This window comes from Talpa occidentalis, unplaced genomic scaffold (genome assembly GCF_014898055.3).
Source record: "Talpa occidentalis isolate TD23 unplaced genomic scaffold, MPIMG_talOcc4v2.1 talOcc4.2, whole genome shotgun sequence".
NCBI classification, from domain to species: Eukaryota; Metazoa; Chordata; class Mammalia; order Eulipotyphla; family Talpidae; genus Talpa; species Talpa occidentalis.
This window is the reverse complement of record NW_023602073.1, coordinates 15573455-15644112: the sequence shown is the minus strand read 5'-3', so window position 1 is coordinate 15644112 and position 70658 is coordinate 15573455. Positions and strand designations below refer to the sequence as shown.

General features: G+C 46.2%; 2 protein-coding genes and 1 pseudogene across 9 annotated transcripts; all 3 read right to left on the bottom strand.

Moving 5' to 3' along the window:
* Positions 1-5679: 5679 nt before the first annotated feature.
* LOC119251724 (E3 ubiquitin-protein ligase TRIM38-like) lies at positions 5680-21954 on the bottom strand. Of its 5 annotated transcripts, none has more exons than XM_037518984.2 (8): positions 21866-21954; positions 19124-19208; positions 17752-17995; positions 15067-15162; positions 12775-13005; positions 11689-11720; positions 11489-11601; positions 5680-8052 (listed from the first exon to the last, which is right to left on the bottom strand). In XM_037518984.2, the coding sequence occupies exons 2-8, from the start codon at positions 19165-19167 to the stop codon at positions 7529-7531; spliced, it is 1284 nt and encodes a 427-aa protein (XP_037374881.1). In that variant the 5' UTR covers positions 19168-19208; positions 21866-21954; the 3' UTR covers positions 5680-7528. The 5 variants fall into 5 exon arrangements, with proteins under 5 accessions (XP_037374881.1, XP_037374882.1, XP_037374877.1 ...); XM_037518985.2 differs by having other exon boundaries at positions 21885-21954; XM_037518980.2 differs by lacking the exon at positions 21866-21954 and having other exon boundaries at positions 17752-18285; positions 19124-19163.
* Positions 21955-32717: 10763 nt separating this feature from the next.
* Positions 32718-41961, bottom strand: LOC119251726 (E3 ubiquitin-protein ligase TRIM38-like; annotated as a pseudogene).
* A 7857-nt stretch (positions 41962-49818) lies between these two features.
* Positions 49819-66624, bottom strand: LOC129146377 (E3 ubiquitin-protein ligase TRIM38-like). 4 transcript variants are annotated; one of them, XM_054698382.1, is made up of 9 exons: positions 66513-66624; positions 64384-64422; positions 63891-64306; positions 61922-62017; positions 59846-60064; positions 58888-58910; positions 58673-58785; positions 57080-57241; positions 49819-52243 (listed from the first exon to the last, which is right to left on the bottom strand). In XM_054698382.1, the coding sequence occupies exons 3-8, from the start codon at positions 64296-64298 to the stop codon at positions 57099-57101; spliced, it is 1002 nt and encodes a 333-aa protein (XP_054554357.1). In that variant the 5' UTR covers positions 64299-64306; positions 64384-64422; positions 66513-66624; the 3' UTR covers positions 49819-52243; positions 57080-57098. The 4 variants fall into 4 exon arrangements, with proteins under 4 accessions (XP_054554357.1, XP_054554355.1, XP_054554356.1 ...); XM_054698380.1 differs by having other exon boundaries at positions 63891-64422; XM_054698381.1 differs by having other exon boundaries at positions 49819-52240; positions 63891-64422.
* Positions 66625-70658: the final 4034 nt, after the last annotated feature.

Genomic DNA, 70658 nt, shown 5'->3' with positions numbered 1-70658 from the left:
CTGGGGATAGCTTGATAGCACTGAGACTTGAACCCCAGTGCCACCAGGAAGGCACCCATATCTCACATTTTCAAAAGAAGGGATCTGAAGCTCACTAAACTGCTCATTGTCATCCAGAGTATAGGAATTGCCTCCTGCCCTCTGAAAACTCACAAATATAACATCACAATGCTCCCAAGACAGTGCTCAGGAACTAGTTACCAAAAGACTCATTTGCTTTCGCTAGGAACACAGTGCTATTCTCAACTCTACCTAGAGAATGTCCTTACAGCTTATGACAACCTCCTGGTGTGTGTGTTGGTGGGAGGGGGCAGGTCTTTTCTCCATTTACAGATGGGGAAACCAAGTCATGAAGCAAGAACAGAGTTGCTCACAGTTGCCCATCTAGGAAGAGGCTGACCTAGTATTTCACCTCAGCAGTCTGACTCTTGATGCTACGCCCAGAACCTTGTGTTGTTCCTATTTGATGACATGGTGGGAAGCACTGAGACCTGCCCCATTACAGCCCTGACTGCACATGGGGTTACAGGAGGAGGTGAGTGTGCTGAGTGGTGGTCAGGAGACACGCCCTGACACAGGATCCAGATCCTTCACACAAGACACAGGCACCTCGCATTGGGGATGTTACTTCAAATGTCAAAAGGGCTCAGAGGAAGGAATCCCACTTCTTCATTCCTCCGCAGCAAAGGGACCCTTATGCTAAAAGCTATTGTGTCAAAAACATAGGAAATGATTGAAACGTCTCTCAAGGCTTCATCCCTCGCACCAAGTATTTTTAAACCCTAACTCCCCTTCCCAGTGTATGCTCACACCTGTTGCCATTTCCAATCCTTAGATTTTGTCCTTGTTGTTTATTTTGTCCACGCAGAATGTGCTTTTACATGTCAACCTGATCTTTCCCTCCACAAATAAATCCCTAGTGTCCAGGCCACTCTGGGCAGGGGTATGGATTCCGAGTGATACCAAGGTTCCTTCCTGACATCCTTTCCCATGCCTGCATCGGCCTTTCCCCTCACGCACCACCTGCCTGCCTCATCGAGAGTCAGGCAAGCTCTAGTGACAAGTGAACCACCTGATCTGGCTCCTGTGTATTACCCACACTCTGCCCATGGTGATATTGTGTGTGTCCTTCAGGACTCACTTCTGGGCAGTCTCCCCCTCACACATTCATTCCTGCCCCTAGTGCCCCCCTCACCACCCACACCGAGGGACGTCAGGCGTCCTGAGTTCCTTTTCTTACTCCTTGTGGACTCTGGGATATCAAGAAGGTGTTGGTTCTGACCTCTGGGATTTCAGATGCTGTCCTGTGCTCTTGCACACTGTGGTGTCTCCAATTATGATTTGAGGTGAGGCCATGAACGAGACAGGCGTGACAAAGAGCACAATCTATTAAGTTCATTATAGGAAGTTCTTACAAGGAAGATTCCGCCCAACCTTAAAGTTTGGCATATAAAATGAGGACCTGACTCACCGGGATCATAATAAGCTATTATTCAGAAAATAACATGATGGAAACAACATTCTTAGGGTCACAATCTTGGTGTTCAGACTAACTAAACTAATTCCAGTCAAAAGGTGCAACATAAGAGGAAGAACTTGCTGAAAGGTTTGGCCACTCACTCACCTTGTAACCTAAACACACGTCCTCCGCTTGAGCCGTGCTGTGTCCTCTGTGCTGGGGGGAGCGCTCACAGCGCCAGCAGATGAGCTGCCCGTCGTCCATCCTCACAGAACAGGTGCTGCTCCCCGTGTTCCTCACACAGCCTCTCACGCTCCAGCTCCTTGACAGTTTCTATGAGGTTTTCAAGGTGCTTGTTGGGCTGGACACTCTCCCTTTGAAGTGATGTTTGACAAAAGGGACAGCGAGCCCTCCAAATAAAAGATTTCACAGGATATCCTTCCCTAATGATATTGTCTATGCACTGGCGGCAGAAGCTGTGCCCACAGTGGATGCTCACGGGCTCCTTCATCAGCTCCTGGCAGATGGAGCACGTGGCTTCCTCCCTCATCTTCCTTATCGCTGGCAGTGAGGCCATGGCTCTTCCTCAAAGTTCTACTAAGTATCTATAGGCAGAGATGAATCAGCCATGATTTTCCAGAAGCCTCACCTGAGCCTCTGAGCCTACACAGGTGTTGAAGTCTTCTCTCTGGAAAGAAAGTGGGTTACAATTTGAAAGATGCCTCACACATCCCTGTGTGGTATAACAGGGTAATCCCTGTCACGTTTTCCCTACCCAGTTTAGATTAAAATTCAAAATAACATTTAAATTCTGTGTTGGAGTCCTACCAGCCATAATTCAATGCTTCATATCTGCCAATGGTGCCACGATATCCAAGTAAAGAACATTCCCTCATGGCAGAAAGTGTTCTTGGATCAGGTACTCGTAGAGATAGAAGGCAGACAGGTTTGCTAGCGAAAGTTGTAGGAGAGAAGAGAAGTCAGGGAGGGAGAGTGATAGTCTCTCTGTGTCAAATGAACTTCGGGAGGAGTCAGCTCTGAGTTCTGAGTTACTTCTTTTCCTGCCAGCAACAGAGGTGATTGGTTTGGGAGCAGAGTGCACGGGGTCAGTACACTTGATTCTACTCACACCCCGACATCTGGTACTCAAGACCCACTAAAACCCTCAGAGAAAAAGGGGCTGCAGTTTAATCCAGTTTTATATCACACTACAGCAGGAGAGCTGCAGAGGGTGGCAACAGGAGTTGGTTCTGGGAGCAGAGTCCCTAAGCACAAGGGAGGTGACTGTCTCCCTCCAGGGGAGGACAGGTCTCCCAGGACAAGGTCAGGGTTCCTGAGGCAGCGGGAATTTGCAGAACCAGGATATGGGGAGGCAGGAAGCAGAGGGCAAGGCCTGTCCACTGTGGGGTCCTTGTCCTGGACCCCCCAGTGTCCACCAGTGAGGACTGAGAGCTGGAGACAGAGGAGCAGGGACCAGAGCAGAGGGTCTGCCCTTCCCACAGCTGCATCTGCTCAGGCTCCCAGCCCTATTGCCCTCCCCTTGCTGGGAGTGTGTGGGGAGGAGATTAGGGAGGAAGTGAGAGACCTTTCCTTTGCATTCACAGGCCTAGACTGAAAACAGATACTGTTAGGGGGGAATGTCCTGAGCTAATTCCATGCGGACTTTGTGGACTCCACCCCCACTCCTGACCAAAGCCATCAGGACATTGGGAAAGACAAATCCCGTCACCACCAAAGGGAAGGTTGCTGGGACCTGAGGGTGGGGTTAAGCAGCCAGGTTTGGTATAAAACCAGACACGTGGGCTTTGGGGGTGGGGGGTTCCCTTTTTTTGGCTCTCTGCCAGCTCGTAGTGCAACAGGGTGGTCCCCAGGAAAGGGGGAGGTTCCCTGCCCCACCCAAGGGAGGGTGGAGCTGAGCAGCAAGAGGAGAAGCAGAAGAAGAGACTGAGGAAGGAAGCAGGATGGAGCCAGGAGACCTGAAGGAGGCGCATGGAGCCTAGAGACATGTGAAGAAACTGCGCTTGTCTTTTGGTCGTGGACTGGGTGACACAGATGTGGGTGAGACCCGTGGGGAGGTGACAATGGCAGCTTTTATCTGGATGTTGATTTTGCTCTTTTCCTTCCGGGCTTGTCCGGTTGTTTGTGACCCTTTTCTGTGGGTCCCCACTGGAAGATGTTTTAGACTTGTGGCAGGCTTTGGGGCCTTGCTCTGGGCCGACCCCATATGGATGGAGTTTTACCCACGAGGGGATGGGTAACTTTGGGTGCTTCATTTAGAAACTAGACTCTTTGCCTTACCTGTATTGTTTCCTAGTTTTATTAAAGTTCCTTCCCATTAAAGTGTCATATGTTTTGTGTTGATGCGGCGGATGGCAGAACCCATTTAGAATAGGCAGGTTTGCGGGGTTTGGGCTGCCCCTCTCCCTGTCCTATAACAGTAGCAGTAGGGCACCTCTCAGAGTGCCTTTGGGTTTCCAGGTCGGTGGATCGGGTAGTTCACATTTAAGTCTTTATTTCCCTATTTTCTCCCTGAGTTGTACATTTCCTCATTTCCTTTTCCCTTGTAAATAAAACCGTTTATTAACCTTTTGTGTGTGCCTGCTGCAGAGGAGTATTAATAAGTTCCTTTTAAGCGCCCTGGTGAGGACCCATAGTCAGGCAACCCGTTTTTATATCGGGGTTGCTCTGTAACAACAATACAACACAAAGCTGGATAGATTATTTCCTTCTATTTCAGGACTAGCCCTCGGAGCCAGAGCACGTCTCTGCAGACTGCTCTCCCACGGAGGGGATTTCTCCCAGGGGCTGCACCAGCCTTCCTTATGCCTGGGGTTGTGCTCCTGTGTCTGCTGGTCCTCTTGTTAGGAGTAAAGCATTGATAAGTCCTTTTAAGCACGTGGGTGAGGACCCACAGTCAGGCACCCTGTTTTGTATTGGGGTTGCTCTACAACACTCTGAACCCCAAGTGCCTGCCATTGCTGACCACACACTGATCTGAGATGTGGCACTGTGCCTGGGAAAGAGAAAGCAGAGGGAGAGAGAGCTGGAAAGCAATGTCCTGACCATTTTCAGGTTCCAGTGAGCTCCTTATTGCCAGGGACCACACCCACACACCCACACATGAACACACACCCCATGCACACACACACACACAGACACGCAGACAAGGAACTTACAGTTCACCCCAGAGCAAACCTTGGCCTGGACTTCTTCAATCCTCCCTTCCTCACAGAGCAGTCAGCAACAAAATCGCTGCTAGTCCCCCTGCAGCTCCACTTCCAGCTCCTGCATGTGGTTTGCTTTCCCTGGTGTCAACTCAGAAAGTAACTGCCTGGGGGCGGGGCCAGATAGATTTGGGAGAAGTCCTGAAACTGGCAGCACCAGCCAGGTTCATTGTTATTCAGGAGGGGGAAAGGAATTTGGAGTCCTAGGTAGATCTGACAGGCCTTTAATGCTTAAGCAGGGGAGCAGAGGAGCAGGCTGGGAGGCGGCAAGCCTGGGTGCTGGGAGGCAGGCAGCATAGTCCCTTGCCATATTGATAGCCTAGGATGGAAGAGGCATTTCTGATAATCGCACAGTAAGTATTTATAAAAGAAATCACTTCTGCAGTGTCTGAGAGCTGGTAGGGTGAAGGAGGAGCCAGGGAGTGAACTGGGATTCTAGAGTCCCTGGCTAGATCCTGGGTCAGGTGCTTTGTTTGGTGCTGATCTGAATGCCCTAGGGGGTCTGTCAGGGCAGCTGACCTGCAAAGGAGCTGAGGAACAACCTAGCCAAGACAGTCCAGCTGCTCAGGCTCTCAAGCTGCTGATCCCAGTGGTGGCCCAGCTTCCTCTCTTCCCACCCAGGAGGAATCTCTCAGTCCCTGCACTCTCCTGGATGCTCCCAGAGTCTCAGCCATTTCACACCTGAAGATTCATCTTATCCTGGCACAGCCTGCAGGCAGACCCCATACAGGAACTGGACACACCAGCTCCTGAGGCATCCAGCTCCTGACAGATGAGAATGTATCCCTGGGTTCCTGAACCCATAGTGACCCTGCATCTCCCTCTACCATCACTGTCATGGATGAGACTCTGCACTGGGCACAGCTCATCCTGAGTTGTCTTGACAAGTGTTATAGGACAGCCCCGATATTGAACAGGTTCCTGGCTGTGGGTCCTCACCCACGCGCTTAAAAAGGACTTATTAATACTCCACTACAGGCACACACAAAAGGTTAATAAAAGGTTTATTTACATGGGAAAAGGAAATAAGGAAAATGTACAACTCAGGGAGAAAATAGGGAAATAAAGTCTTTAATGCGTCCTATCCGATTCGCCGACCTGGAAACCAAAAGTCACTCTCAGAGCTGGCCGGACCCTGCTAGCTGGCAGAAAGCCAAAATGGGGGACCCCCCCCCCCAAAAGCCCACGTGTCTGCCTTTATACCAACTTGGCTGCTTAACCCCACCCTCAGGTCCCAGCCACCTTCCCTTTGGTGGTGATAGGATTTGGAGTTCCCAGTGTCTTTGGCTTTGGCCTGGGGTGGGGGTGGAGTCCACAAAGCCTGTATGGAATTAGCTTTAGGACATCCTTTTCCCCCTAACAATTGGACCAGGAAAGGAGCTGAGCGACCCCACAGGGGATCAACCACCCCCACACAGCAGCAGCCAGACAAAGACAAGCTCATGACAGGGCCTGTCCTGTGACCACTGCCCTCCTATACCCACTGTGTGAAGGAGGGGATCATGCAGCGATCAGGGCTGAGAGGGGTGGGGACACAGAAGAGCCTTCAGAGACATGTCCCGAAATAGGGAAAGCCCAGTGCTCAGGTGATGTGTGTGATGTGCTGAGACAGCGCAGGGGAGGCCAGAGAAAGCCCCTCCCTCGTGCACCCCCTCCTGTGTATAGGGAGTGTAGGATGGAGAAATTCAAAGAACCGGAGCGGACAGATCACTGGAGTCCCCAAAATGAACAAAAGATCTAAGTGTAAGAACTGAAATGGTTAAAACCTTTTGGAAGAAAAGAGGGAAAAACTCTTGTTCCCTTGGGTTCCCAATGGTTATCTGGATGACACCCAAAACACAAGTAATAAAAGTTCAATATAACAAGGATACCGAGTTGAGCTTCTTAGGACTCCAGCAACAATGTAAACAGATAACTCAGAGAATGACAGAAAGTTTCTAAAATTACTAAGCTGATAAGGTACATACCTAGAACTGTGATTAGCATAAAAAGTTATTACAAACCAAAATACAAATAACCCAGTCAAAATGGGCAATGTTTGTGAATAGAGATTATTCCAAAAAGACACACAATTAGCCAAGAAGGTGTCACCATCACCAGTTATTAGGAAAATGCAAAAGCCAGAAGAAAACAAAATCTCAAGGAGATAGCACTTAACATCCATTAGCATAGTTCCCTTGAAAAATACCCTCAATAAAATGTAGAGAAATTGGAATGTCATACATGGCCTGTGAGCATATACAATGTTGTAGCTTCTTGGGAAAACAGACAGTTCCTTAAAAAGTTGAACAAGATACCACAGGAAGTGGCAATTCTACTCCTAGGTACAAAGCTACAAATTTGACCATAATCACACAAAAACTTGTACAAAATTGTTCACAGTGGCATCATTTGAACTCTCCCCAAAGTGGAAACAACCAATGTCCATCCTTTGATGAATGGGCACACACAATGCATGACATCCATGCACTGCAATGGTTTGTCCATAAACAAAACCAAATACTGACCCAAACGACAACATGGATGAGGTGTGAAAACTTCACATGAAATGAAATGGTCAGACACCCAGCGTGAGACCAGGCCCTGGCAGCTCAGAGATCTGACCCAGTGACTGGGGAGAGCATGAGGGATGACCCTGCTGTTCTCTCACTTCCCTGCAGGTCAGGCTGATCTTCTGTGCTGTCTGCACAGTGGCTGTGTCCAGCAGTCATGGCGCACTCACTGAGTGTCCACTGAGAACTCAGCGCCAGTCCAGGTAAAGGGAAACAGCAGATGACAAAACAGACCAACTTTTGTCCTAATAGGACTGACGTTGTATTTCTACAATGGGAAACAAGAGTCTCTTTTAAATTGACCCCAGGGGTAGAGGGAGGAACAAAGAAGAATGATTAACCTGGAAATAAGGCCGAAGAGTACCAGAGAAGGAGGCCCTTGGGAAGGTGAAGATGTGGGAGCCAGTATTCATGTTGTAAAAGGACACAAGTCCAGCCTCACAGTCCAGAAGAACTCCCACCAGCCGGGGCCACTCCCTCAATGGAAGGGGTGTTGGGGGAGAGGTAAGGGCCATGTAGCCATTCTTCTGGCAGAGTCTGATGGCCCAGAAGCCAGACTGAGGCTCTGGGGTCAAGACACTGTCCCTCTGCACATTTTCCAGACAAACTCCTAAGTCCCACCCACATCCTTCTCCCACATCCACTTCAAAGTAATGTCTTCCTGAGGTGAAGCCCTCACAGCCCAGGACACAGGGTAAGGAACAGAATCTTGTAGAACTGAAATACTCCTTCTGGCTGCCTCCACGGGTCACATATCTCCGATCCTCAGACAGCATTAGATCACGATGAGCTGTGTCTGGGTCCAGAGTCACGCTGACTGATAAAAAGAAAGGCACATTTTATATGCTGAGAAGACAGTGCACTTCAAGTACAACCTCCAGGATTCAGGTGCTGCCTACTTCTTCTAGCTCTGTGAGTCACTTTCTGAGACTCTGCATATTATAGTAGGACATCATCATACCCGCCACAGTAATGGTGGGGAGGATTGAAGGAGCTCATGCACCCTACTGCTTGGAGAAATTCCTGGTATTTGGTAAGTAAGCAATAAATGGAAGTAATATCCTCTCCATCACTGTCACCATCACCAACTCAGTCCCTTGGAGAAGGCAAGGGACTGACTAACCATAGTGGTCGCTGTCCTCTCCACAACGCTTATCCCCTGTGTAGGGCCACCAAGATCATGGAATATTGAAGCAAAAAAGTAGCTTATCCCCATTTTTAGTGATAACCTTTCACACCCATTATCAGAAAGCAAAATAACATAGGTCCTGCCATATTTTGTTATTGAAACAGTTACCTCAGATCCCAGTATTCTATTCCACCCTCAAAGCACCTCTCAGACCATGAATTTTTGTATGAAGTCTTTTATGTTGCTGCAGATGATAGTTCATTTTGTCCCAGGGATGAGTAAAAAGTGATATAATTAATGCTGGAATAATGCACATCGAAACGATCTGACGAACATAAGTAAAATAAAAAAAATAATGATCTTTTTAAGCATGATGCTGGCCAGGAGTGTAATTTGTTTGTTTTTAAAGGTTTATTTATTTATGCATACAAGAATTGGGGCACAGGCCAGAAGAGTATGGGTGAGAGGACTCACCAGAGAGAAAGTGGAGAACAGAACAGGCAGACTGACTGAAATACCATGCTAAGGGGAGCAGCGGATGAGTCAGGAGAGGTCTGCTGCACCATGTGGGTAGCTCCCTGGCTGGGGCTCAAACTCATGCTGCAGTGACTGCAGACAGCTTCATAGGTTGCTTCTTTATCCCTTGCGCCACCAGGGAGGCAACAGGAGTATAATTTCTTAAGTGTGACTCTGGCCAGGAGTGTAATTACAAAGCAACAATGATAACAGGATGTTGTAGCAAGAAGTGAACCTCCAAAATATTCCGGTGTTAAACACGATCAGCTGCACCACGGCTGAGAACTGAAGGCTGACCCTGTGGACCTAATGATCATCCTCCCGCCCCTCTGACTTGTGTTCGCTTCAGTCAAAGGGAAGAACTGGGGGAGCCCAGGGAGCAAACAAAAGCAGAGCTTGAAGTCATCAGGACCCAAGTCCCTCTCCACTGCCTGCAATGGCAGGTCTCTGTCATCTCTGCTGTTCACACGAACCCGTGCTCATGGCTCTTTACCCTGCCACACAGGCCCCGGGTGGCCATGGCCCTACCACCTCCTACTCCTGGATACTTCCCTGTTCATCACTCTTGTTGTCACCATTGGAAAGAACTCCTCATGCAACTCTCTTCTGGAAGTGAGATTTTCAATTCATGTTATATGAACAATCCAAAATAGCCATAGTGCACAGATCAAAATTTAAAGTAAATCATACTGAAAGGGGAAAGATCCGCTGGACTTTTGTAATTACCTATTGTTTATAGTGAAACCGTAACTTGAGACCGGAAAGATAGATTATATAGTCATATAGCTGCTACATTTATCAAATAGTATTAAATTAAAGTATTATTAAGGGAGAAAAGAGATACCTAATCAATTAATATACATTTCATAGGAAAAATTCAAACTTGCAAACATGCATGCACTATATAACCACGAAGTAAACAGTGCCAAATATCACCATAAGCAAAGCAAAAGGGAAAACTCTACAATCATCCTAAAACATGTTAACGTTCTTCCCTCCATAACTGACAGATGAGGCTGGCCAAAAAAATCACTAAAGTGGGGAAGACTAGAAGAGTTTAAACCGACCAATTTATTTTTCTAATTTCTTATTTTCTTATTTATACAAGAGGTGGGGTACAGGCCAGAGTTGTGGGAGGGTGAGAGGATTCACCAGAGACAGAGTGGGGAACAGACCAGCAAGTCTGAGGAAATACACTGCTGAGTGGAGCAACGGCTGAGACAGGAGAGGTCTGCTTCCCCATTTGGGATTCTCCCTAGCTGGCAGGAATTGAACCGGTGCTGCGGAGGCTGCGGTCACCTTCACAGCACTGCTCTCAACCCGCTGGGCTACTGGGGAGGCCCTCAAACAGACCAATTTAATAGAAAAGTGAAAATATAAGCGATTAATAAGTAAAGAAAATGCAGTTCACAACACATTTTCTACATGGATTATGGTAGTCATGAATAAGACTAGTCAGATTGAAAGAATGAACTGTAGATCTGTAGATCTGTAGATCTGTAGATCTGTAGATCTGTAGATCTATGCTACACAGACTGGTTACTTGAATGCAATTTAGTGTAATACAATAATAAAAACACCAATAAAAATGGTAAGATTACACAATCAAAATGCTTATAAATGATAATGGGCAGATATGGGAAAATTCCTGCAGAAGCAACCTAAATAGAAAATAGATGACTCCTGGCCTCCCTCGGGACACAAAGGGTTAAGCACAGCACTGTGAGCTATCCTCAGCCTCTGCAGCACAAGTTCAATCCATGGCTGGCCAGGGAGCCAACCTACATGGCACAGCACCTCTCCTATCTCGCCCACTGTTCCCTTAGCAGTGTATTCCAGTCAGTCTGCCTGTTCTGTTCCCCACTCTGTCTCAGGTGAATCCTTCCACCGCCCCCCCAACACCTCAGGCCTGTGCGTCAGCTCTAGTATGCGTTAATAAATAAATCTTTAAAGAAATAACCTGGTGGGATAAAATACATACTTAAAATAGCAACACACCAGTGCAATCAATTCAGGTTTGGCCTCTGTCAGGTTCATTCTGATTTTACAGCCTAAAGAATGTTTTAATAATATTTAGCTTATTATCTAATTGTGGACATATGGAAAATGACAAATACTAAGTAAGAACTAAAGGATTGAAAGCTCAGGATTGGAATTGGTCATACTGGCTTTCATTAGGATTCTAACATTTAGAGTCAAGGCCTTAAAACCATTTTCATCACAGTCTAGAATACTGATGTATCTTTCTTACATTGCTGAGAGTTTAATGAAATGTTAATAAATGTTCAGTTGTAGATATATTCTAAACACTACAAACAGTGATGCTGTTAAATGTCATGATAAGTGAGGGAAGTGACATCTGCTATATTGTTATTTCAATGGGGAGAATGAGCAGGTGATTAGTCTGGGAGAGAAGGAATTTGAATTGCCTGAAGAGGTAACCAGGAAGCTACATCCCTGCCTACCCACAAGGTAGAGAGTTCCAGCTCCACTGAGAACAGCTAAAGAGCCTCTCTGTCCTGAGTCTATCCAGGGACAGCTGCTGAGTTGGTTACCACCAAAGGGGTATTTTATATGAATCATGAAGGGAACTGTTGACTTCACACACCTTGGAAGTGTCTTAACATTTTCTTCACATCAAAGTAAAGCTCAGGAGCATGGCACACAGTTTGAGGCTCCAAACAGAAGATCTCTGGCAATTTCAGCTTCACATCTGAATTCCTACAAGGAACAGGGGACATTCCATTCAGCTCTGGGTAGCCACACAACTGCCCACATCCTCACACTCCCACATTCATACAGACTCACCTGTTTAATGTGTCTTTCACATCTTTCACATCCTAGTAATAATAAAGACAAATGTGAGTGTGGGAAAATCAGTATTTTGTGTCACTTGAAACATGGGGTTACTTGCCATGAACTCTCCACCCCAGGAAGTAGAGTGACAAAGCCTGACACACCCACGCATACCCAGGTAGAAAGATTCCCATCCCAGTCCCCTAGGATACTCACTTTCAGTGTGTGTGAACGTGTGATCACACTTGGTCAGGGTTGTGGGGAGTCATGCAGTCTGCACTGACATTAGCCTGTGACCTTAGGGAAGTAGCCAGGTGCAAGGTTGCATTTCCTTCTGGTATCAGTGATCCAATTTCCTTCTGAGGAGCCCATATTACTTTTGTCACTTATGACAAAGGTACTCAGTGGGGAATCAATGCCAAGACCCTGGCTCTGGGCCACTGAGGACAAGGCAGCAGATGTCACTTGCTGCGGCGCTATCACACTACATCCTCACCCTCACAGTGCAACCACCAGTCCTGCAATAGCAACTGGAGTCCAGCCAGGCATTTATTTATGTTCACTGGATGGAAGCTTCAGGCAGCTGAAAAGAGGTTCCCTAAGTGTTCATGGACCAAGATAAGTGATTCAGAAGGTTATCATTCATTTTGGCTGCCCCACTCTATACCACCAGTCATTTTTAAGAGAAGGTGAGAAGGGTTATGAAAAACTGACAAGGGTGAATAAATGGGATGAAGGTTATTCTGTGGTTCCATAGGGCCAAGAAACCTACATTCGACCCAGAGAAGGTGGTTTCTGATTCACATACTGCCACTGTGGATACCTGCACAGGCCACCAGCTGACATTGATATGGATCTTTCCTTTGGTTCCCAAAGGGGAGGTTTATAATAAAAAGGGAGAGAAGAGTAAAGGACACTTGCATAGACAGAAATGGGCAAAAGGGCTGCTGCTGCTATAGCCTTCAACATTTATTACTTTAAATATTGAATGAGGCAGAGAGGACTCGCCAAACTTCCCAGGCTCCCTCCACATTCTCTTCTCAAGAGATCAGAAACAGACACGTTCTTTCTTTCCTCCAAGTTCACAGCCTCCCTCACCTGCAATAAATTCTGGGCTGAGCCCTGACATTTCTTCTCTATTTCCAGGAGAAGCTTCTCCAATTCATGGCTCTGATTGTCCAGACTGGCTTCACTGTCCTGCAGTCTCCCCAGCATCTTCTCTTTCTCATTATCCAGTCTCCACAGATAAGCCCTCTCCTCCTCATGGAGGAAGTTGTGGAGATTCCTAAACTCAGACTGGATTTCTTGTCTCCGAAGCTCTATGTTCTCCTAGAATCAAGAAAGTAGGCAGAAAAGTGGGAAACAAACCAAACATACCTCTTTGGTGAGTCAGTAAACACAGGTGGGACTGAGACAGTGTAAATCTGCTCACCCACAGGAGGAAAGCAAACTGTGACACGTGCCCAACATGAATCTTGAAGATTCATGCTGAGGGACATGAGCCAAAGCACAAAAGAGAAAGACCCTATGAGTCCTCTCATATGTGGGCCTTGGTCAAATTGAGAAACAACAAGTAGTTCAGTGGCCCTCAAGCTGGAAGGAGGAAGCAATGGAGTTATTGTTCATGGACGTAGAGTTTCCATTTTGAATGCTGAAAAAGTTCTGCAGATGGAGGATGGTGATGGCTGCAAAGCAACTAAATGCATTTCATGCCACTGGACTGTACACTAGAAATGACCTAAAGGCTGCACTCTCATGTGAAAGGTGATCATACTGCAGCCACCTGGTACATTTCCTTTTTCTTCAGCCACAATACAGAAAAAGAAGGTCCTGGAATGCTAAACAAGAGAATAAGGGAATTTGGCCAACAGCAAGTAACTTATCATTTAGGAAGATAACACCAAGCACTGTGGGCAAGCACCACGCTGTATATATGTTCTGGGAATTTCTTCAACTAAACGCTGATAGTGAATATAACCAATACTGAATTTAAGTCATCAGGCTCATAGGAGAGTCTATAATACTCAATAGTGGAAGCCTGAAGAGATTCCAGACATATTATTGCACCTACCAGGATTCATATTTCATCTTTATGTGTAACACAGGTTTTATTGTGGTATATGGAATTGCAATTTATATCTGTGCTTTCTCAATTCCAACAGTGCTTTAGTGACTGTGATATTATGGTAGATGGAGTATTGATTAGGATGAAGTGGAAATTTTTTTTAATGATTTTATTTATTTATGCATACAAGAACTGGGGTGTAGGCCAGAGGTGCAGAGGTGAGAGAATTCATCAGAGACAGAGTGGGGAGAACAGGCAGATTGACTGAAATACACTGCTGAGGTGAGCAGCCAGCGAGGCAGGAGAGGTCTGCTGGGCCCTGTGGGTCATCTCCTTGGCCAGCGATTGAACTCATGCTGCAGTGGCTACCAATAGCTTCATTGTCTGAGACTTATCTCCTTGAGCCAGCAGGGAGGCCCTGAAGAGGAACTTTTTGTACGAGACCTGGGACAGCTGGACACTGGCATTGACATGGTTTCCTTATATGGTTTGTAGCAATAGAAGTTCTCCCTATGACCTAATATTCCAGAAATGTGGAGACAGAGGCAGTTGTAGCACCTACAGTGTCAGGAATCTTCATGTGTTATTTCCAAATAAGGTCCTCCAACTTCCAAGGATCTCGAAATGAGGGATGGACGAGTCAAGTTTCATATCCACTCACATAGAAGCAGGGTCAAGGTCAAGGAAGAGAAACTGAAAGAGGCAAAATGCTCACACATCTGGGGAATTTGGTTACTAAATGATGGATTACATCCATAGCCATAAAAGAATGTGTCTCTGATCCTGCAGAGGCTGGTCAGCCACGGACACTGTCTTAGAGACCCACAGTCTACAGTGCAAGTGTGTGTAAGTCTTGCAGAGCTCTATCCTCATCACAACCTCATGAGCTTGAGTTATGGGAAGGTCTTCTGCACTGGTCCTGTTATTCCCTTAGGGTGGTATTGCAACCAGGAAGGTAGAGGGTCTGACCCTGTACTCTGGTAAATGTGCACAGGTGAGTTCACGATCTTCAGACAGGAGGTAATTTCAGTCATTGAAAATGTGAAGCCCGTTGAAGGTCAGGGGCACAACAGCTTTGTTTCTCCTGACTGAGGTGATGGGACGCCTAGCACTTTACTCCTGCAAGGCTGAAGAAAGCAGAGGGAAATTCTCCTAGATTAGACAACTAATGGAATTATTTTTTTAAAACTGGCATATTCTTTGGGGTTCAGCAATTTGTACTGGTTTAATGAGAATAAACTATCAATGAGTACTTTGCCCAGTCATAGCCTGTACATCAATTCAGGATGAAATATAGTTTGTGATCACTAAACTCCAATTCTTACCTTCCATTCAGTTATTTGCTCTGCCGTGAACAACTTCGCACTCGTACAGAGGTCTTGAGTTTCCTTCAGTTTTGTCACAATGTCTTGGAGCTTCTCCTGCAGGAAAAATTGGGTGAGGTCTGGCTAATCCATATCAAATCTTCATTAGGTACTTACAGGGAATCCCAGCCTTACACTTTGAGAGGAAGAAACATGAGGGCAGTAATATTAAGTCATTCCTAGGAGTCCCTGAGCAGTTGCTGGATTGTAACATCATTCTGTGCTGTAGATGTGGAGGCTTAGGAGGGAGCAGTAACCTGCCCAAGGGCCCATCACTGGTTGGTGGCAGAGATGTGATTCCCAGCTCATCGCAGAACTAAGGATTGTACTACATCCACACTACAGTCAGCTAGGAAAATGCTGCACATCGTATTAGGTTAAAAATCATCTAAAAGCAAATTTTGTAAAATAACGTGCTGGACCCGTCATAGATAATACACAGTGTTTGATACACAAGGAACTTTTCACATGTTGCCCCTGGTCAGAACAGAGAGCCCAGGATGGCTCTGAAGTTACAGAACCAGGTCATGAGGGGGCACCCTGTATCACCTGGAGAATAGTGTCATGACGTCAACTCACAGTGATTCCTGTCCACATCCATCTCTAGGGTTTATTCAAAAGTTTCTCACACTTTCTTTTTTCTTTACTAAAGATTTATTTTTTATTCATTTATGCCTACACGAACTGGAGTGTAGGTCAGAGATGCAGGGGGGTAGTGACAGGATTCGCCAGAGACAGAGTGGGGAGCAGAACAGGCAGATTGACTGAAATACACTGCTGAGGAGAGGTCTGCTGTACCATGTTGGTTTCTCCCTGGCCAGGGACTGAAGTCATGCTTTAGTGACTGGGATAGCTTGATAGCACTGAGACTTGAATCCCTGTACCACCAGGAAGGCGCCCTTTTCTCACATTTTCAAGAGAAGGGATCTGAAGCTTACTAAACTGCTCATTGACATCCACAATAAAGTAATTGCCTCCTGCCCTCTGCAAACTCACAAATATACCCATAACATCACAGCACTCTCAAGATAATGCTCAGGAAACTATTTACGAAAAGACTGATTTGCTTTTGCTATGAGCACAGTGCTATTCTCAACTCAACGTGGAGAATGTCCTTACAGCTTATGACAACCTCCTGGAGTGTGTGTCGGGTGGGAGGGGGCAGTTCTTTTCTCCATTTACAGATGGGAAACCAAGTCATGAAGCAAGAACATAGTGGCTCACAGTTGACCATGTAGGAAGAGGCTGACCTAGTATTTCACCTCAGCAGTCTGACTCTTGAGGCTACGCCCATCACCTTGTGGTCCTCCTATTTGATGACATGGTGGGAAGCAATGAGACCTGCCCCATTACAGCCCTGACTGCTCATGGGGTTACAGGTGGAGGTGAGTGCGCTGAGTGGTGGTCAGGGCTGACACGCCCTGATACAGGATCCAGAACCTTCACACAAGACACAGGCACCTCAAGGATGAGGGAACTCAGAGCTCCACACTGGGGATGTTACTTCAAATGTCAAAAGGGCTCAGAGGAAGGAATCCCACTTCTTCATTCCTCCTCAGCAAAGGGACCCTTATGCTAAAAGCTATTGTGTCAAAAACACAGGAAATGATTGAAATGTCTCTCAAGGCTTCATCCCTCGCACCAAGTATTTTTAAACCCTAACTCCCCTTCCCAGTGTATGCTCATACCTGTTGCCATTTCCAATCCTTAGATTTTGTCCTTGTTGTTTATTTTGTCCACGCAGAATGTGCTTTTACATGTCAACCTGATCTTTCCCTCCACAAATAAATCCCTAGTGTCCAGGCCGCTCTGGGCAGGGGTATGGATTCCGAGTGATACCAAGGTTCCTTCCTGACATCCTTTCCCATGCCCGCAATGGCCTTTCCCTCACGCACCTCCTGCCTGCCACATCGAGGGTCAGGCAAGCTCGCGTGACAAGTGAACCACCTGATCTGGCTCCTGTCTGTTACCCACACTCTGCCCATGGTGATATTGTGTATGTCCTTCAGGACTCACTTCAGGGTAGTCTCCCCCTCACACATTAATTCCCACCCCTTGGTGCCCCCCCTCACCACCCACACTGAGGGACGTCAGGCGTCCTGAGTTCCTTTTCTTACTCCTTGTGGACTCTGGGATATCAAGAAGGTGTTGGTTCTGACCTCTGGGATTTCAGATTCTTTCTTGTGCTCTTGAACGCTGTGGTGTCTCCAATTAGGTTTTTGAGGTGAGGCCATGAACAAGGCAGGTGTGACAAAGAGCACAATTTGTTGTCCAGGGAAACTTCATTACAGGAAATTCTTACAGAAAAGGTTCTGCCCAACCTTAAAGTTCAGCATAGAAAATGATGACCTGAGACCTCCCCTAGGGTGCAGCGGTTGAGCGCTGGGCTGCGAGGCTGCCGGCAGCCTCTGCAGTGCCGGTTTGTTCCCCGGCCCCTGGTGAGGGTACCGCAAAAAAAAAAAAGAAAAAAGAAAAAAAGAAGAAAATGATGACCTGACTCACCGGGATCATAATAAATTCTTATTCAGAAAATAACGTGATGGAAACAACATTTTTATGGTCACAATATTGGTGTTCAGAGTAATTTCAATAAAAATGTGCAACATAAGAGGAAGAACTTGCTGAAAGGTTTGGCCACTCACTCACCTTGTAGCCTAAACACACGTCCTCCACTAGAGCCGTGCGGTGTCCTCTGTGCTGGGGGGAGCGCTCACAGAGCAAGCAGATGAGCTGCTCGTCGTCCTCACAGAACAGGTAGAGCCACTCCCCATGTTCCTCACACAGCCTCTGACGCTCCAGCTCCTGGATGCGCTCAATGAGGTTTTCAAGGTGCTTGTTGGGTCGGACACTCTCCCTTTGAAGTGATGTTTGGCACAGGGGACAGCGAGCCCTCCAAATAAAAGATATCACAAGATTTTGCTGCCCAGTGATATTGTCTATGCACTGGCGGCAGAAGCTGTGCCCACAGTTGACGCTCATGGGCTCCTTCATCAGCTGCTGGCAGATGGAGCACGTGGCTTCCTCCCTCATCTTCCTGATCGCTGGCGATGAGGCCATGGCTCTTCCTCAAAGTTCTGCTAAGTATCTATAGGCAGAGGTGTATCAGCCAGGACTTTCCAGAGTGATGGACAGAAGCCTCACCTGAGATTCTGAGCCTGCACAGGTGTTGAAATCCTCTTTCTGGAGATATAACGGATTAGAATTTGAAAGATGCCTCACCTGTCCCTGTGTGGTAGAATAGGGCGGTCCCTGTCATGTTTGCCCCATTCAGTTTACATTGATTAAAATTCAATAAAACTTAAGTTCAGTGTTTCTGTCCCACCAGCATAATTCAATGCTTAATATCTGCCAATTCCCCCATACACAGGCACAGAACATTCCACCATGGCAGGAGATGTTCTTGGAGCAGGTACTCGTAGAGATAGAGAAGCAGACAGGTTTGCTCACAAAAGTTGTATGAGAGAAGAGAACTCAGGGAGGGAGAGTGAAACTCTCTCTGTGTCTAAAGAGCTTCAGGAGGAGTCAGCCCCGAGTGACTTCTATGTTCTGCCAGCAACACTGACCTGAATGTTGGCAAACAGAGTCCATGGGGTCAGTCCCACTTGACTGTCCTCACACCCCCATGTTAGTCTCCAGACCCCACTAAAACCCTCTAAGAAAAAGGTTAGTCCCGTTTCCATGGAGACCCCACCAGGCAGGAGAGCTCGAGAGAGTTGCAAATCTTCTCCAGAGAGAAGACTTCAACACCTGTGCCGACTCAGAGGGTCAGGTCCTTCTGTCCTTCACTCTGGAAAAACCTGGTTATTTTTCTCTGCCTATAGATACTCTTTAGAAGTTTTAGGAAGAGCCATGGCCTCCCTTGTGTCCCTGGGCACAAGGGAGGTGACCGTCTCCCTCCCTTTATATTTTCACATTTGGTGAGCTCCTTATTGCCACCCACCACCCATTCCCACCACACACACACACACACACACACAAAAAAAAAAAAAAAAAAATCACAGTCCAACCCAGAGCAAACCTTTGCCTGGACTTTGCACTCCTCCTCACAGGGCAGTCAGTCATAAAATCGCTGTGAGTCGCTCTGCAGCTCCACTTCCGGATTCCTGGAAGGGAAGTTCCTCTGACTAGAGTCAACTCAGAAATGAAACTGATGAGGGGGCGGGTCCAGACAGATGAGGGAGGAGACTTGTCAAAATGCCAGAGGTTTTACACTCAGGAATCCTGACTGGAGGGCCTGGTAGGAACAGCACCCTTCCTTCAGAGCAACAGCAGAGGGGACAAATTAAATCTCATTGTGACCTGACATAGCCGTGGGGCAGGCCCCGCATGGGGAAGGGGAGGCCCCTCTTGAGGCATCAGATTCACAGACAGAGGTCCCTGTTCCCATGATGACTCCTGGCATCTGCCTCCACCCTCACTGTCTTGGAGATGACTCTGGACCTGGTACAGCTCATCCTGAGTTTGTCTTGTCAAAGGCCTGGGAAGGAGACTAGGGAATGCCACAGGGGATCAACTATCCCCACACAGCAGCAGGCAGACAAAAACAAGCTCAAGACAGGGTCTGTCCTGTGACCACTGCCCCTGCCTCTGCTGTGTGAAGGAGGGGCACTAGTGGCAGAAGCTGTGTCCACAGTTGATTTCATGGGCTCTGTCATCAGCTCCAGGCAGATGGAGCACATGCTTCCTTCCTCATCCTCCTCATCACTGGGGATGAGGCCATGGCTCTTCCTAAAAGTTCTACAACGTATCTACAGGCAGAGATGAATCTGCCAGGATATCCCAGAGTGAAGGACAGAAGCCTCACCTGAGCCTCTGAGCCTGCGCAGGTGTTGAAGTCTTGTCTCTGGAGAGATAAGTGGATTGCAATTTGAAAGATGCCCCATATGTCCCTGTGTTGTAGAATATGGTGATGACTGTCACATTTGCCCACCTTAATTTATTTATTTATCTATTTTTTTTAATTTATTTATTTTTTTATACAAGAACCGGGGTGCAGGCCTGACGTGTGGGAGGGTAAGAGGATTCACAAGAGACAGAGCAGGGAACAGAAAAGGCAGACTGACAAAATATACTGCTGAGGGGAGCAGCGGGAGCAACAGGAGCGGTCTGCCATGCCATGTGGGACCTTTGTCGGCTGGCTGAGATCGAACCAGTGCTGCAGAGGCTGTGGACAGCTTCACAGCGCTGCGCTCAACCACAGCACCACCAGGAGAGGCCCTGCCCACCTTAATTTAGATTAAATTTCAATAATAACATTTGAATTCAATGTTTCAGTCCCATCAGCCATAATTCAGTGCTTAAAGTCTGCCAATGCCCCCGGGCTAGACAGGTAAAATCATTCCATCTTGGCAGAAAGTGCCCTGTATCAGGTGCTAGCAGAGATAGAGAAGCAGACAGGTTAGCTCACAAAAGTTGTATGAGAGAACAGAAATTATGTAAGGACACTAATGGCGCAAGGGGTTAAGGACAGCACTGTGAAGCTATCTGCAGCCTCTGCAATATGAGTTCCACCCCAGGACAGCCAAGGAGCTACCCACATGGTGCAGCAGACCTCTCCTATCTCACCCGCAGCTCCCCTCAGCAGTGTATTTCAGTCAATCTGCATGTTCTGCTCCCTACTCTGTCTCTGCTGAATCCTCTCAACCGAGCCCCACCTACCTCTGGCCTGTACCCCCGTTCTTGTATGCATAAATAAATAAACCTTTAAAAAAAAAAAGGAGGGGACTCATGGAGAAGAGTGAAACTCTCTCCATGTCTGATGAGCTTCAACAGGAGTCAGCCCCAAGTTATGAGTTCCTTCTTTGTCCTGGGACCAACACTGAGGTGAATGGTTGGCAAACAGAGTCCATGGGGTCAATCACACTTGACTCTGTTCACACCCCCTTGTCTGGTTCTCTGGACCCTACTAAGACCCTTGGAGTAAAAGGGTCTCCAGGTTAGTCACATTTCCATATAGACCACACTGAAAGCAGGAGAGCCTCAGAGGGTGGCAAGAGAAGGTGTTGGTGCTGGGAGCAGAGGCCCTGGGCACAAGGGAGGTGACTGTCTCCCTCCAGGGGAGGACAGGTCTCCCAGGACAAGGTCAGGGTGCCTGAGGCAGAGGGAATTTGCAGAACCAGGATGTGGGGAGGCAGGAAGCAGAGGGCAAGGTCTGTACGTTGTGAGCTCCTGTCCTGGACCCCCCAGTGTCCACCAGTGAGGACTGAGAGCTGGAGACAGAGGAGCAGGGACCAGAGCAGAGGGTCTGCCCTTCCCCTACAGTGGCAGCTGCTCAGGCTCCCAGCCCTGCTGCCCTCCCCTTGCTGGGTATGTGTGGGGAGGTGCTGAGGGAGGAAGTGAGAGACATTTCCTTTGCACTCACAGGGACTAAGAACAGATCCAACATAAGGAACTGGACAGATTATTTCCCACTATTTTCGGGACTAGCCCTCAGAGCCTAGAAAATGTCTCTGCAGACTGCTCTCCCATGGAGGTGATTTCTCCCAGGGGCTGCACCAGCCTTCTTTATGCCTGGGGTTGTGCTCCTGGATGCCCTTCCTGAACCCCAAGTGCCTGCCCTTGCTGACCTCACACACTGATCTGAGATGTGACACTGTGCCTGGGAAAGAGAAAGCAGTGGGAGAGAGCTAGAAGGCAAAGCCCTGACCTTTCACAGATTCCAGTGAGCTCCTTATTGCTATGGACCACACACATGCACATGCAGGAACAAATACCCCTGTGAGTGCACACACACCCACAGACACACAGACAAGGAACTCACATTCCACCCCAGAGCAAACCTTGGCCTGGACTTCTTCAACCTCCCGTCCTCATGGAGCAGTCAGCAACAAAATCGCTGCTAGTCCCCCTGCAGCTCCACTTCCGGGCTCCTGCATGTGGTTTCCTTTCCCTGGTGTCAACTCAGAAAGTAACTGCCTGGGGGCGGGGCCAGATAGATTTGGGAGAAGTCCTGAAACTGGCAGCACCAGCCAGGTTCATTGTTATTCAGGAGGGGGAAAGGAATTTGGAGCCCTAGGTAGATCTGACAGGCCTTTAATGCTTAAGCAGGGGAGCAGCTCAGCAGGCAGGGAGGCTGCAAGCCTGGGTGCTGGGGGCAGGCAGCATAGTCCCTTGCCATACTGATAGCCCAGGATGGAAGAGGCATTTCTGATAATCACACAATAGGTATTTGTAAAAGAAAGTACTTCTGCAGAGGCTGAGGGGCTGGTCGGGTGGGCAAAGCCAGGCAGTGACTGGGGTTCTAGAGCCCCTGGCTGGATCCTGGGTCAGGTGCTTTGCTTGGTGCTGATCTGAATGCCCTAGGGGGTCTGTCAGGGTGGCTGACCTGCAGAAGAGCTGAGGAACAACCCAGCCAAGGGTGTCCAGCTACTCAGGCTCAGAAGCTGCTGGTTCCAGTGGTGGCCCAGTCTCCTCTCTTCCCTCCTGAAAGGTTTGGCGCAGTAAAGAAAAGGAGAGCCAGGCTAAATTTCTCAAAGGAGGGAAAATTTATTGTGCCCAGGGCGGACCTCAGGGACCCAAGGTGGGGGGTCAGTGAAGCTGTGTACGTTGTCAGGGGGAGGCAGGCTTTTATAGGGTGAGAAGAGGTCAGGTGGGAAACAGGGTTGGTATTGTTAGGGGGAAAAGGATGTCCTAAAGCTAATTCCATACAGGCTTTGTGGACTCCACCCTCACCCCAGGCCAAAGCCAAAGACACTGGGAACTCCAAATCCCATCCCCACCAAAGGGAAGGTGGCTGGGACCTGAGGGTGGGGTTAAGCAGCCAGGTTGATATAAGGCAGACACGTGGGCTTTGCAGGGGTCCCCCATTTTGGCTCTCCACCAGCTCGCAGTGTCCAGCCAGCTTTGAAAGTGCCTTTGGGTTTCCAGGTCGATGGATCGGGTAGGACACATTAAAGACTTTATTTCCCTATTTTCTCCCTGAGTTGTACATTTTCCTTATTTCCTTTTCCCTTGTAAATAAACCTTTTATTAACCTTTTTTGTATGTCAGTATTGGAGTATTAATAAGTCTCTTTTAAGCGTGCGGGTGAGGACCCACAGCCAGGCAATCCGCTCAATATCGGGGCTGCTCTACAACAGTATGGCGGGAAAAATTTTGTAGTGGGGGGGGAGTTTCTTTGTCTGAGAAAAGATTTGTAGGGCGGGGGAGGTTCATTGTCTGAATCCTCCAGGCAGGCTTCAGCATTCCTGATCCCAGGTGGGCTACCTGGTGGGTTTTTGCATTCCAGCCTCCTGCATGGACCTTTCATACCAGCCTTTTGTTGATAGGAAAAGGGGCCATGGTGCTTTCTTTGGCTACTTCCTGCTGGAAGGGGGCGAAGACCAAGAGAGAGGCTCAGGCCTGGTGATGAGGGTCTTCTGCAGGGATGCGAGAATACAGGTGGAGAAGGAGTTGGTTCAAGGTGGTCCGAGACATTTCCCGAACGCGAGCCTGTGTGAAATTTAGGAGGCAAGGAGTGAAAAGAAAAAATAAGGGTATCATTAATATTGGCCCCAAGAGTGGGAGGAGCCGTGACACTACAGGATTTTGAAACCATGTCAGCGGAGAGTTGGAGCCCCCGCTTTTACTAGTAATAACATTCTTCCCTGAGATACAGACAGGTGCCCCCCTTATCAGACGTTAACAGGTCCAGAGCCTGCCCGTTTTGGAGAGCGGTCTGTGCCAGGAGGTGACCTGTCTTTGTAATGACGCTAAAGACAGAGGTTTTTTCTAAGGAGATATCTATTCCTTAACCGAAATGTTAGAAGTGCAGGAATGAAAGCTGGCAAGGACGTCAGTTTGCTAGCAGGGGCAGCTGTGATTGGAGTCCCATAGGGGGACTGAGAGTTGAGGAGTCTGGCAAGCAGCGTCCGTTATCTTGGTCATAATGGTATTGAGATTAATTGGAACTGCCGGCAGTAGAGGCCTCTGAAGGGAAGCGCAGAGGAAACAAGAGGAGGTGTGAGTCCCAGAAGCGTCATTTAGGAAGGTTATAGCGTTTTGGATTATTTGAATCCAGGTTGAGGGTGTCTCGGTCTTTTCTGATGATGTTACCTAATTATATAGGACTTGTTCCAAATGGAGGATGTCCTGGGAGACTTGGACTGTGGCATTTTGTGTCGGGACATAGTCCCTTGAGATAGACAATGTTGCCACTGGGTAGGAATGCCAGCCGGTGTACCCTGAGTCTTGGACTCCCTGTACCCAACGTTGGTCCCAAGGATCTGAAATAGCATAGCTAACTGTTGCGAGCCAGCCACAGCGTTAAGGGTGGGGGACCCCTTGGTGGAGAGGAACCCCCTTTCCTGCCAAATTGCAGCATGACTGGGAGCAATAAGGAAGGTATATTTTGAATCTGTATAGATGTTGACTTTATTATGTTTGCTGAGGGTAAGGGCCCTGGTTAAGTGCTATGAGTTTTGCCTTTTGGGAGGTGGTTCTTCCGGGCAGTTTTCCTGTGTCGATTGCCTGATTGATGGTAACAATGGCACAGGCAGCCCTCCGCTGACCTTGGGCATCTCCGCAAGAGCTGCCCTCTACGGAGTCCAGTAGGCATCTGACAAAGGGAGTCAGTTAAACCCAGTCTGGAGGTTTGCATTTTTTCAGGATTTCAGGACACGAATGAGCGGCAGAAGGGGGCCAGAGACAAGCAGGAGAGGGGCTGAGTTGAGAGAATTTGACTGAGACTCACCAGAGGGTTTTCGATAAAGAACACATGGAAGTCCTGTAAGCGGGAAGGAGTAAGGGTGGATAGCGATCCGTGAGACAGGAGGTCCTGAAGGCGGTGCGAGGAATGTGCTTGGATGGGTCTTCCCAGAGTAAGTTTGAGGGATCCCAGGAGAGCAGAGCTGCCTCACTGGGGCTCTAGGGCAGGGTTGCCAGCCCCTGACGGCGGGATCCATCTGCTTGGAGAGATAAACGACAGGATGCAGGGCTGGCCTGAGAGGTTGGAAATGCCCCCTGCCACAATACCTCGACGTTCCTCTGTGACTAGGAGGAAAGGCTTTTCTGCATCAGGAAGGGCAAGGACAGGCGCCTTAATAAGGTATTTCTGAGTAAAAGGAAGGCCCCGCGGACCTCCCCGGGGGATTGGAGAGGGCCTTCAGGGAGGCTTTTGCTGCCCAGTACAGTGGCTTGGCTGGGAAAGCAAAAATCGGGATCCAATGACGGAAGAATCCAACCAAACCTAGGAAGGGAAGGATTTGTTCTGCCAATTCAGGGGAGGGAAGTTCCCGGATGGCCTGTTTGCAGTCCACTGTCAGCTGTTTGGAGGAAGTGTAACAGGGTGGTCCCCAGGAAAGGGGGAAGTTCCAGGTTCCCTGCCCCACCCAAGGGAGGGTGGAGCTGAGCAGGGAGAGAAGAAGCTGCAGAAGAGACTGAGGAAGGAAGGAGCAGGATGGAGCCAGGAGACCTGGAGGAGGCGCATGGAGCCTAGAGACACGTGAAGAAACTGCGCTTGTCTTTTGGTCGTGGACTGGGTGACACAGATGTGGGTGAGACCCGTGGGGAGGTGACCATGGCAGCTTTTATCTTGATGTTGATTTTGCTCTTTTCCTTCCGGGCTTGTCCGGTTGTTTGTGACCCTTTTCTGTGGGTCCCCACTGGAAGATGCTTTAGACTTGTGGCAGGCTTTGGGGCCTTGCTCTGGGCCGATCCCATATGGATGGACTTTTACCCACGAGGGGACGGGTAACTCTGGGTGCTTCATTTAGAAACTAGACTCTTTGCCTTACCTGTATTGTTTCCTAGTTTTATTAAAGTTCCTTCCCATTAAAGTCTCATATGTTTTGTGTTGATGCGGCGAATGGCAGAACCCATTTAAAACAGGCAGGTTTGCGGGGTTTGGGCTGCCCCTCTCCCTGCCCTATAACAGAAGGAGTTAGTGGAAGACCCAGATAGACGACTGTGGGAACTGAAAGTTGGGCTTTGGACGGGGAGACATGGTGTTGTTTTGAGCACAGGGAGGTGAGGAGTTGTGCAGTGTGTTGCTGAGATGGTGGCAGAGAAGGGCTGCAGAGGAGGAGTCAGCAACACACTGGAGGAGAGTGCTGGGTGGAGTATAACATGACGAGAGATCACTCGCTAGTGCCTGACCGAACACATGAGGGCTGTCCCGGAAACCCTGAGGCAGGACTGTCCAGGCCAGTTGCTGGGAGGTGTGTGTGTCCAGATTTTCCCAAGGACAAGCAAATAGGAAGTAACATTGAGGATCCAGAGGGATGGTAAAAAAGAAGTATCTTTGAGGTGAAGTACAGAGAAGCGTGTGGTAGAAGACAGTATATGAGATAGAAGGGGGTAGGGTTTGGCACTGCGGGATGGATAGGCACCACTGTTTCGTTAATGAGGCGAAGGTCTTGAACGAGGCAATAAGAACCATCAGGCTTTTCAGCAGGGAGGATGGGAGTATTACAGGGCGGGTTGATATGACCAAGGGGTCCCTTTCCCAGGAGTCGTTGTGTTAGGGGGAAAAGGCTGTCCTAAAGCTAATTCCATGCAGGCTTTTTGGACTCCACCCCCACCCCAGGCCAAAGCCAAAGACACTGGGAACTCCAAATCCCATCACCACCCAAGGGAAGGTGGCTGGGACCTGAGGGTGGGGTTAAGCAGCCAGGTGGGTATAAAGCCAGACACGTAGGCTTTGGGGGGTTCCCCCATTTTGGCTCTCCACCAGCTCGCAACGTCCAGCCAGCTCGGAGAGTGACTTTGGGTTTCCAGGTCGCCGGCTCGGGTAGGACACATTAAAGACTTTATTTCCCTATTTTCTCCCTGAGTTGTAAATTTTCCTAATTTCCTTTTCCCTTGTAAATAAACCTTTTATTAACCTTTTGTGTGTGCCTGTAGTGGAGTATTATTAATAAGTCCCTTGTAAGCGCGCGGGTGATGACCCACAGCCAGGCAACCCGTTCAGTATCGGGGCTGCCCTATAACAGTTGGATGATGGGTTTTAGACCCTGACGGTGAGTGAGGGAAATTGAAAACTGGGGGTGAGAGGGAAAAGAGGGATCCTTAAGGCAAATGAGAACTGGGGTACAATGCATGGCAACAATCAGGATAGAGATATTGCAGACCAGGGGGTTAACAGTGGAAGGAGACAGCGGGCCAGTAGGTAGTCCTGAGGAGGATTAGGAGATGTTTGGAGAAGGATTAGGAGAAGGAATAGGAGATGTGTGGAGCAGTGGGAGGGTGACAGCAGCGCTAGGGTCTTGGAACCATGAGTAGCCCAGAGTTTGGGCAGGAGGTTGCGAACCAGGAGTGGTGTAGGGCAAGAAGGCATGACTAGGAAAGAGCGGACCAGTGGTCCTGGGCTGAGGAGGAAGGCCGTCAACACCCGTAACCAAGGCCTGAGAAGGATAAACTTGACCGGAATAGGAGTAGAGGACAGAGAAGGCAGCCCCCATGTCAACCACAAAGGAGATGGGTTTACCTGCTACCTTGAGCGTAACCCTGGGCTCCTCGAAGGTTATTGCAGTTGACGAGTCCAGGCCTCTTCAGTCCTCAGCCGCCAAACCCAAGACCGCCGGTGGCAAGAGTTGCAGGGGCCGGAAGGACTGGCCCACCACAGCCAGGCGTGGATGGACGGTCACTTTTCCAGTGACCCTGGACTTTTTAGATGGGGCATGGTCCTGGCGGAGGGCAGCGGTTTGGGCATTGTCTGGACCAGTGGCCTTCTCGGCCATATTTGAAGCAGGCTCCCGGCAGTGGTTGGTTGGGGCCCATGGGGCCCATTGTCGTCCTCTGTCGGGCGGCAGGCGCTGCGGTCATCGGAAGAGCAGGGCCTGGCGGTCTCAAGGCAGCTACTAGGGCCTGAGCTTGAAGCTCAGCCTTCTGGCGACTACGGAGTTCCCCCTCTGCCCTGTCCCGTTCCTCTCCGTTGTTAAATACAGTAAAGCCCATGTTCAGCAGATCCCGGATAGGGGTTTGAGGACCCTTTTGTTTTTTTTTTTTTTTTTTTTTTTTTGGTGAGCTTTGCCCCAGGGGCCGTGTCTGTCAGTCTGGTAATCCCACCCTGGCTCTGGGCGGGGAACCACTTCAGAGCCTGGGGGCATGGTTGTGTCAGTCAAATGCACCTGATCTGCATGGTCTTGGGCAGACCTAAAACACGGTCCATTTTGTCAGAGGTTAGGGTGGAAGAGAAGATAACATGCAAATAATGACTTGTAAGGTCATAGGCTTGGGTAAGATAATGAAATTTTTTGGTGTAGGTAGTGGGACTGTTAGTGAAAAAGCCAAGACGCTTTTTAATCTGGGAGAGATCTGAAGGAGAGAAAGGAACATGGACTCTAACTGCTCCTTCAGCCAGTCCCAGCAAGAGAGAGGGTGTGGCGGCTAAGAGGTGAAAAGGAAGTGGGGAGGGCAGGGGCTGGATTGGGGAGCTGAAGGAGGTGAAGACTGAGAATCTAGAGGATCAGAGAATGTTGAAGAGGGGTCTGGAGAGGGCGAAGAGTGAGAGGAGTCTCGAGACTTAGAAAGTCTGGCAGGTTTTCAGGAGGGGGGAGGGGCGGAGCACAAGAGAAAGACAGCCTGGCCCTAAAGGATCTCTGACCATTTTCCATTGCGGTGACAGAACTCTTTAGGTCTGTAAGGACCGAGAAGTCAAAAGTGTCAGCTCAGGCCAGTGGAAGCCATTGTCCAATCGATACTGAGGCCATGCAGTGTTGCCCTAAAAGACGAGAAGCTTAGGGCGTTATCTGGCCTAAGTCCCAATGGACTGAGGTTTGAGAGAAGGTATCCCAGTGGGGTGGCCTGGCTCGGCTTGGAATTTGCGGACCCCATGACTAAGTCGGCTCTTTTCCCAACTAACGGGGGCACAGAGTCAGGACACAGCGTCCCACAAACCTGATCTGGCCAACGGGGGCACAGGCCCCGAATCGCGGCGTCCCCCGATTCGGTCCTGGCCTTCGGAACGGGGGCAGACAAGCAAGGGGGACATCTCCACCCCTCGGTTGTGGCCTAGGATGTGGGCACCTAGTCTGGACGGGCGTTTCCCCAAACCCAGGGTCTAGATGTAATGGGAGTCGGCTGACGTGGGCCCATGGTTTACGGAACAGCCAACCGAGTTAGGGGGTCAGGAGAGGAGCTGGATAGCCAGAGGCGAGGGCCTCCCAGGAAGGAGAGTCAGGCAGGTGACTTACCCCAAGGATCAAGGCCAGTGGTGGGTGTGAGGCATCTGCAATGGAGAGGAGAGGTCCCAGGGACAGGAAGGCGACCCCGGCGCCAGGGGACACGGCCTTCCCAGGTTTGTGGCACCAAGATGAAAGGTTCAGCGCGGTAAAGAAAGGGAGAGCCAGGCTAAGTTTCTCAAAGGAAGGGAAAATTTATTGCACCCCAGGCGGACCTCACGGCCCCAAGGTGGAGGTCACTGAAGCCACTCACGTTGCCGGGGGAGGCAGGCTTTTATAGGGTGAAGAGAGCTCAGGTGGGAGACTGGGTTCGTAAGGTGGGAGAAAGTTTGTAGGGCGGGGGGAGTTTCTTTATCTGAGAAAACATTTGTAGGGTGAGGGAGGTTCATTGTCTGAATCCTCTAGGCAGGCTTCCACATTCCTGTTCCCGGGTGGGCTTCCTGGTGGACTTTTGTATTCCTGCCTCCTGCATGGACCTTTTACCTCCCAGGAGGAATCTCTCAGTCCTGCAAACACCTGGGTGCTCCCTAGTCTCTGCCATTTCACACCTGAAGATTTATCTTATCCTGGCACAGCCTGCGGGCAGGCCCTACACAGGGACTGGCAATACCAGCTCTTGAGGCACCCATCTCACAGACAGAGGGAGAATGTGTCCCTGGGTCCCCGATCCCAAGATCACTCCTTGCATCTCCCTCTACCAGGTCACTGTCCTGAATGCAACTGGGCACCCAGGCCAGCTCATTCTGAGCTGTCTTGTCAAAGGACCAGGAAAGGAGATGAGGGACCCCACAGGGGATCAACTACCCCCACACAGCAGCAGCCAGACAAAGACAAGCTCATGACAGGGTGTGTCCTGTGACCACTGCCCCCCTGGCACCTGCTGTGTGAAGGAGGGAATCATGCAGAGCTCAGGGCTGAGAGGGGTGGGGGACGCAGAAGAGCCTTCAGAGATATGTCTCCTAAGTGGGGAGAGCCCAGGGCTCAGGTGATGTGTGTGATGTGCTGAGGCAGCTCAGGAGAGGCCAGAGAAAGTCCCTCCCTTGGTGCATCCCCTCCTGTGTATGGGGAGTGTGGGATGGAGGAATTCAAAGAACCAAAGTGGACAGATCGCTGGAGTTCCCAAAAAGAACCAAAGATCTAAATGTAAGAACTGAAATGGTTAAAACCTTTTGGAAGAAAAGAGAGGGAAAAACTCTTGTTCCCTTGAGTTCCCAGTGGTTATCTGGATGACACCCAAAACACAAATAATAAAAGTTCAATATAACAAGGATACCGAGTTGAGCTTCTTAGGACTCCATCAAGAATGTAAAAAGAGAACTCAGAGAATGACAGAAAGTTTCTAAAATTATTAGGCTGATAAGGGACATATCTGGAACTGTGATTAGCACAAAAAGTTATTGCAAACCAAAATACAAATAATCCAACTAAAAATCATGTGAATAGAGATAATTCCAAAAAGACACACAATTAACCATGAAAGTTTCACCATCACCAGTCATTAGGAAAATGCAAAAGCCAGAAGAAAGAAAATTTCAAGGAGACAGCACTTAACATCCATTAGCATAGTTACCTTGAAAAATACCTACAATAAAATGTAGAGAAATTGGAATGTCATACATGCCATGTGAGCAAATACAATGTTGCAGCTTCTTTGGAAAACAGACAGTTCCTTCAAAAGTTGAACAAGTTACTACAGGAAGTGGCAATTCTACTCCTAGGTACAAACCTCCAAATTTAAACATAATCACACAAAAACGTGTACAACATTGTTCACAGTGGCATCATTTGAACTCGCCCCAAAGTGGAAACAACCAATGTCCATATTTTGATGAACAGGCACACACAGTGCGTGACATCCATACAGTGGGATGGTTTGTCCATAAACGGAAGCAATTACTGGCCCAAATGACAACATTGATGAGGCGTGAAAACTTCACATGAAATGAAATGGCCAGACACCCAGCGTGAGACCAGGCCCCTGGCAGCTCAGAGATCTGACCCAGTGACGAGGGAGAGCACAAGGGATGACCCTGCTGTTCTCTCGCTTCCCCGCAGGTCAGGCTGATCTTCTGTGCTGTCTGCACAGTGGCTGTGTCCAGCAGTCATGGCACATTCACTGAGTGTCCACTGAGAACTCAGCGCTGGTCCAGGTAAAGGGAAACAGCAAATGACAAAACAGACCAAGTCCTGTCCTAATAGGACTGACGTTATATTTCTATGATGGGCAACAAAAGAGATTCTTTTAAATTGACTCCAGGGGTGGAGGGAGGAACAAAGGAGAAGAATGATTAACCTGGAAATAAGGCCGAAGAGTACCAGAGAAGGAGGCCCTTGGGAAGGTGAAGATGTGGGAGCCAGTGTTCATGTTGTAAAAGGACACAAGCCCAGCCTCACAGTCCAGAAAAACTCCCACCAGCAGGGGCTGCTCCCTCAATGGAAGGGAAGTTAGGGGAGAGGTAAGGGCCATGTAGCCATTCTCCTGGCAGAGTCTGATGGATGAAATACACTGCAGAGGGGAGCTGCGTGCAGCAGCAGGAGAGGTCTGTCGTGCCGTGTGGGACCCTCCCCAGCGGCCGGGGATCTAACAGGCGCTGCAGAAGCTGTGGGCAGCCTCGCAGCCCACTCTCAACCACTGCGCTGCCAGGGGAGGCCCTCTCCTTTATCTATGAACTGAGGTTGTTAGAAACCAGACTCCTTTAGTTAACAAAATGGTTGGAAATTATGTAGATGTCTTCTCACCTTTAGTAAGAAAAAACAGTTATGAACTTTCTGCGCATATAAGTTCCATGTACAAATCTAGGCCAGAAACTTCCGATAAGTGACCAGTCAGTCACTCAAGGAAATCTGATGCTGGTCTCCAGGGCCCGTCCTCAGTTTGACTCTAATCTGTATCATAAATATCCCTTTCACTAAACTTAAATTTGCTTCACAGTGATAATTACTTCAGTTACATTAACAACGACGCTATTAGAATTATAGCCATTTTGGATTTTTTTTAAAAGATTTATTTATTTATGCATACAAGAGCTGGAGCACAGGCCAGAGGTGTGGGGGATGAGAGGATTCACCAGAGACAGAGTGGGGAACAGAACAGGGAGATTGACTGAAATACACTCCTGAGGGGAGCAGCAGGCGAGACAGTAGAGGTCTGCTGCTTCGTGTGGGTTGCTCCCTGGCCTGGGATGGAATTCGAGCTACAGTGACTGCAGATAGCTTCATAGGTTATGTCTTAACTCCTTGCACCACCAGGAAGGCCCCATTTTGGATTTCTTAGGTGGCTGACAGACATCTGCAGCATCCCGTCATCCCCACATGTGAGTGAAATGGTTTCAAACTGGGAGAATGCAGGCCTCTAGATTACTGTCACCCTGCTTTTACACCAACAAGTCTTGTAAACCCAAATCTGAACCCACTGAGGAGGGATGGAGAGGACAATTTATAATCATGACTATCATCTGCCGTGTTTTAGAGTCTATACGTGCATCAGTCAATGCAGATTTATTAAAACTCCGTTGTGTGCTCAGTACTATTACAGGTGAAGGGAACGAGCAGTGAAGTAAACATCTGATTACTGCCTTCACGGGATTTTATATTACCTGTGATGTTTAAACAAAAAGACTTGGCTCCTGTACTTACTTATTTCTCTGCAGGAGGCAGGAACAAAGGTGAACTATGATAAACCTGGAAAAAGGGCCAGATAGTATCACAGAGGACGAATTTCTCAAAGGTGAAGATGTGGGAGCCAGTTGTCACATTATAAAAGTGTACAAGTCCGGCCTCACAGTCTAGAAAAAGTCCCACGACCGTGGGCTTCTCCCTCAGACAAAGGGAAGTTGGGGGAGAGGTAAGAGCTTCATAGCAGTTCCTGTTGCTGAGTCTGATGGCCCAGAATCCAGACTGAGGCATCAGTGTCACGTCAGCGTTCTTGGGTACATTTCCCAGGCAAACTCCTATATCCCACTGCATTCCGTCTCCCACGTCCACTTCAAAGTAACATCTCCCTGAGGTGAAGCCCTCACAGGCCAGGACACAGGGTAACACACTAAATCTCCTAGAATCGGGATGCTTCTTCTGGGGGCTGCCACGGGTCACCTGTCTCCGATCCTCAGACAGAATTAGTTCAGGATGAGGTGTATCGGGATTCAGAGTCACACTGACTGAAAAAAGAAAAGACATTTTGGTGGTGAAGAGAATATACTTTACTTGAAGTAAAACCAGTCTGTGCTCAAATGCAAACTTTGTCTTACTAGTTCTGTGAATCAGTTTTGAGAAGGTGAAAACTAAAGCAGAAATCGTCCTATCTGTCATAAAGAATGGTGGGAAGAATTGATTGGCTAATATATACTTAGTTCTTGGTGAAATTTGTGATATATGTAAGCGATCAATAAGTGGTAGTAGTGACATCAACCCCATCACAACCACCACCCTTACCAGCATCATCGCCATCTTAGTCACTCAGAGACGGCAAGGACCAGAACTGCCCAGAGTGGACAAGGTGACTTTCCTCTCCCAGAGGGACTCTCCCAAGTAGGACCACTAAGTACCATGGAATACTGGGGCACAAAGATCCCTTCCCATCTCTACGAAACAATCACCAACTCTCAGGATCAACAAGAGAACAACAGAGCTCATAGCATAGCTTGGTATTACAGCCCCAGTATGTTACCCAGGCCTCAGGACACATTTTAGTCCAATGGCTTGTAAGGATAAGCTTTTCTTTCATGCTTCAGATAATGATCCACAGGCGTGAGTATAAGGTGGTACACTAAGACACAATAATGATCTGAAGAGTCAAGTAAAACAGAAAAATAATACTATAAATTTAAGTGTGATTCTGGCCAGAATACAATTTAAAAAAGACAAAGTGGTAATGGAATGCTCTACCGAAAAGCCAGCCTCCGCAGAGATACTCGTTAAACACTGGTTGCTTGGATGGTGGTGATAAGAGAAATCAAGTATAGAAACATCTGCTGTGCTGACACCTTTGTTTTCAGTGGAGGTCTCTCCCCACCTTCCCTACCTGCTCTATTCACTAAAGCAGACCCCTGTGGACACATCAGCCAGGATCCCTCTATTCTGACCTGTGTTTGCTTTAGCCAATGGGAAGCACTAGAGGAGACCCAGGCAAACAGAAGCAGAGACAAGAGATAAGATTAATTGTACCCCACTGGCTGTGACTTGGGTGGGGGCCTCCATTCCTCTGCCTCTGGACACTCTCTGCTATCCCTGCCCCCCCTTCTCCCAGCACTTGAGCCCAGGACAGAGGATGGCTCCCTACCTACTCCTAGTCCTGGGGCCTTCACTTGTCCTTATTTGCTATCCTAACACACATCTTTGAAATAACTCCTTTAGTCAACTCTCTTTAGTCAGCCCATATTTCATCCTGATTCATAGAAGTTTGCTATTTCAATTCACGTTATCTGAACAATACAGGAAAACCCAAGTGGACAGATTAAAATATTCTGAGGTTGGAAAGCGAAATATACTGAAAGAGAAGATATCAACTGGATTCTTAATACTCCGCCCACATTTATTTGTAAGCAGCACTAGTAATAAACAGACATAGGAAGGTTACACAATGTTATGTTATACAATGATATCACACTCTATTAAGTGAGGGTAGAAAAGAATCACCTTAGAAGTATGCAGGTCACTAGGAAAAAACACAAGTCCAAACACAAGTACTGGTAATGTCATCTCAAAACAAACAATGCAAAAAATCATCAAACTGCAAGGTGAAATATGAAGCTCTATAACCATCATGAAACATTTTAACATGCTTCTCTTCATAATGGATAGATCAGGGAGGCATAAAAGTAATTGAAGATGGGAAAAGCTTAAACACTTTAAAGAGGGCCTCCCTGTTGGCCTTGGGGTTAGTCTCAGTGCTGTCACCCCTACAGCCTGAGTTTGATCCCTGGCCACGGAGCTAACCCACATGTGGCTCAGCAGACCTCTCCTGTCTTGCCTGCTGCTCCCCTTAGCACTGTTTGTCACTCAATCTGCCTGTTCTGCTCCTCACTGTCTCTGGTGAATCCCCTCACCCTGTGCGCCTTTGGTCTATATCCCAGTTCTTCTACGCACAAATAAATAAAACAGAAAAAAAAAAAAGCTCTTTTAAGAAGACCAATCTAACATTTCAGATGTGGTCTCATTTTGCAGTCAGATGAATTATTAAAAGAGTTTAGTATTTAGAGGTATTCCAATTTTATAATTGTGGATAAGGGATTACAGATATGACAAGTACTGAAGAAGAGAGCCAAGAGCCAGCAGGCAGCTCATGCTTCGGTGTTGGTAAAACTGGTTTTCATTCCAATTCTGACATTCATGGGGGCATCAAGATCAGGCCCTAAAACCATACACACCCTGTTCTCAATAATCACCTTTCTTGCATTGCGCTGAGGTTAACAGTTAAAAACTCTTGGAAACACTTCCTACATGTCAATGCTTTCAATTTTCATGACAATCCATCAAAGTGGGAACTGTTAGTATTTTCATTTTTTTGCATAGGGTAGAATGAAAAATGATTTTCCTTCGATGACACAGCTAATAAATGGAAACAGGCATTTGAGGCGTCTGCAGCATCATTAAGTCCTGTGTAAGGCCTGGAGCGTCCTGGTACGGAGGAGGTGACAGCTCCATTGAAACAACTAAATCACCTCTCTGGTTGTGAATCTGTCCATGAACAATGGGTCAACTTGGTTACCTCTTAATGTCCCTGCCATCTTTAGCACTGAAGAAATTCTTGACTTTCCATACCTTGGTAGTGCCTCAATATTTTCCTCATGTCAAAGTAAAGCTCAGAAACATTGCAGACAGCAGGAAGTTTCAAAGAGACAGGCTTTGGTACTTTCAGCTTCACTGCGGAACTCCTAGAAGAAGCAGAGACCAAGGACACTTTTAGTGGGAAATTCTATTCAGCTCTATACACCCAGCCCACTTTCCCACTGTATTCATTCAGCACTTACCTGCTTAAGGTGTCTTTTAAACCCTGCAGAGACAAAGGTGAGAGGTGAGTGCCAGACACTCATATTTCATGGTGTCTATTATGTGGGGCTATAAAGAAGTAAAGAGTGACCCCAGCCTGAGATACCCAGGCACTCCCAGGAGGATGAGCCCACCCCAGTCTCCTAGGACATCAGCTGCCAGCGTGTTGAAGTCTGTTGTCTTCTGTGTAGAGGCTGGAGGGAGCTGTAGTGTCTGACATTACCCTCCAGACAGCAGAGGCCTCTCTGCGCATACAGATGTGTACTAAAAGAAATCTTCCTTTAACTTCCCAACACCTGTGTGCTCTTTTGAATGAGGCAGAAGGGCTGTGCCAGATGCCCCATGCTTCCTCACCCTGTCCCTGGTAACATCCCAGCAACAGATCCCTGTTCTATGTCCTCCCGGGCACAGCTCACCTGTAGCAAGTTCTGGGCTGAGCCCTGGCATTTCTCCTCCAGTTGCAGGATGTGGTTCTTGAGTTCCTGGCTCTGCTCTTTCAGACAGTTATTATTCTTCCACAGTTTGTCCAGAGTCTGTTCTTTCTCCTTCTCCAGTCTTCATAGATGGTACATCTTCTCCTCTGACAGGAAGTTGATGAGATTCTCAAAGTCAGACTGGATTTTCTGTTTTTGAAGCTCTATGTTCTCCTAAAATACAGAAAGTGTGTTCAGAAGGGGAAAACAAACCAAATGTTTATGTATGGATGAGTCAAAAATGTGATATCACAGTTTGAAATCTGTTGGCCTTGGGAAGGAGAAACTCCATATATGTTCAAGGATGAATCCTTGAAGACATGGTAAGTGAAGCAAGTCAGACACACATTGCAATGTTATTCTAACATGAGGTACCTAATCAAATTCAGGCATAGAAAGTAGAGTGATGGTTATCAGGAGTGGTTTTTCTTAAAGATTTATTTTTATTTATTTAGTATTCAAAAACTGAGATGGAGGGTGGAAGTGTGGGGGTGAGAAGATTCACCAGAGACAGAGTGGGGAGCAGAACAGGCAGATCTACTTAAATACCCTACTAAGGGGGGTAGCGGGAAAGACAGGAGAGGTCTGCTGTGCCCTATGTGGGCTAGCTCCCTGGCTGGGGATTGAACTCATGCTGCTGTGGCTGGAGACAGCTTTATAGTGCTGAGACTTTAACCCCTTAACCACCAGGGAGGCCCCTGTTACCAGGAGTTTTGAAGAGAGAGCAATGGGTATTGCTTAATGGGTGCAGAGATCCAGGTGGGAACAATGAAAAAGTTCTGCAGATAGAGTGAAAATGGTTGCACAATAGTGTAAAAGCACTGATGAACCTACACTCACAAAGTGTTAAAGCAGCATTTTTATTTTCTATTTCTTTAAAGATTGATTTATTTATGCATATAGGAACTGGAGTACAGGCCAGAGGTATGAGAGGATTCACCAGAGGAGAGGCAGAGTGGGGAACAGAACAGGTGGATCTACTGAAATACACTGCTAAGGGGAGCAGCAGGAGAGTCAGGAAAGGTCTGCTGCACCATGTGGGTGGCTCCCTGGCCGAGGATCAAACTTGTGCTGCAGTGGCTGTGAGTAGTTTCATAGGTTGCGTCTTAACCCCCTGTGCCACCAGGGAGGCCCCAATGTTACGTTTATTTTAACGCACCCACACACACCAGGAAACATGCTCAGTTGCTGTGATATTATTATCCCCTACATCATTTGAATGTCCACTTCCCCGCTGTATGTCAAGCCTGAGAGCAGGCACCGAAGTGTGGGAGAGGTTTACTCAACTGTCTATGGTGATCTAATTGATTTCCTTCTTCCTTAGTCAAGTTGCAGGAGAACGTGGGGCAGGAAGCTAAATCATACACACACATGGAAATAGGCCAAGGTCAAATAATTGATCATTTATAGAGATAAAACCAAGGGTTTAAGGGGATGTTAGAAGGTAAATGTGAATCTTCAAACAGAGGCTTGTAATAAATATAACCAATCCTGAATTTAAGATGTCCAGGCTGGTAGAAGAGTCTATGATTCTCAGCCTCAGCAGGGGTACAATTTAGCTGACAGGTTTTGATCATAGATTCCAGAAATAATTATCCACCAAGAGAGGATTCACTATCATCGTTATGGCTAAGACTGACAGAAACCAAATGACCCACCCTGAAGGACTCAGTTTTCATTTGGGAGATATAGAATTGCAGTTTCCATGGGTGCTTTCTCTATTCATACCTTGTTTGACCATGATATTGTGCGAAACCCCAAGTCTGTAGTGCAAGTGCATTCTATTTTTGTTTTTAAGATTTATTTATTTATTTATACAAGCACTGGGTACAGTCAGAAGTGCGGGAGAGTGAGAGGATTCACCAGAGCCAGAGTGGGGAGCAGAACAGGCAGATGTACTGAAATACATACTGAGGGTACATACATACATACTGAGGGTAGCAGCGGGAAGCAGGAGAGGTCTGCACGCCAGGTGGGATCCTCACCAGCGGCCATGTGGGACCCTTGCCAGCGGCAGGGGATCAAACCAGCACTGAGCAGGCTGCAGCAGCTTCCCAGCCCAGCGCTCTACCGCCGCGCCACCAGGGGAGGCCCTCAAGTGCATTCTTACAGCAGTTCTGAGCCTCCTCATGAGCTCTGCAAGTTTGAGTAATAAAATCGCACCTGCAGTGATTCTATTTTCAGCCTCCCAAAGGTGGTTTCTAAACCTGGCAGCTTAAGTTCAGAAACTATAGTATGATAAATTTGCCTATGCCAGCAGGTGGAGGCCTTCAAAGGTTAAGTTGTTAAAAATAGAAATCCAGTCAAGTTCTGGGTTCCAGGTAAGCAGACATACCAACTCTCGTCTCCTGACAGAGGCACAGGACAACTAGGCAACTATTATTGAAAGGTTGAAGAAAATGGAGATAAATTCTCATGGGTATAGAGAACTAGTAGTATTAAAACTAAAAAAAAATGGATTCTTCTGGAGTTTGATCTGTGCTCTGGTGGACAGAGAATGAACTATCTAATACTTTCCCAGTTACCTCCTCTCTTTAAATTCAAGGAAGGAAAATAACTTGGGGTCAATAAACTCAAATTCTTACCTCCCATTTGGTTATTTGGTCTCTCGTGAACAACTTTGCACTCTTACATGTATCTTTCTGTGCTTTCAGTTTTGTCACAACTTCCTGGAGCTTCTCCTGAAGGAAAAAGGGCTGAGTTACGACTAGTCAATTTCACAAACCTTCACTTGGCACCTACAGGGTGCAACTGCCAATAAATAATTAACATTGAATATATTTTCAGGCCTTAACAAAGGACAAAATTATGAGGGCTGTAACATAACCGATCCTCTAGGTGACACGAGGCGTTTCTAGGATTGTAACATCTTTCTGTGCTGTAGAAGTGGAGGCTTAGGAAGGGAGCAGTAACCTGCCCAAGGGGCCATCACTGAAAGGTGACTGAGATGTAATTCCCAGCTCATCCGCTGACCCAGAGCCTGAAATACAACCACCACTACAACCTTCCAGGGTCATGTTGCATATAGAACAGGATTATAATAACCTAACAGTATGTTTTATAAAATAATGTGTTGGACCAGTAATAAACACTACAGAGTGTATGATAAACGTGGGATATTTTACATCTTATGGTGAGTCAGGAAGGAGAGCCTAGGATGGCAGCTGAAGTTACAGAACCAGGTCATGGAGGGACAGCCCTGTATCACCTGAAGAACAGTGTCATGACAGCAACTTACAGTATTTAGTGTCCACATTCAGCTGTAGGGTTACTTTTCAAACACTTTCTCACATGTTCAAGAGAAGCAATCTGAAGCTTACTAAACTGCTAGTCGTGGTCCACAGTAAAGAATTATTCCTGCTCTCTGCAAACTCTTAAATATGCTCATAACAACACAGTGCTCTCAAGAAAGTGTGAGGAATCTAGCTAACAAAAGACTGATTTGCTCTTGCTATAAGCCCAGTGCTATTCTCAACTCTACATCAAGAATGTACTTACAGCTTATGACAACCTCCGCTGTGTGTGTGTGTGGGCTGGGAGGGGACAATGCAATCTCCACTGACAGATGGGGAAACCAAGTCACGAAGGTAATAACTAAGTTGCTCACAGATCCCATCTAGTAGGAACTGAAACTCTTGCTAGATTTTGACCTCCACAATCTGACTCCTGAGGTACATCCATCAGCTTGGGTTGCTTTATTTTTTACTATTTAGTGGGAAAGTTATGGGATCTGCTCCTTTACAGTGATGAGCTGCTCATGGGGTTATAGGAGGAGGTGAGTGCTCTGATGGTGCTCAGGGCTGACAAGCCCTGACACAAGATCCTGAACCTTCACACAAGACACAGGCACCTCAAGGATGAGGGGACACAGAGCCCGACTGGTGATGTTTCCTTCAAACGTCAACAAGGGCAGAGGAGGAATGAATCCCACTTCTTCATTCCTGCACAGCAAAGGGCAGCCTTAATCAGAGCTACTGAGTGAGAAACTTAGGAGGTGACTGAACCTCTCTCAATGCTTCATCACACACCAATTATTTTGAAAACCTTTAACTGTCCTTCTTAACCCTTGCTAAAGCCTGTTTCCATCCCCTTTTCTTGGAGGACTAACTTTGATTTTACTCCTTGATGTTTATTTTTGCACGCAGAATGTTCTTTTATATGTCAGCCTGATCTTTCCCTCCACAAATGAATCTCAACTGTGGACCAGTAGACTCTGAGTGACACTCAGGTTCTTTCCTTGACTTCCTTTCTCATGCCCTCAACTGCCGATCCCAGCACACACCGCCTGACAAGGTACTAGAATGTCAGGCAAACTGCTGTGACAGGTGGTCCACCTGAGTGGAATCCCGTTTTCTCTCCACACAAGGTTATTTATATTTTCCTGTCAGGACTCACTTCTGGGCAGTCTCCCCCTATACCCATTCAGGCCCTTTGGTGCCCCTCCTCACCACCCACACCAAGGGACATGAGGCAGCCTGTGTTCCTTTTCTCACTCCTTGTAGACTGGAGACTATCTAACAGTTAGTGATTCGGACCTATGGGATCAGATGATTTCCTGTACTCTTGCATGTTGTGGTGTCTCCAATTATATATTCGAGGTGAGTCCATGAACGAGGCAGGTTGGCAAAGAGCACAATGTATTGTCCAGGAGAAGTTCATTACAGGAAGTTCTTACAGGAATGGGTTCTGACCAACCTTGAAGTTTGGCATAAATAACCAGGACCTGACTCACTGGGGTCATAATAAGCTACTATTCAGAAAATAACGTGATGATAAAAACTCTTTAGGGTCACAATCTTGGTATTCGGACTAACTAATTTCATAAAAATGTGCAACATAAGAGGAAGCACTTGCTGAAAGGTTTGGCCACTCACTCACCTTGTAGCCTAAACACACGTCCTCCGCTAGAGCCGTGCGGTGTCCTCTGTGCTGGGAGAAGCGCTCACAGCGCCAGCAGATGAGCTGCTCGTCATCCTCACAGAAAAGGTGGAGCCGCTCCCCGTGTTCCTCACACAGCCTCTCACGCTCCAGCTCCTTGATGCGCTCAATGAGTTTTTCCAACGGCTTGTTGGGTCGGAGACTCTCCCTTTGAATTGATGTTCCACACAAGGAACACAAGGAATGCATCGTCCCAAATAACCCAAGACCGAGTCTCTGACCAATGTAGCTGCTTATGCACCCACGGCAGAAGCTGTGCCCACAGTTGACGCTCACGGGCTCCTTCATCAGCTGCTGGCAGATGGAGCACGTGGCTTCCTCCCTCATCTTCCTGATCCCTGGGACTGAGGCCATGATTCTTCTTGAAATTACCTATAGGCAGAGATGGATCAGACAGGATTTTCCAAGTGAAGAATTAAGCTTCACATGAGCCTCTGTGCCTGCCCAGGTGTTGAAGGCTCTCTGGAGACACCACCTCATGTGGTAGAATAAGTTGAACCCAGTCACATTTGCCCCATTCAGTTTAGATTAAAATTCAATAATAACATTTAAATTCAATGTTTGAGTCCTACCAGCCATTATTCAATGCTTCATACCTGCCAATAGTCCCACCATATCCAAGTGAATAACATTCCCTCATGGCAGAAAGTGTTCTTTGATCAGGTAGTAGGAGAGATAGAGAAGCAGACAGGTTTGCTAGCAAGAATTGTAGGAGAGAAGAGAAGTCAGGGAGGGAGAGTGATAGTCTCTCTGTGTCAAATGAACTTCAGAGGAGTCAGCCCCTTGTCCTGCCAGCAACAGAGGTAAATGGTTTGGGGGCAGAGTGCATGGTGTCAGTGACACTTGACTCTCCTCACACCCCCACATCTGGTCCTCAAGACTCACTAAAACTCTCAGAGAAAAAGGGCTCCAGGTTAATCCAGTTTATGTGGAGACCATACTCCAACGGGAGAGCTGCAGAAGGTGGCAAGAGAAGGAGTTGGTGCTGGGAGCAGAGGCCCTGGGCACAAGGGAGGTGACTGTCTCCCTCCAGGGGAGGACAGATCTCCCAGGACAAGGTCAGGGTGCCTGAGGCAGAGGGAATTTGCAGAATCAGAATGTGGGGAGGCAGGAAGCAGAGGGCAAGGCCTGTCCACTGTGGGGTCCTTGTCCTGGACCCTCCAGTGTCCACCAGTGAGGACTGAGAGCTGGAGACAGAGGAGCAGGGACCAGAGAAGAGGGTCTGCCCTTCCCCACAGCAGCAGCTGCTCAGGCTCCCAGCCCTATTGCCCTCCCTTTGCTGGGAGTGTGTGGGGAGGAGCTGAGGGAGGTAGTGAGAGACCTTTCCTCTGCACTCACAGAGCCTGGACTAAAAGCAGATCCAACACAAGGAACTGGATAGATTATTTCCCCTATTTTCCGGACTACCCTCAGAGCCAGAGCAGGTCTCTGCAGACTGCTCTCCCACGGAGGGGATTTCTCCCAGGGGCTGCACCAGCCTTCCTTATGCCTGGGGTTGTGCTCCTGGGAATGCCCTTCCTCTGAACCCCAAGTTTCTGCTCTTGCTGACTTCACACCCTCATTTGAGATGTGGCACTGTGCCTGGGAAAGAGAAAGCAGAGGGAGAGAGCTGGAAAGCAATGTCCTGACCATTGTCAGGTTCCAGTGAGCTCCTTATTGCCAGGGACCACACCCACGCGGGAACATACACCCCTGTGCACACACACACCCCTACAGACAGGCAGATAAGGAACTCACATTCCACCCCAGAGCAAACCTTGGCCTGGACTTCTTCAATCCTCCCTTCCTCACAGAGCAGTCAGCAACAAAATCGCTGCTAGTCCCCCTGCAGCTCCACTTCTGGGCTCCTGCATGTGGTTTCCTTTCCCTTGTGTCAACTCAGAAAGTAACTGCCTGGGGGCGGGGCCAGATAGATTTGGGAGAAGTCCTGAAACTGGCATCACCAGCCAGGTTCATTGTTATTCAGGAGGGGGAAAGGAATCTGGAGTCCTAGGTAGATCTGACAGGCCTTTAATGCTTAAGGAGGGGAGCAGATGAGAAGGCAGGGAGGCTGCAAGCCTGGGTGCTGGGAGGCAGGCAGCATAGTCCCTTGCCATCTTGATAGCCTAGGATGGAAGAGGCATTTCTGATAATCGCACAATAGGTATTTGTAAAAGAAAGTACTTCTGCAGAGGCTGAGGGGCTGATAGGGTGAAGCGGAGCCAGGCAGTGACTGGGGTTCTAGAGCCCCTGGCTGGATCCTGGGACAGGTGTTTTGCTTGGTGCTGATCTGAATGCCCTAGGGGCTCTGTCAAGGTGGCTGACCTGCAGAAGAGCTGAGGAACAACCCAGACAAGGGTGACCAGCTGCTCAGGCTCAGAAGCTGCTGGTTCCAATGGTGGCCCAGCTTCTCAGTCTCTGAGAATCTCTCAGTCTCTGCATTCTCCTGGGTGCTCCCTAGTCTCTGCCATTTCACATCTGAAGATTCATATTATCCTGGCATAGCCTGCAGGCAGGCCCCACACAGGGACTGGCTACACCAGCTCCTGAGGCATATAGCTCACAGACAGAGGGAGAATGTGTCCCTGGGTCCCTGATCCCAAAATAACTCCTTGCATCTCCCTCTACCAGATCACTGTCCTGAATGCAACTCTGCCCCCAGGCACAGCTCCTCCTGGGCTGTCTTGTCAAAGGACCAGGAAAGGCGATCCCCACAGGGGATCAACCATCCCCACAGCAGCAGCCAGACAAAGACAAGCTCATGACAGGGTCTGTCCTGTGACCACTGCCCCCCTGGCACCTGCTGTGTAAGGGAGGGGATTATGCAGAGCTCAGGGCTGAGAGGGTTGGTGAGCCTTCAGAAACAAGTCCCGAAAGTAGGGAGAGCCCACTGCTTCAGGTGATGTGTGCGATGTGCTGAGACAGCTCAGGGGATGCCAGAAAGAGCCCCTCCCTCAGTGCTTCCCCTTTGTGTATGAGGAGTGTAGGATGGAGAATTCAAAGAACCAGAGTGGACAGATCACTGGAGTCCCCAAAATGAACCAAAAATCTAAATGATTAAAACCTTTTGGAAGAAAAGAGAAGGAAAAACTCTTGTTCCCTTAGTTTCCCAGTGGTTATCTGGATGACACCCAAAACACAAGTAATAAAAGTGCAATATAACAAGGATACTGAGGTGAGCTTCATAGGACTCCATCAAGAATGTAAACAGACAACTCAGAGAATGACAGAAAGTTTCTAAAATTATTAGGCTGATAAGGGACATACCTAGAACTGTAATTAGCATACAGAAGTTATTACAAACCAAAATACAAATAACCCAGCTAAAATGGGCAATGTAAGTGAATAGAAATTATTCCAAAATGACACACAATTAGCCATGAAGGTGTCACCATCACCACTCATTAGGAAAATGCAAAAGCCAGAAGAAAAGAAAACCTCAATGCGATAGCACTTAACATCATTAGCATAGTTACATTTAAAAATACCCACAATAAAATTGGAATGTTATACAGGCGTGTGAGCACATACAATGTTGTAGCTTCTTGGGAAAACAGACAGTTCCTTAAAAAGTTGAACAAGTTACCACTGGAAGTGGCAATTCTACCTCTAGGCACAAAGCTTCAAATTTGACCATCATCACACAAAATCTTGTACAACACTGTTCACAGTGGAATCATTTGAACTAGCCCCAAAGTGGAAATAACCAGCGTCCATCCTAAGCCCCCATATTATGTCTCTTTCCATAGACGTCATTCTAAAAGCTTGATCACTTAACTCAGTTTCTAGCACTTCGTCTCTCCTGGAGTGTGGGGGTGTTTGAGGTTGAAAGTTCCAAGGTTCTTCTCTCTTTACATTTGATGTGAGCAGCCTCCATCCTGAATATCTGAAAGCCCATCAAGTCACCTCATTAAAACAGAAAATCCTGCATCAGCAAGGAGAATCTAGGGATTCAGCAGCTGTGTCAGGAGCCATGGTCAAAGACTAAGTATTAAAATAGAAAAGCTGCTTCTAGGGCTCTCCTCACAAAGGAAATTAAAGATCTTTTTGGAGCTCTGTGCCAGTAATATCTTTAAAAAATGCATTCTAGTAAAATTAAGCACCTCTTTGATCTATGAAGGAATTCATGTGTTGGGCAACATCCCATGAACTGGCAGAGAGCGCCCCGCAACTGTACAAAATGGAAGCTGTGTAGACAGGAGGGGAGGAGATGAGGAAAGTGGCTTGTTTCTGGCAAGGTGATCTTTCCCAGGGCAGGGAGGTGTCGTCCAGGCAGTTCCCTGTTTTGGATATAACAGACTGACTGGGTCAGGTTAAGTTCCTGGAGAGACTAAAACTGCAGTAAACATACACACTAAGTCTTAGTTTGGTGACTTGTGGTGTTATGTGTGACTGAGGGTTACCCATTGGCCCCAACCTATTAGGACATGCATGCTCTAAACAGGGTGCATTTATATGTTGCACAAAAGCAAAGAACACTGGCAGTGTGGAAAATATTTACTAGAATGAATGTGCATAGAGAAAAAAGACAAGAAAGGATATTCTTAAGAGTATAACCCGTGTCTTCATGGGGTATACTGCCAAACAGGGTTGACCCAAAAGCCTGCTGCATGTTTCTTCTGTGGAGGAACCACAGGAAGGAGCTCGCAGTTCCCAGAGACCTGGGATAGAGAGGGGGGAGGAACATGGAAAATACAGCACATCAAGGTAACGACTGCCATTGTGTCTGCCAAGGAGGAGGCGCAGCCTCGCAGGAATCTGTCACCAGGTGTGTCTTCCAGGCACCTCCCCTCCAAGTCCATGGGGCAAGTTGAAGGGGAAGAAGAAAGAGGGAGAGGGGCCGCCTGCTTCTGTGTGATATAGACCCAGGGGGCCACTCAGCACCCCTCGTTCCCAGCAGTGCCTCTTGTTAGGAAGTCTGGTTCGGGGGCTACTGGGACTTGTCATCCAAGGGGGCTCATCTGAGCAGGGGCAGGGAGAAGAGAGCTTCCCCTGCACACACGGGCACTGTAACTTTAGCACAAAAGACTTTATAGTGCGCCTGTTGAACACTTAACATCACAGCACATTTACAACCTCTTTTCCCTAATCTCTCTTTTATTAGTTGACCATGTAAGGCCCTCCCTAAAGAGCCTATGATGAGTAAAGGAAAAGACTTTCTTGCCTCCGCTACACAGGAAACCCCAGTGTTGGTTGTTATTCCCAGAGGCCAAGTGTCTGGACCCACTTCTGGAGTCTCAGAGCACTAGAAAGTGAGAGACCCCACCTTCCCGCTCTGGATGCACTCAGACCGTCCCCGAGCTCATCTCCCCTCTAGGGTCCTGCAGACCTAACTTAGGGATGGTCTCCCTCCTCCGGGCAGGCCAAGTATAAAGTGCTCACAGGAAATGCTGTTCCCGTCAGCATTTAGATTCTGAATAACAACAAAGAAAATTGATAGTCCTTCAGATAAGGAAATTAAAAACTAGTAATTCTTTGCAAACTGTAATGAAAAATAGAGGGAAAACTAGAAATTGTTTTGCAATGTCTCATCAGCCATTAATTCCATTCCTGTACTTTTATTTCCTGTTCCTTAGTTTTCACTGATAGGAGTTTAACTTGGAATTTTAAAAACTTGTTGAGGGGCCTCCCCTGGTGGGGCAGGCAGTTCAGTGCAGTGCTGTGAAGCTGTTGGCAGCCTCTGCAGCACCGATTCAATTCCGGCCAGCCAGCAAGGGTCCCACATGGCGAGCAGATCTCTCCGTGGCGCCCGCTGCTCCCCTCAGCAGTGTATTTCGTCAGTCTGCCTGTTCTGTTCCCCGCTCCATCTCTGTTGAATCTTCTCACCCTCCCACGCCTCTGGCCTGTACCCCAGTTCTTGTATAAATGAATAAATAAATCTTGGAATTAACCACACCCAAAGGCCCATGTCTTGTTTTATGACTCGAGCTTTGTGCCTGAGCACTTCTCGCAACTGCCTGAGAACACAGCCTCAATATTACGCTTTAGCAACTGAGGTCCAGGTGAGTGGTGTAACTTGTTATCTTAGTAGTAAAATCAGAAATTGGATATAAGTCAGACTTTGTGTTGGAAGTTGGGAAAACTTATTTTAATCTCCACGTAGTACCTTCATCAGACCCAGCATGTGCATCTCACTAAAACAGGCACTCAGAATGTTAGCAACATGTAAAAACAGCCAACCCCACACATTTCCATCATGCTCAGAGAGCAGGTATGGGAGGGCAGAGACAATGGGGGAGGACAGCGGGAAGGAGCAGTCTGCAGCCTTGAGCCCCTGCCTGCGGCCTGGAGTAACGAGGCAACACCCGCTTCCAAGAATTGGACACATTGGCTCAGTTTCTTTGTCATAAGAAACTCAGGATAAACTCAAAGACTTTAGCATATTCCCTTAGCCACATGCTCACCAACACGCCACACATTTTCCTGAACAGTCATCTCTTTGTCTCTTTGTTCCTGGTGAAGGGACTTTCTAGGGTGAAGGACCTGCAGTGTTTTCTGCACGTCCCATTCTAGGGGCTGATAATTCCTTCCCACCTTGGAAGTCCCAGAAAACCAGTGCACAGACTCCTCTTCAGGTTGGTGATGCCTGGGGCCTGAGGGTCTAGTCTAGGCTAGAAATGGCGGATGAGAATCAGTTCTCCAGAATCTGAGGTGTGGAGCCTCTTGTGGGACAAAGAAGAGAGAGCGATGAACGACGGGATTGAGACTCTGACAGACCTGGCACCTGGGTGTGGGGAAAAGCTTCGAGGGGGAATGGGAGGCCCCATCTCACACTCCCAGGAGCTCTCATGGATCTTCTCAGAATCTGAACAAGAAAGTGCTCCCAAAGTCACCACCACCTGGAACAGTAAGCTAGTTAGGAAAGTACTGGGGTGTCAGAAAAGTCATGACACATTTTCTAGGGCCATCTGCTGCAAAAATGCATCATGACTTTTCCAACACTCAGTATCTCCTTAGGTTCTGTGACCTTTTCCTGAAAATGATGGAACTGGAAGAGGAAGTCAAAGGCACCTTTGATTAATAGCCAGTTAGTCAGAAGCACAGGTGACAATGTGGGCTTGTGACAGGTGTGAGGCCGGGGGTGGGGTTGGAGACTGTGTGGCACTGAGCCCATATCCTGGGGGTCGGGGGCTCTGTTGGAACTCCATTATATCAGATTTGAATTGGATTGTGAGACACTCAGGTCGGTGGAGAAAACTCACACATCAGGAGAGCAGAGTGAAGAGACGTGGTGTGAACGGGGTTGCAGCAGAGAGGAAGGAGAAGCAGGAAGTTTTCCTGGACACACGTGTACCCCTATTACTCACAGGAACTCAGAGACTAGGAACACAGGTGGTGTTTAGAACTGAAGCTCATGGAGAAGCTAACTAATGAGCAGTAGATTCTTAGAGAAGTGACAGGACAAAGAGAGATGAATTTCTAGATGGGGAGTTATGGGAAGGCAAAGATATGGGGCAAGTGATGGAAGACAAGGGCTAGTGTTACCTGCTCTTTATGTGTGTGCCTGTAGTGCTGCCTCAGGGTCTAGATGTGTCTCTAGGTATTCACTTCTATCCCTCCTCTTTGGCAAACAAGGGGAGGGCCAAGAGCTTCTCTTGTACATTTTTTGACACAACTGCCTTTGGCCCCAAATAATTTTTATGCCAAAGTGGGATGATAGGGCATGCTCCTTTCAGGATGAGATATTCAGTAACCTCTGTCCTCACATCCTCCCAAACACACAGCGCTGCTGCTCCACGAGCTGTGTGGAATAAACTGGTTGTTGTGAAGTGGGAACAGTATTTCTCCTTTCTTAGTTAACTGAGGTTGACAGGAACCAACCTCCTTCACTTCATACCATTGTTGGAAATTCAGTAGATGTCTTTTCTGCCTAGTAAGAAAAAAACAATATGTTCTCTTTCTGTGCATGTAATTTTCATGTATAAACCTGGGCCCAAAACTTCAGATGAGTGACCAGTCAGTCTCTCAAAGAAATCTGATGCTGGTCTCCTGAGCCCAGTCTTCAGTTTGACTAAATAATCTCTTCAATAAAATTTCTCTTCTACTAGAAGTAAATTTGCTTCATAATAATAATTCTCTCAGTTAATGTGCCCATCATGTCAGTGGTGAAAAGAAATACTATTTTTGGTGTCCTGCTCTTCTATGCAGCTTACAGATACAATGCAGCTTCCTTCATCTGCACGGGTGACTCTGCTGGTATCAAACACAGTGGGAGCACTCAGCCCTCCAGATGTCTGGTCACCCTGCTGGTCAGACCAGGACCCTTGGAAATCAGAGATCTGAACCCACGATGGAGAGGGTGATGCATGATCGTTGCTGGGCTCTCACTTCCCCGCAGGTCAGGCTGATCTTCTGTGGTGTCTGTATAGTGGCTGTTTCTACTCATTTATTGCACATCATTGAGTGTCCACTGAGAACTCAGCACCGATCCAGGTTAGGGGAAAGAGCAGCAAGGGAAACAGATCACATTGCTTTGCCAATAGAACTCACATTATATTTCTATAATGGTTAAACAAAAGAGACTGTTCCTAACAAGACTCCAATGGTGTAGGGAGGAATAAAGAACAACGATTTACCTGGAAATAAGGTCGAAGAATATCAGAGAAGGTATTTGGTAAGTAACCAGTAAGTGCAAGTCATATCCTTGAACTTATTTGAAGACATAATGGCCTTGCCATGCAAGCACTAAGGGGTGCCTTCTAGAGCTGATAGTGTTCTAGAAGATGAACAATCTTCTTTTTCCTCTTCAACAATCAGGAAAAAGCCAGGGTCATATGCCGCGGACCAGCACAGCAGTAGACGATGAGGCCGTCTCAGGGTTGAGAGAAACGCGCAGGGTGGTCAGGGAGTCGGCGAACAAAATGACAGACAGACACACTTCAAGAGAGAGTGTAAATCTGAGTGTAATTCTCTTTGAGTTTGTGACCAGTATATAAATGTTTTCTAAAAGCATAGGAACAGTGAATAGCAATGAAATCAGCTTGCTCATGGGTTTAGCTTATCACTGACAGGGCAGTGATTTACATCTAACCTCATTCCTAAGTAGATAGACCATTAGTTTTGTTTTTAAACTATGTAATTGCATTTTTTGTTTTATTAACTACTTTTTCACCTAAACTATATTTTAATTATTACAGGGTTTAGTAATGTTTCATTTGAGTCAGCCTTGTGTTAAGGATTTCATATGATTTTTTTAATTAACAACCAATGACCTTTATAGAAGAAAGAAGGAAGTTTAGAAAGACAATAAGGGAATAAAATTTGTAGTTCTAGAAAGACGAAATAAGGTTTTTTGTAGTAGCATTCTTGTAGTGGTTCCTGGTGGTCCTTATCTTTTGATAAGCATCTGTCTTATCTATGTCTTCAGGGAACTTTGCTGTACTTCCCTGCCCGCTGGTTCCTTGCTCAGCCGGACCTAGGGACCGTGGCGAAAGCCATTAGCCCTAAAGGTCACTGCAGGGGGAGTGCAGCAGGTCCCCCTTTGTTTTTAGAACAGAGCTGGAAGGCGTACATATCTCGTTGAAGACTATGGATGGACCTGTGAAGGGAGCGAACGCAGAGGGGAATAATAAGACAAAGGAGAAGGACAAGTAGGGAAAGAGCAATGAAAGAGAGGACAAGATGATACCAATGAGTAGGAGTCAGAGTTTGGAGGGTAGAAGCCAGAGAATGGGCAAAGGAAGAGACTGAAGTGTCCAGATGAGACTTACTGACAGTAGAAATTTCAGCTTGGAGAGACGAAAGGTCATGAGAAAGGTCATTGTCATGCCAGATGCCCAATAGGTGATTTTTTCTTGAGATTCCAATGTAAGGAAGAGTTATAATGTAAAGACGTAACACAAATGAAACGAAACTGAACATGGCAATGAGTAGACAGTTGTTGTTTAAGAAGTTGAACCTCATTGCCAATAGCAATAACAATTTCTTTCAGAGCATTTAACTTTCTTTCTAACTTATAGTCAATGTCCCTCTGTGTTGCAAGCGCCATGGACACGTTTTTGGTAAGGTCATTTACAAAAGAAGCCGTCTTAGCTTCCTGAATTAAAGCAATGGAGGAAGCAGCCAATGAAGTAACCAGGGAAATCAGAGCAGCAATGCTAGAATAAGGGTAGCAATAAAACGTTTAGGACGAAGAAGAGCATGTACTTCATCTAAAACTTGCATGGCAGTATTATCATACCAAGGCATATCATGTAAATCAACAGGTAACATAACATAGTAGGGTCTTTTGAGTAAGGTTACAACAGAGTACAAACGAGCGAGAGAAGGGGTAATACAATTAGTAACAATGCAACCGGAACAATGAATGGAGTAAGAAGTCCCACGCGATTGAATGCGTGTAGCTGAGGCCTTACCCAAAAGCAGAGCAAAGGGGTATCCAACGTAGGCACGCACTGGGATCTTAGCGGTGTCCTGTCCAGGTTGTTTGAAGTGTACATCATTAAAGGCAGTGAAAAGACTAAAGAGTTCAGGCTTTATGACAGAGCTTTTTGTCCAGGGAATCGGGTTATTCAGTTCTGCCAATGGAGGCAAGCTTTTTCATCATTTTCAGAGGTCTCTGGAACCCTACCAACAAAGCAGCAGTTTCTCCACATTTTAGTTTAGCTCTGTGTCAACTCCCTGGAAGAATTGTACTCAAAGCCACACAAAAGGTTAGCTCTGCTAGAAAAAGAAAAAAAAAATATATGTATATATATAACATTGCTGTAGAGTGTGGTCAGTCAAAACAAGAAAACTTTGTTGAATCAAGGCAAAATGTAAAAACATTTTCAATGTTATGCCAAACAAAACAGTAAAAATCAGGTGTATTTCCAACAGTCTATACAGTCCTTTGTAGAAAAATTTTTACTCTCAAAAGTTTATTATTTTTAATCAATTGAGGCCTTTTCTTTTTATTTTGTGTAGAAACAAGTCCTGCAGATATTATTGAAAGATTTTGTTTTGGAAAACCAATGTTAACATTTTTGTACATATTAGAGTTTTACCATTTTTCCAAGTGACAGTGATTCCCTTGTAGTGTAATTTACCAGGTAAACCAGATAGGACAAATTTATCTAATGTTCTTCCCAGGAGGAAAAGGAGAAAGTTTGTGGAGTGTCTCTAAAGCCAGCTGCTGAGGTTCCACAAAATCTCCTTTAACCGATTAAATGACAGGCTACCAAATTTTACTTTAATTTAGATTTTTGGGAAGCTGTGTCATAAATACTTAGAAAACAGCAAAAACAACCATATTTAATCTCTATAAAAATTCTAGCCCTAAGTGTAATATTGACAATCAAATCATAACCTTTAATTGTCATTTTAAAAACCTTAGTTTTTCAGACACTAAAAGACATTATGTACCCAACATCATTAACCTAGACAAGGGCCAAGATTATACCCAATGTTAGTGTATAAGTCCATGTTTTGAAACAACCCATTAGATTATAACTCAGTTATTATTAACCAAAAATTATTTCAGCTAATGTGTTCCCAAAAACACTAAAATAATATAAATCATTTGAGTGTACAAAATTTCTTTTTGTAAAATTCCTTTTTGAGATTTTCAACACTTTCCTTAGCTTTGTTACTTTTAATTCTTTTAGACCTTCAACATTTGCTTTAACACTTATCACTTTACTTTTAGGACCATTAAAATATCTATTTTTAATACATGTTTTTCTTTGTAAACACACATTTCACATTACATCGATTTAGGATTGTCACATCTTTCATTAGCAGTAAGGCATTATAATACATTATAATACTGTCCTCTCTTTGTACTAGATAACTTAAATGTGAACACACAAGGTAATATGACATTAGAATTTTCAGCTTTCACAAATAGGTGCAAAAAGTAAACCTGAAAGTTTAGTTGTAGCTTTAGTTTTTGTTATGACTGGAATTCCATTTTGCATGGCTGTTAATAACATAATGGCACATACCTAGGTTTTTCTAGGCTGGCTAATAAAGAAGCAATTAGGCAAATCAATAAAAAAAAAAATCAGAGCACCATATAGATACTATGTACATTTTTCACATGCATGTGACTCAGTAGGAAAGACAAAAGTATCTTTTATACCAGAAATTTCTTTTGAAATAAACACATTTAAGCAAAGTATTAATACTTAACATAACTTTAAGGCATATATGCTTTGAATTATATCATAAAATTTAAACTAGTTTTTGTTTATTAAAAAATTGTTTGATCAAGATCTTAAGATTTGTTTTATGATAATTTATAAAGGCGCCGTCTATAATTAGTCCTCCAGAGGTAAAAAAAAAAAACAAACACAAAGAAAGACAAACAGATACAGAGATCTCTTGATATACATTTAAAATTTTGGCCATGTGCATATATTTTGAAATATAGTTATTTTACCAATATGTGTGAAGATACTGAGGTTTTTAATGAGTTAACAGCTAAAATCTGTACACAGAATAAGTGTCTAATCTTAATTATTACCAAAGACCTTGGGCTCGAGACCACAGCAGTCACGGCAGTTTTTACTAATTTTTTTGATAATAAATATTTTTGGAGTTTACATTTTTAAGAAATGATTGTTTGGCTTTAGGTTGTTAATACATTATCTCACTGGGAACAGTCATATTTTAAAACATAAAAGAATACTGTTATCTTGAGAACAGGAGAAAAGGTAAATTTTTACAGTCTGCCTGTAAAATTTGAGGTTTAGAATTTAGCTCAAAAATGTCTGTATCATCAATTTATGTTTTGCCAGGTTAGTTTGTTTTAACAAGAAACTTAATCTTTTACAGGTCCAATAAGTAAAATTAAAAGCTTTTATTCAACCAGTAAGCATTCTGTATAGCTTGTTAGCACGTCAAAAGTAACTCAGCAGTTTTTGCCTAAGACAATTTAGACTTTAAAATCAGAGAAACACAGGGAAATGGAACTTTTTTTTTTTTTGTAGAATGAACCAAAATAGTTATTTAAGGTGGATAATAGAAAAGTTCAGTCCTCCACAGCAGGAAGGTAGTAGAGACCTGTCAGTGATCCCAACACCAGAGAAAAAGTCCAGGCAGCTGCTTGTTGAGATCAAGGGCAGCTCCCACCAGCCCACTGCAGTGGGTTTATACTATTTTAATAAAAACCTTTTATTTATATTATAGTCATATAGTCTCATACACTCATATTTAACCATTTTTTATCACTTTAACAATTGTGAATGAACTTTGAATACTATTATTTATAAATGCCTTATTTATTTATTTATTTATTTATTTATTTTAAAAGAAACAAATGGCAAAACTCCACCAGGGGGAACCTAGCCTCCTCCCCAAATAATTAACAGGAAAAGATTGGAGCATTTTTTTGTTTCATTTAAGATCATGACACATAATCTCTTATTTGTTTTTGAGTTTTTATTTTTATCTCAACAATTTTAGCCAAGTCTGAGCTGGAAATTTGGGCTGGATTTTGGAATGGTCTCATAATTGGGAGCCGATACCTCTGCATAGAGGTCAGTATTGGCTCTAGAATCAACTTTTGGCTTTTGAAAAACAATTTCACTATCCCAAGAATCCTGATCACTTTCTCTAATACTGCAGGCTATTTTTTCTTTTACCTTTTGTTTTGCATCTTTCATTTTGCCTCCAGCCAGGCAAAAACGACCTATCTGTTCAGGCAATTGTTTTATTAATAAGGAGCTGTCAGCTGAGTCCTCTTTGATGTTATTTAGGGGTACAGACAGCCATAAGTTTTTGAGTTTTTTTATTTATTTTCTCTAATTCAGACCCTTGATCTAGTGCCGCGGGGGAAGCATTTAAGCAAACTTTAATGTAATCTTGAAGTGTACCAGTTTTTTTTATATAGGTTTAATTAGTTCTTTACAGAGGGAATTAGCATTTTTCCATGCAAGCTGTTTAAACAACAAATCTCGTGCTCCGGAAGATGGAAGAACCTTATTCAGAGCATTTTGTAATCTGGCCACAAAATCCTGGTACATTTTATTCTGGCATTGGTGTATATTAGTAAGGTTAGTGGGTTTATGTTTAGGTGAAGGAAGATTTTTCCATGTCACTATAGACAATTTATTAATTTTGATTAAGACATTTTTTGGTAGGGCAGTCTGTCTGTGTACTTAATATATTTGTTTGTTCCCTTGAACATAGAAAGGGAAATTTTTTCAGCCTTGACCTTATTATTGTGTTTTTTAAGGAAGGCATGTACTTAGTCCTCATATTTCATGTGAAATAATACATACATTCCTGAAGGAAGAACAGTCTTGGCAGGATTATGCCAGTCATAAGGGGTTATCCAAATGGCCGATAGCATGTCAATAATTTGATAAGTATAAGGGGAGTTATGACCTGTTGTCTGAACAGTTAACTGTAATTTTTTTTTTTTTTTTAGAGTTTTTATGGGGATGGCCTCCCATGTAGGGCCTTCTTCATCAGCGCAAGTTAAGGTCGGAGGTCCAACAACAGGAAAAGTAAATGAAAAGTCTCCCGTTTTTGTTAGTCTCTTTTGCTGATCCTAGAATGCCACCTAATGGCCCTCTTACAGGCAGAAATGGTATTTAATGTTTTAGATTTGGTAACAATTGGAAAAAGATTAGTGGTTGGGCGGGAGGGTTTATCATTTTTGAAAGTTAATTTATCTAACATTTCAGTATATTCATGATCATTAAGCTCATCCTCCGAGTGGGGAAGGGGTTCCTCTAATGTGGGAATGGAGGCTTGAGCAAGTAATGGTGTTGTTTCTAGGTTTTTGTTGTTTTTAAGATTATCTTGAATCTTTTTTTGTTGACTATCCCACAATTCTGCCTCAGTGGTGTCAACCAACAAATTTCTAATTTGTACCCACAAGGACAAATCCTACGTTGGGACTGAGACGGCCCATGAAGGGCATAAAATTCTTTTACTTCCTTTCCTACTTTTTCCAGGTTTCTAGTGATAGACTGCCTCCTTCTGGAAACCACGGGCATACCCGTAATATAAATTCATAAAGTTGCAGTAGAGCTTTCTTATTTACTTTAATACCACGTGTTTCAATCATATTTTTTAATATAGATAGAAAAAGATCTCTGTTTTAGGTCTGTAATTGACCCATGGTCTCGTGGTGCTTTTGTTCACTCAAGCAAAGATTTCTTTCAACTGTGCTGTCCAGCCCGTGTCCCTCGCGGGAACTTGCGGAGGCGTCTTAGCTAAGGTCTGTCTGTATAAATCCCGGACTAGGCTGCTCCGAAGAGCAGATGACCGTTATGCCATATGACGTTCCTCCATGGGAATCGCAGGTGCAGCCCACTCAGTCTCCATAGCCACGAGGCCGTGGAGCCGTAATCATACACTCTCACACACACACAGCACCACGAGCATTCACACTTAGAAAAACTTCTCACTATCTCAAACTGATCACCCTTTATCAGCGAGCTCCGGACGCTCCAGTGAGGATCCTATCCCTGACTGTTTAAAAGAGGGTATATTTAAGGGAATCACATTCACACTCACACACAAGGAGGGAGATAGCTTACCCAACACGATCTCTTCATTACTCACCTCTTCTTTGGGTGGAAATTCAATGAAATGCAAGGTCGGGCCCCACGTTCGGGCGCTGCTTGGCGCGGACCAGCTCAGCAGTAGACGATGAGGCCGTCTCAGGGTTGAGAGAAACGCGCAGGGTGGTCAGGGAGTCGGTGATAGAAATGACAGACAGACACACTTCAAGAGAGAGTGTAAATCTGAGTGTAATTCTCTTTGAGTTTGTGTCCAGTATATAAATGTTTTCTAAAAGCATAGGAACAGTGAATAGCAACGAAATCAGCTTGCTCATGGGTTTAGCTTATCACTGACAGGGCAGTGATTTACATCTAACCTCATTCTTAAGTAGATAGACCATTAGTTTTGTTTTTAAACTATGTAATTGCATTTTTTGTTTTATTAACTACTTTTTCACCTAAACTATATTTTAATTATTACAGGGTTTAGTAATGTTTCATTTGAGTCAGCCTTGTGTTAAGGATTTCATATGATTTTTTAATTAACAACCAATGACCTTTATAGAAGAAAGAAGGAAGTTTAGAAAGACAATAAGGGAATAAAATTTGTAGTTCTAGAAAGACGAGATAAGGTTTTTTGTAGTAGCATTCTTGTAGTGGTTCCTGGTGGTCCTTATCTTTTGATAAGCATCTGTCTTATCTATGTCTTCAGGGAACTTTGCTGTACTCCCCTGTGCGCTGGTTCCTTGCCCAGCCGGACCTAGGGACCGTGGCGAAAGCCATTAGCCCTAAAGGTCACTGCAGGGGGAGGTGCAGCAGTCATAAGTCCTATAATCATTATAATTGAATTCTGCCCAGTATCAGAGTCAGCTTGGAAGTGGATTATTCCCCAGTCTAGCCTCCAGATGGGAACAGAGCCCAGCCAACACATTCATTGCACTCTGTAAGGCCCTAAGCATAAGTCCTGGCTGATGTGAGCCCCACATATCTGAACTACAAACCTCTGAGATAATAATATGTGTGTTGTTTTAAGTGACTGAATATTTTTCCAGCCATGGGGAATCGTTTCAGCTTCATTCAGATTTTACAGCCAAAGGAATTATTAAAACAATTTAGCTTGAATTTTTTAATTGTGGACATGTGGAGCATGGCAAGTACTAAATAAGAATTAAGGTTTTGGGTTTGCTAATACTAGCTTTCATTAAGATTCAACTATTTATGGTGTCATAATCCATTTTCTTCTTAGTCCTGAATACTGATATATCTTTCTTAAACATCACTTGATGTTAAATGTTAACAATAAACATCATGATGAGGATTGTTCTAAACACTTTACACCTGCTGTTGCATTTGATTTTTATGAAAGCTCACTGAATTAAGGTCTGTTCATACATTTATTTTCAGAATGGGAAAATGAGGTAGTGGTTGGCCTGGTTGATACAGCAAATCAATGGGAGAGGAGGAATTCGAAGAGCCTGAAGAGAGAACAGTTTGCCACTTCCCTGTCTACACCCAAGGGAGCTTGTTCCTAACCCACTGAAAGCAGCTCAGCAACCTCTCTGCCTACGAGTCTGAGCAGGACAGGTAGGAAGCTTGGCTACCACTTAAGGGGCCTTTCCTGTGAAACATTAAGGCAGTTATTTGATTCACATACCTCGGAAGAACTTAAACACTTTCTTCAAATAAAAGTAAAGCTCAGAACCATTGTACACGGTTTGAGGGTCCAGAGAGAGGTCCTCTGGTGTTTTCAGCTTCACATCTGGTTGCCTAGAATAAACCGACAACAGACCTTGTGCAGTAGACGTTCCATTCAGCTCTGGACCCCTCACATCCTCACATCCCCTAAACCATGTGTTCAGACAGACTTACCTTTCCAATGTGTCTTTCACACTCTACAGTGAAAACAAAGACAGAAGGTAAGTGTGGGAAAATCAGTATGTCATGTCACTTCACACAGGGGGTTACTTGTTATGAACACTCCACCCCAGGAAGCAGAGTGACCCAGCCTGAGACACCCACGCATACCCAGGTAGAACGATTCCCGTCCCCGTCCCCTAGGATAGTCCCTGCCAGTGTGTGTGAGTGTGTGATCGCACTTGCTCAGGCTTGTGGGGAGTCATGCAGACTGCATTCACATCAGCCTGTGACCTCAGGGACTTGATCATGTTACCTTTTGCTTTAAGTGACCTAATTTGTTTCTGAGGAGCCCATATCAGAGATCACTGATGACAAAGGTCCTCAGTAGTGAATCCTTGCCCAGACCCTGGCACTGGGCCACTGAGGTGGAGGCAGCCGGTGTCACCTGCTGAGGGCGCTGTCACGCTACATCCTCACCTTCACAGTGTAACTACCAGTCCTGCAATAGCAACTGGATTCCAGGCATTTATGTTCACCTGCTGGAAGCTTCAGGCAGCTGAAAGGAGGTCCCATAAGAGCTTATGGCCCAAGACAATAAGTGAATCAGGAGAAGGTTACCATTATTTTGGCTGCCTCACTCTATTCAAGAGATGGTTAGAAGGGGTCCATGAACAGTTGACAGGGGCAAATAAATGGCAGGAAGTTTTGCTGTGGTTCCATAAAAACAGGAAACCATCACATCTACCCAGAGAAAGTTTAAATTTCTGATACACCTGCTGACCCCAGGACCTCCAATGCTGCCAGCAGATATGGATATAGATTTTAAACAATGTGTCTTTAATTTTGGTGCCACAATTAAGTGAAGTAGACAGGTCTCAGAAATCTTCCCATGTTCCCTCATTGTTCTCCACTCAATAGTAGGGAGCAGATTAAACTTCTTTTCTGTCCAGAAGTTCACAGCCTCTCTTACCTGCCGCAAATTCAGGGCTGATTCTTGACATTTCCTCTCTAATTTCAGCATAAGGCTCTCAAGTTCCAAGCTCTGCTCTACCAGACTGGCTTCACCTTCCTGCCATCTCCTCAGCAGCTGCTCTTTCGCTTTCTCCAGTCTCCTTTCCTCTTCATGGAGGGAGTTGAGGAGATTCTGTAAATCAGACTGCATTTCTTCTCTCCGAAGCTCTATGTTCTCCTAGATTCAAGAAAGTAGGCAGAAAAGGGGGAAACAATCCAAATGTACCTCTATGGTGAGTCAGTAAACACAGGTGTGACTGAGACACAGTGCAAATCTGCTCACCCCTGGGAGGAAAGAAAATTGTAACATGTGCCCAACTGGCCATGTATTGAAGATTCATGCAGAAGGACATGAGCCAAAGAGGAAAAATGAAAGACCGTATGAGTCTTCTCATATGAGGTCCTAGTCAAATTGAGAAACAAATGAAGTAGAATGGTGGCCGCCAGGAGCTGGGAGGAGAGAGCAATGGAGTTATTGTTAATGGACATGGAGTTTCTGGTTTTAATGCTGAAAAAGTTCTGTAGATGGAGAGTGGCAACGGCTGGAAAACAATTGAGCACAATGCCACTGGGCTGCTCACTTAGAAATGAGTAATATAGCAATGATAGGTAAGGTGTACTTAGCGCAAACACCTCAGAAAAGTTTGCTTAGCTTCTGTGGGTCATTTTCCCATGGGCACTGGAGCTCAAAAAGTGTCCAGCTCCCTCTGCAGAGTCCAGCCCATGAGGCAGACACTCAGAAGTGGGAAAGCTGATCATAACTATGTTGGCACCTCATCACTTTCCTTCATCTCATCCAAGAGATAAAAGAAGAGGGTAGGAATCGCAGAATCATGAAATTTGCCTAGATCAAAGAACTTATCATTTGTAAGATAAAACCAAGCGTTACTGGGGATGTAAGAAGCTATCTATATGTGTGTGTGTTGTGGGTAGATATCTTCAAATAAAGGCTTGTAACGAATGTAAATGAGTCTGAATTTAAAACAACACACTGGTAGGAATCTATGATTCTCAACTCGGGGAGGTCTGGATAGTTACCAGAAATATTATTGCCTTCAGCCCAAATTCAATTATCATCCTTATGGATGAGACTAAGAAAAATGCTGAGATACTCGGTTTTCTCTGGGGAGGACAGAGTGTAATTTCCATGGGTGCTTTCTCAAGTCACACTGTGCTTCAGTGACTATGGTGTTGTGGTGGAAGTTGTGGCACTGCATGGTTTCTGTATATGGTGTGTAGCAATAGTTCTCCCCACTACCCGAGATTCCAGAAGGGAGGAGACAGAGGCAGTTGCAATGACTACAGTGACAGGGATCTCCACTTGCCGGTTCCTAGCAAGGCCCTCCGAACTTCTGAGGATTTTAACATGAGAATAGGAGGAGTTTATATTTCACATATGCACATCTACAAAGAATAGGACAAATGTGGGAAGAGACCCTGAAAGAGGAAAATGACTCATAAATTTGATTACTAAGGAATGGATTATGTCCATATTTCCATAAAAGAATGTGTCTCTGATCCTGCATGGTCTGGTTAGAGACCCACAGTCTGCAGTGGAAGTGTGTAAGTTCTTACAGAGCTCTATCCTCATCAACAGTCTCACAAGCTGGAGTTATGGGAGTGTCTCCTGCACTGGTCCTCTTTTTGTATTCACTAAAGTTGATATTAGAACCAGGAAGTAGAGGGTCAGACCCTGTACTGTGGTAAATGTGCCCAGGTGAGTTCATTAACTTAAGACAGGAGGTAATTTCAGTCATTGAAAACTTGAAATGTAAGGAGCACAACATTTGTGATTCTCCTGACTGAGGTATTAGGACACCTAGCCAAGTACTAGTCATAGAAACATAAAGCAGAGGAAAATTCTCCTAGATGAAGACAACTAATGGCAAATATTAAAGAAAAAGGCATACTTTGGGGTTCCACAGTTTGGTCTGATTTAAAGAGAATAAACCATCAATGAGTACTTTTCCCTATCACCATAAGCCTAAATTCTAGGCTGGAAAATAGTTTGAGATCAGGAAAATCAAATTCTTACCTCCCATTGTCTTATTTCATCTTTCCTCAACAACTCCACATTCTTACATTGGTCTAGCACTACCTTCACTTTTCTCACAATCTCCTGGAGCTTTTCCTGAAGGAAAAATTGGGTGAGTTATGGCTTGTCCATTTCACAACTCTCATTGGCACCTAGAAGAATCCCAGCCTCCAAGATGTACCATAACATTGAATATATTTTTGAGTCCTTAGGCTTTAAAAGAAGCAACATAAGGGCATTAATGTAACTCATGCCCTCAGTGGCCATGGGCAGTGGCAGGATTGTGGCATCTTTCTGTGCTGTGGGCGATCTGTGATTCCCAGCTCATCTGTGGACCACAGACTAAGCTATTTACATTACTGCAGTCTGCCAGGGACATGCTGCATAAAGTACAAGATTATAATCATCTAAAAGTAAATTTTATAAAATAATAGGCTGGACCAATCATAATACAGAGTGTTTGAAACACGTAGAACTGTTTACATGTGACCCTGAGTCAGGTAGGAGAGCCCAGGATGGCAGCTGAAGTTACAGAACCAGTTCATAGGGGAGGGGGAGCTCTGCTGTCACCTGAAGAACTGTCATGACATCAACTTAGAGTGATTAGTTTCCATACCTATCTCTAGGGTTCCTTGTCACACAGTTTCTCACGTTTTCAGCCTCTATTAAGAGATGGGGAAACCAGGTCATGAAGGCAATAACTAAGTCGCTCACACCTTCCATCTAATAACAACTGAAACTCTTACGATATTTCAGCCTCCACAGTCAGATTCCTGAGGCCACGTCCATCACCCTATGTTGCTTTTTTTTAACTACTTGGTGGGCAAGTTATGGGATCTGCCCCATCACAATGGTGAGCTGCTCCTGGGCTTACAGGGGGAGGTGAGTGCGCTGAGGGTGTCAGGACTGACACGCCCTGACACAGGATCCAGAACCTTCACACAAGACACAGGCACCTCAAGGATGAGGGAACACAGAGCCCCACTCTGGGAATTTTTCCTTCAAATGTCAACAGGGCAGAGGAGGAAGGAATCCTTCTTCCTCATTCCTGCACAGCACAGGGAGCCTCACTTTAGCAGCTCTTGTGTGAGAAACGTGGCGGTGCCTGAATATCTCAAGGCTTCAAACTCACCAATTCTTTCTAAATCTTTTAGCTGTCCTTCTTTATACTTGCTAAAGCCTGTTTCCATCCCGTTTTCTTAGAGGACTAACTTTGATTTTAGTCCTTCATGTTTATTTGTGCACCCAGAATGTTCTTTTAAATGTCAGCCTGATCTTTCCCTCCACAAATAAAATCCCAACTTTGGACCAGGATTTAGACTCTGAGAAATACCAAGGTTCCTTCTTAATTTCCTTTCTCACGGCCTCATCTGCCTTTTCCATCACACACCCCCTGACCAGGTATACCCCCTGACACGTGATGTCCCTGAGTTGGAATCCTGACTCATCTCCACACACGGTGGTTTTGTGTGTGTCCTTCTAGACTCACTTCTGGGCAGTCTCCCCCTACACTCATTCCTGCCCCTTGGTGCCCCCCTCACCACCCACACCAAGAGATGTCAGGTGTCCTGTGTTCCTTCCTCAACGTTATAATGTGGCTATCTAAAAAGTCGTGGTTCTGACCCCTGGGGTTTCATATTCTTTCCCGTGCTCTTGCAAGCTGTGGTGTCTCCAATTAAATATTCAAGGTGAGGCCATGAACGAGGCCATTGTGACAGAGAGCAAAATCTATTGTCCAGGAGAAGTTCATTACAGGAAGTTCTTACAGGAAAGGATTCTGCTCAACTTTTGAAGGTCAAGATGGACACGGGGTGGACATGTAATAAATTCAACATGGATGTGTAATAAACTAGGCAAATGAAATGGTACAAATTTATTTTAGGGTCAGTATAATGGTTTTCACTACAATTGATTGGAGTGACAATGTGCAACCTGAGAGGCGCACTTGCTAAAGACTGTGGCCACTCACCTTGTAGCCTGCATACACGTCCTCCACTAAAGCCGTGCTGTGTCCTCTGTGCTGGGGGGAGCACTCACAGCGCCAGCAGATGAGCTGCCCGTCGTCCTTACAGAACAGGTGGAGCCGCTCCCCGTGTTCCTCACACAGCCTCTCACTGTCTATCTCCCTGACAGTCTGAATGAGGTTTTCCAGTTGCTTTATGGATCGGAGACTCTCCCTTTGAAATGGTGCCCGGCACAGGGGACATTGGGGCTCCCTCAGGGATGACGTCCCTCGTGGGTTCTCAAGGATGCCCTCTATGCACCGGCGGCAGAAGCTGTGCCCACAGTGGATACTCACAGGCTCTGTCATCAGCTCCAAGCAGATGGAGCACGTGGCTTCCTCCCTCATCTTCTTGGTAGCTGTGGCTAAGGCCATGGCCCTTCCTGAAAAGCTCCAATATCAGGTTAGAGGCAGAGATGAAGTAGACAGGATTTTCCAGAGTGAAGGACAGAAGCCTCACCTGAGCCTCTGCGCCTGCACAGTTGTTGAAATCTTCTCTCTGGAGAGAGAAATGGATGCAATTTGAAAGATGCCTCACCTATTCCTCTGTGGCAGAGTAGGGTGATCCCAGTCATATTTGCCCACTTCAGTTTAGATTAAAATTCAGTAACATTTAAATCCACTGTTTCAGTCTGACCAGCCAAAATTAAATGCTTAAATGGCCAACAGGCATATGAAAAAATGTTCACCTTCACTTATAATCAGGGAAATGCAAATCAAAACTACCATGAGATACCATCTCACACCAGTGAGAATGACACATATTAAAAAAACTAGCAACAACAAATGTTGGCGAGGTTGTGGAGAAAAAGGAACTCTCCTGCATTGCTGGTGGGAGTGCAAACTGGTCCAACCACTATGGAGAGCTGTGTGGAGATTTCTGGACCTACTAAACATAGAGCTTCCATATGATCCAGCAATTCCACTCCTAGGTATTTACCCAAAGGACACAGAAACATCAATTCCAAAGAACACCCGCACCCCTATGTTTATAGCAGCACTATTTACAATAGCTAAGCTTTGGAAACAACCCAAATGCCCAAATGCCCAAAAATAGATGACTGGATCAAGAAGATGTGGTACATATACACCATGGAATATTACTCAGCATTCAAAAAAGAGAAACACACGCAATTTGCAGCAACATGGATGGAGCTGGAAGGGATCATGCTCAGCAAAATAAGCCAGAAAGAAAAAGAAAAATACCGGATGGTCTCACTCATAGCAGGAATCTAGAAAATTTAAGTAAGGGACCAGGAAAAAGAATAACTATAAGAAAGAAAATATCAAAATCAACAAACAACTATGAACCAGAGACACTCTATGGGGGTTGGAAGGCGGGGAAAGGAGGGATTGGGGTCAACATAAGGGGGTTGTAATTGTATGGGGAATATAAAAAATAAAATTTAAATAAAATGTGAAAAAAAATTAAACGCTTAACATCTGAGAATGGTCTCAGGATATCCAAGTACAGAATATTCCATCATGGGAGACAGTGACAATGCTCGGGTACTAACAGAGCTAGAAAAGGAAAGAGGTGGTTCACAAAAGTCGCAGGAGAGAAGAGAACTCAGGGAGGGAGAGTGAAACTTTCTCCATGTCTAATGAGTTTCGGGAGAGTCGGCCCTGATTACTACCTTGTCCTGCTAGCATCACTGAGGTGAATGGTTGGGGAACAGAGTACATGGGAACAATCAGCCTTGCCTCTCCTCACACCCCCATGTCTGGTTCTCTGGACCCCACCAATAACCACAAAGTAAAAGGGGCTCCAGGTTATTCAAGTTCGCATGGAGACCACATTGAGGCAGGAGAGCTGGAGAGGGTGGTAGAGAAGGTGTTGGTGCTGGGAGCAGAGTCCCTGGGCACAAGGGAGGTGACTGTCTCCCTCAAGGGGAGGACAGGTCTCCCAGGACAAGGTCAGGGCACCTGAGCTGAGGGAATTTGCAGAACCAGGATGTGGGGAGGCAGGAAGCATAGGGCAAGGCCTGTACATTGTGGCTCCTTGTCCCAGTGTCCACCAGTGTGTACCTGAGACTTGAGACAGAGGAAAAGTGTCCAGAGAAGAGGGTCTGCCCTTCCCCACAGCTGCAGCTGCTCAGGCTCCCAGTGCTGCTGCCCTCCCCTTGCTGCCATGTGTGGGGAGTTGCTGAGGGAGGAAGTGAGAGACCTTTCCTTTGCACTCACAGGGCCTGGACTAAAAGCAGATCCAAAACAAGGAACGGGATAGATTATTTCCCCCTATTTTCAGGTCTTGCTCTAAGAGCCAGAGTACGTCTCTGCAGACTGCTCTCCCGCGGAGGGGATTTCTCCCAGGGGCTGCACCTGCCTTCCTTATGCCTGGGGTTGTGCTCCTGGGGATGCCCTTCCTCTGAACCCTAGTGCCTGCCCTTCATCAGCTCACAGCCCCATCTGAATTGTGTCATGGAGTTTCCAAAGGGAAAGCAGAGGGATAGAGAGAGGTAGAAAGCAAAGTCCTGTGTAGTTTCACAGTTGGTGGAGCTCCATATTGCCACCCACCACCCACTGCATGTGCACACACACACACACACACACACACACGCAGAAATCACAGTCCACCCCAGAGCAAACCTTGGTCTGGACTTTTTCACTCCTCCTCACAGAGCAGTCAGTCACAAAATCGCTGCCAGTCGCTCTGCAGCTCCACTTCCGGATTCCTGGAAGGGAAGTTCCTCTGACTAGAGTCAACTCAGAAACGAAACTGATGAGGGGGCGGGTCCAGACAGATGAGGGAGGAAACTTGTCAAAATGCCAGAGGTTTTACACTCAGGAATCCTGACTGGAGGGCCTGGTAGGAACAGCACCCTTCCTTCAGAACAACAGCAGAGGGGACAAATTAAAATCCCATCGTGACCTTGAACAGCGTGTGGGGCAGTCACCTCGTGGGGAAGGGAGAGGCCCTTCTTGAGGCATCAGATTCACAGACAGAGGTCCCTGTTCCCATGATAACTCCTGGCATCTGCTCCACCACCACTGTCGTGGATGAGACTCTGCACCAGGCACAGCTCATCCCTAGTTGTCTTGTCAAAGGTCCAGGAAAGGAGACAAGGGACACCACAGGGGATCAACCACCCCGACACAGCAGCAGCCAGACTAAGACAAGCTCATGATAGGGTCTGTCTTGTGATCTCTACCCCTGGCACCTGCTGTGTGAAGGAGGGGATCATGCAGAGCCCAGGGCTGAGAGGGTGAGGGATGCAGAAGAGCCTTCAGAGACATGTCCCCTAAGTGGGGAGAGTCCAGTGCTTCAGGTGATGTGTGTGATGTGGTGAGACAACTAGGTGAGCAGTGAGAGCAGTGCCTGGTGGTGCTTCCCTGTTTATGGGGAGTCTAGGTTGTCAGACCTCATAGAATTGGTGTGGGTGAGATCACTGTGCAACAGGGTGGTCCCCAGGAAAGGGGGAGGTTCCCTGCCCCACCCAAGGGAGGGTGGAGCTGAGCAGGAAGGGGAGAAGCTGAAGAAGAGACTAAGGAAGGAAGCAGGATGGAGCCAGGAGACCTGGAGGAGGCACATGGAGCCTAGAGACACGTGAAGAAACTGCGCTTGTCTTTTGGTCGTAGACGGGGTGACACAGATGTGGGTGAGACCCGTGGGGAGGTGACAATGGCAGCTTTTATCTTGATGTTGATTTTGCTCTTTTCCTTCCGGGCTTGTCCGGTTGTTTGTGACCCTTTTCTGTGGGTCCCCACTGGAAGATGCTTTAGACTTGTAGCAGGCTTTGGGGCCTTGTTCTGGGCCGATCCCATATGGATGGACTTTTACCCACGAGGGGACGGGTAACTTTGGGTGCTTCATTTAGAAACTAGACTCTTTGCCTTTCCTGTATTGTTTCCTAGTTTTTATTAAAGTTCCTTCCCATTAAAGTGTCATATGTTTTGTGTTGATGCGGCGGATGGCAGAACCCATTTAGAATAGGCAGGTTTGCGGGGTTTGGGCTGCCCCTCTCCCTGTCCTATAACAACTGGAGTCCCTTAATAGGATCTGTAGTCCTAGTGATATCTTTGTGGGGAACTATCACCCCAGATACCTAAGTTGTTTTTCCTCAAGTCCTTCTGCACTCCACTCAACCAGGACTGCTGTGTCCTCCAGTTGAAAAGTGTCCCCTCCCCAGGCTATTTTGTTTCCATTACACTGATCACTGAATATTTAATTATCTTGCTTACTTTCTGCCTTCCTCACGAGCATGCAAGTCCCACAAGATCATGGGTTTGTGCTAGCATCTTTCACTGATGAATCCCCAATATCTAGTAGCTTCAGCACAGAGCTGTGAAATAACAGAATTTCTACGCTGCACTCAGCAGTATTGATGACGTGCATGCAGACTGGGTGATGTGTTGTGGTTGGGGACAAAGGAGGTGTATGATGGTGTGTGCTGCATGTAAATGATACAACTTGTGTGTGTAATGTCATGTGGTATATATGATTATTACCAAGCAAAATCCATGTTTGTCTGTGTATTAGATGTTCTGGGTTTTGTGAGCTATGTTAGAAGGGACTTTGTAGATGTGTGATGGATTCTCTGTGGTATGCCTAGTGGCTGTGTTTGTTTTGTGTGTTTATGGGGTGTGCCCACAGATTAAACTCAAAGTGGTTCCAGAAATTACCAAAATCCCTGGAAGTGACAGGTTTCCCAAAAGCTGTTCCTCACCTCCAGAAAAATAAATTTGGGAAAAAGAGCTGGGACTGGGAAAGTAGCCTCGAGGAGGATTGACCAGATCATATTACAAAAGTGATGACAGCAAGAAGAGAGTAGGATCAAAACAAGGGTGTTGGGAATTTTATGGGGACAATAACAAGATGAAAATGCATACATTTTACCAAAATGAAAAAAGATGCAAAAATATATAAATTAAAATTAAAACAAACAAGCAACCATAAACAAAAGTGATGGCAAACTGATGATTACACTAGGGGAGAAAGAGGCAAGAATTAGAGGAAGAAAGGGAGAGCACAGGATGATGGGTGTAAAATATAGCTTGGGAGGAGTCTGATAATTCAGAATGATGGTATAACAAAGGACTTCCTCCTTAGAAATCTTAGCATCCTTTGCAAACTGTGCATTCTCTCTCTCTCTCTGTCCTCTCTCTGTCTCTCAGCATAGATGACTCTTTCAGTTGAGCTTGCTCTGACGTGCAATGAGGCTGACACATGATAATTTTCCCTCACTTGCCCTGGAACAGCTGGGAATTTACTGAAAACCAACATGGGCCAGGCCCTAGCACAGAGCTCCCTGTGTGTTAATGTAATTCTCCTTAATACAATTTCTGGAGTTTGAAACATGATAATATGAATAAAAATTTTCTACAGGGCTCAAAAGCTAATTTGAGCAGGCAGAAGAATATGGTCCACCCAGGCTGAGGAGAAGAATGAAGAAAATGCAGAGAAAGGAACAGCACTTCAGAAACATGTGGGATACCATCAAATATACCTTTTTACCTAGAATGACACTCACGCAAGAAGGGCACTGGGTGAGAAATAAACAGCACTCTCTAAATTATCAATGGATGAAACAGAATATGACAGGGAAATTTAGAAAATATGGAGGCTTTGAAATGAGTGAAAATGAAAGTCAACAAATCAAACCTTAGGGGCTGCCGCAACAGCAGGGCCTAGGAGATGACAGATGTAAAAGACACTATCATAGTAAAAGCTCTTAAGTCACTAACTAAGCCTTCTTGTTCAAGAACAGAAAGACCAAATGAAAACCAAAGCAACAGCAGTCTGAGCCCAGAGGGGGAGCGGGCACCCACAGCTGGGGCAGACCAGGCACGCAGAAGAGTGTGCCTGTATCCTAATAACCATTTTAGAATAGGGACCTTCTTCAGTAAAGACTGCTTGAAACCAGCAGAAGGTTCCCAGAGGAGTCAGAAGTGAGCTGGGAAGTTCAACCAAGCCAGGCCTCTTCTGGCCAGCACTCCAAACCCAGAGGAAGAGTGGACACTCAGGGCCAGGGCAGACCAGGTGCGTGGAAGATAGTGCCTGTCTCCAAAGTGCCATTTTTGAACAGGGAACTTTCTTCAATAAAGACTGCTTGAATCTGGCAGAAGGCTCCCCGTGGAGCCAGAGGGAGAAGGTTCCCTGCGCAGTCAGAGGTGAGCTGAAGGCCCCCACAAGCCTGGTGCCACCTGGCAGGAAGTCGGAGCCCAGAGAGGGATCCAGAGATTTGGAACCCAGAGTGCAATCCAGCTGCCCCACTTCCAGAGAAGTCTGTGGGACTTCAGATGCACCTTTGTAACTAAACACAGGAGGAGAGATTCTGTGACAGTGACCATTAACATACTCAAAGTACCAGTGCCTCATTAGACTTCTGGCATAACAGTCTAAGACACATTTGGATCGCCAGTTTCTGAAACTCCTGAAAGAACACACCAAAAAGATGCCAGCCAGTACCGGTGGCACAGTGTCCCAATGCATAAGGCAAATTAGAAAACAGGCAGCAGGGAATAGAAAAACTACAAGCAAAGTAGCAACGCCTCAGAAAAAAGACACACCACAAAAAAACAAAAAACACCCACCAGCTTGCAACTACGGTGACTTGGAAGAACTTCTGAGCCTTCCAGAAAAAGAATTTAAAATTGCCGTGATGAAAAAACTGATGGAAGTCATTAAGGAAAACAATGCTCAGAAGAATGAAATTGAGTCCCTAAAGAGGGAAACGAAGGAAATGCAGGAGATCAAAGGATTAATAGAAGAGCTAAAGAATGCTGGGAAAAGCA

Coding starts and splice junctions, on each gene's coding strand:
- LOC119251724 (XM_037518980.2), bottom strand. CDS start 18,162: ATGGCCTCATCGCCAGCGATCAGGAAGATGAGGGAGGAAGCCACGTGC. Junction 15,163..17,751: donor ACGTGTGTTTAGGCTACAAG/GTGAGTGAGTGG, acceptor TTTTTCCTGCAG/GAGAAGCTCCAAGACATTGT. Junction 11,602..11,688: donor GTGAAAGACACATTAAACAG/GTGAGTCTGTAT, acceptor TGTTCCTTGTAG/GAATTCAGATGTGAAGCTGA.
- LOC129146377 (XM_054698380.1), bottom strand. CDS start 64,298: ATGGCCTTAGCCACAGCTACCAAGAAGATGAGGGAGGAAGCCACGTGC. Junction 58,911..59,845: donor CAGCCCTGAATTTGCGGCAG/GTAAGAGAGGCT, acceptor TTTTCACTGTAG/AGTGTGAAAGACACATTGGA. Junction 57,242..58,672: donor AGTGTTTAAGTTCTTCCGAG/GTATGTGAATCA, acceptor TCTCTCTTGAAG/TGTGTCTGTCTGTCATTTCT.